General features: G+C 51.2%; 1 protein-coding gene across 1 annotated transcript; it reads right to left on the bottom strand.

Moving 5' to 3' along the window:
• Nucleotides 1–2,788: 2,788 nt before the first annotated feature.
• LOC110528375 lies at nt 2,789–54,915 on the bottom strand. Its single transcript, XM_021610396.2, has 6 exons — nt 54,414–54,915; nt 17,000–17,259; nt 16,684–16,795; nt 6,753–6,848; nt 5,837–6,351; nt 2,789–5,647 (listed from the first exon to the last, which is right to left on the bottom strand). Exons 1-6 carry the CDS (start codon nt 54,456–54,458, stop codon nt 4,204–4,206), a joined length of 2,472 nt encoding a protein of 823 aa, XP_021466071.2. The 5' UTR covers nt 54,459–54,915; the 3' UTR covers nt 2,789–4,203.
• Nucleotides 54,916–60,948: the final 6,033 nt, after the last annotated feature.

Raw genomic sequence — 60,948 nt, 5'->3', positions numbered from 1 at the left:
CCGGGTTTGGCGGGAAATACCGGGGAGGAAAGTGATTTATTCTTGGGATGGAACATTTGTAAAATTCCGGGAAAATATTCAACCCTATTACACAGTACACATACTGTAGTATGCTCTCCACCAATCAGAGCTAATGCAGTCCAGTCACCATTGTAACCTTCAGAATACTATGACACAGGTTTGTGCCACATGATGTCGCTGCTGCAGCACCAATCTCCCAGCACAGCGGAGTGGAGCCTGGTGAGGTATAGCCTTACTGCCTGGCAAAGCTACATGGTGATAATGAATAGCTTTTCTCTGTCATTTGGATTCCATTTTGTGCTTCTGCACAGTTGGATTCCATTTTGCCTTTATTTTAAAAAGAACTGACAAAAAAATTGAGAGAAATATGGATTGTGATTGAGAATAGAGAAAAGACACATAGCCAACTGGCCAGTTCTACATCAGATCCCAGTGTGTGCATTGTTTATCTGGTAGAGTGAACCAACTTTGAGTGTTGCAGATGAAAATGTACCATATAGGAAAAAAATCACAGTTGTCTGACTGTGTGTGTCTGCACATCTGGCCACCCTCTCAGGCTGTCAGGGTGATAAAGGAATGAGTGAATGGGCAGAAAAAGGAGTGTTTCCTTAGCATGGCTGACTGGCTCATCATTCACACTGGTTAAATAAGACTGAGCTCATTAGATGATTGGCCAGATGTATCGCGTGTTGGTGTTCTGGTGTTGGGTGGGTTCTGCTGACGACATGGGTTTGGAGTCAGGCTATGGGCAGGCTGGAAGAATTTAAACCAGGAAGAAGTCTCATTCAGATCAATGTCAGATACTCAAGTGACACCCTATGCTACCTTGGCTGAAGACAGTACTGTGCCATGGCCTATAGCATGCACTATGATGGTGTTGACCAGAGTGTTTATGTGGGGTCGGCGTGCACTTTATGAAGTATGTGAAATAGGGTGTCATTTTAAGGTTTGCTCAAGGAATCTATTTCCCATGGTTGTCAGCTATTTACAGTACATGGTATAATCTTTCCAGATATCAGATCATCTCTGTAATGACTGATGGCTGACCACCAAGTTATCATAATCAAAACCTGTTTATTAGCTAGCCTGTTGTCAACATGACATGAACTACGGAGGCCTACGAGGGTGAACATTGACCACATATTGATGTGGTGTAAAGGGTCCATTAAGAGGAGTGAGTCCATCTACTTGTCTCCTTTTAGTTATCCACACACTGATGTAAAAGTTGACCGGTCGAGTCAAATTCCTGGCAGGCCATATTGCATTCAGCCATCTTGTTTCTTCAGATCAGTTAGGTCCATGTTGGACAGCTCAACGAGGGCAATGGTGTCTCTGTTCTAGGAAACAGAGTGGAAAACCACATGTACATGTGACTCAACATTGTGAATGGATGTGGAAACGACTCCATAATAATACAGATTTACAAAATGACTGGAGGCCAAACTGCTGTGAGAACTAAACACATTAGCCTAGTCTGAAAAGTAAACAACAAGCCCCTCCCCCTTCTGTCTTAGCAAATCTGAAGAAACAGAATAGGTAAGGAGGCTCTATGGAAGGATAGATTAAGCTAAATGTACCTTATCTGATAACATCGTAGAATCTAAATACACTGGACAGGTTTTAGTAGCTAATTAAAATATCTTTATTACAACCACATGTCCTCATGTTCCAAAAAGAGTCTTCTGAAAAGTGAAAATGAGCAGAACCAGAGATTTGCAGGGAAACAGTCCGACTGGAAACAGGACAGTGGGGGTAGAGAAAAAACTCTGAGGTGTGCAGAGCTTTAAAACACAAGTGTCTCTCCTGTGTGCTTTCACTTCTCCTAGGAAAGGAGGGCTATTTTCAGCCTTGATAATCCTCACATATAGAGGGAGGAGGGGGATGAAGGGAATAAATCCTATCTTCTCATCCATTATTCAGGGAGTTTGAGTCATGCCGAGTGTGACGTGGAACACCTTGAGGAGAGAGCGAGCAATCCAACATTTTCTCTCTTTTTATTTATTTATTTATCTGTCTATATATATATATATATACAGTTGAAGTCGTAAGTTTACATACACCTTAGCCAAATACATTTTAAACTCAGTTTTTCACAATTCCTGACATTTAATCCTAGTAAAAACTCCCTGTCTTAGGTCAGTTAGGATCACCACTTTATTTAAGAATGTGAAATGTCAGAATAATAGTAGAGAGAATGATTTATCTTTTATTTCTTTCATCACATTCCCAGTGGGTCAGAAGTTTACATACACTCAATTAGTATTTGGGAGCATTGCCTTTAAATTGTTTAACTTGGGTCAAACGTTTCAGGTAGCCTTCCACAAGATTCTCACAATAAGTGGGGTGAATTTTGGCCCATTCCTCCTGACAGAGCTGGTGTAACTGAGTCAAGTTTGTAGGCCTCCTTGCTCGCACATGCTTTTTCAGTTCTGCCCACACATTTTCTATGGGATTGAGGTCAGGGCTTTGTGATGGCCACTTTTCCATGATGTCAAGTAAAGATGCACTGAGTTTGAACGTAGGCCTTGAAATACATCCACAGGTACACCTCCAATTGACTCAAATGATGTCAATTAGCCTATCAGAAGCATCTAAGGCCATAACATAATTTTCTGGAATTTACCGAAGCTGTTTAAAAGCACTTAGTGTATGTAAACTTCTGACCCACTGGAATTCTGATACAGTGAATTATAAGTGAAATAATCTGTAAACAATTGTTGGAAAAATGACTTGCATCGTGCACAAAGTAGATGTCCTAAGCGAAAAATAAGTTTTAATGACTCCTATGTGTATGTAAATTTCCAACTTCAACTGTATATATATATATATAATCTCTCTCTCTCTCTGTTGTTCCTTTCTTTCTTATTTCTTCTGCCTCTCTCTGCTCCACACCAGACAGGTGTGAGTCCTACTTGCTGTGTGTGTAAGAATCACATGCACGCTGAGTGAGTGTGTGAGAAACACACACAGTGCATTAAGGTGTGTGATCCTGCAGCCTCAGTAATGATGAGTGCTGATAACGCTACACAAAAAGCAAATCCCACCTCTGATCACACCTTTCATTTCAGTTATCAATGATAGTATGAGTAGTACCTACCACAGTGACTTTAGTTAACATTTGCTGCATAGCCCTGACATAAGCCTGCATAACCCTGACATAAGCGTACATAACCCTGACATAATCCTGTATAACCCTGTCATAAGCCTATTTGACATCTGACCCCTATCTATTGATCAATTAAGTGAGAAACAAAATGTGACAGACATTAGAGCATGACACCACACCACCAGTGTTGTACCCTAGCGTTGTTCCGTACGTTCCATAATGAATATGTACTAAACAACAACAGCCCCGACCTCCAGAGACCTCCAGCAACAAACCACTAACCCCTGGCCAGCTCAGCCTACACCATCTACTCTGCAGTACCTATCTCTGGAACAACCACTTCAGAATACAGAATGAATACCTCAATAGACATGCAATGTAAACATCATTCCAATGATAGGATGGGTTGCGTTAGTTGTTGTGCAATCAAGAGTACCAGGTAGTTTGAGCACGATCACATCCGGTAGCAAAATCTTCTACTGCAGCACCATTCCCCTTTCAGACTGTCAATGGGATCTCTGTTACAAAAACACATTGATTGTGTAGGGTGGTTATCAATCCACAGAGTTCTCCACTAGCTTTGTTGTGGCATCTCTCCAGTAAGCTGCTGTTTTCTGGTGGATTCTCTTACAATGCAGCATTGCTTTTAGAAATCTCAATCACAACTTTAGTTGAGGCATAAAAGTCAAAATGTAAGAGTTTCATCAATGTCACCAGGCAGCATTTTTGCACTCAAAAGACACCCAAAGATAAAATCAACAAAAATGACATGATATTATATTGTGTTTCAAACTGATTCACAAACCCCATGAGCATGAGGTAGCCATACATGGTGCAGACACACACACAGACCGATCCTCTCTCACACAGACACACAGATTGTAATAGATACACACTTGCAGTGCGTTGCAGTAGTCAGTAAGAAGGTCTGACACATACACACACTTTGTCAGAGGTGCTGTACATTGGTGACACACACTTATATACTCACACGCATACACTTACCCTCAAACAAATGTATTGTCCATGGTGCTTTATGGTGGAAAAACACACAGACATACACGCAGAGACACACTCTATACAGTAGTCACAGTCAGTAGTGAGCTGGGACAGAGGGACATCTCCTCCCCGGTGCCCAGCCTCGTCCCATGAGTGAGCAGCTCCTCCACCGTTGTCCAATCATCTAACAGCTTCCTGTTCCTCAGACGACTCAACTTCTTTTGGCTGAGCTCCAGCACCGTGCTGCACCGGTTGTCTCCCAAAGACCCTCCCCCTCCAGACATAGCCTCTCCTTCTCGGATAACTCCTCCCCTCTGTCCACCCATAGCTCCTCCTCTTGTGTTGACCCCTGTATCTCTCATAGATCCCGATCCTCCATTGGCTCCTGGCCTCGTGTAAGCCTGCTGCCCTCTGGCCTGCTGTTGTTGTTGCTGCTGTTGTTTCTGTTCGCGGGCCAGTAGGAGGTGCTCCCGTCTCTCAGTGCGGCTCCAGTACCTCCCCCTCATCACCTCCTGGCTCTCCTCATCTGTACTCATCCCGCTGCGCTCGTCCGCTAGCCGCGATGCCCGGTCACGGAGAATCTGGTTCCTCACAGCCCTTGGGTTAGGGTTAGGAAGGTTGGTGTTAGGGGTAGTATCAAGGTTGTGGTTAGGGTTGGAGCCCATCCTGGACACTCCAACGACCCCAGATCCGAACGCAGTGTGGCTCTCCAGGGTGCTGTAGAGGCCCCCACCACCCCCGGACCCCTGGCGGGACAGACGGTTGGCTGGTTTAGGCCATGTCTCATGGATGTCCATGGATGTCTGGGGAGGGTGGCTGAGGGTGTGGAAGTGGTGCATCTCTCTTCCTCTCTCTCTTTCCCGCTCTTTTTCTTTCTCTTGTTCTCGTTCTCTTTCTTGCTCTCTTTCTTTCTCTCTTTCTCGTTCTCTTTCTTGCTCTCTTTCTCGCTCCCTCTCTCTTTCTCTCTCTCGCTCCCTCTCCCACACTGGTAGGTCTGTCATGAAGCTCCTCTCCTGCTGCCTCCTGTCATTAACCAGCTGGTCATGACCTCCACTATTGTCCCAGTAATGTCCCCTGGGTAAGGGCATGGCCCCTCTGTGTTCCCCCGGAGAGGTTGCATGGTGCAGAGGTGAGGGGGCAAGTCCTGCTGGGTGTCTGAGCACTAGTTCTGGTTCTCCCTCTTCAGGCAGGCCCAGCTCCAGGCCTCTAAGTGAAGCTACTCCACAGTGCTGCAGGGTGGCGTAAGAGGGGGAGGACGGGTGACTGGCCCGTCTGACACGCTCCTGGGGTGGAGCCCGGTGGTGCAGGGTCCTGCTTCTCCTCAGCTGACCCTCTGAGCTGGAGCCCTGGTGCTGCAGCAGAAGCCTGTGGTGACCGGAGGGGGTACTGCAGGTGGAGAGGACAGGGGCGTGGACAGAGAGGGGGCCAGGGGTGTGCTGGGGGTTGAAGAGGGAGCCACTGCTGGAGCTGTGTTTGCCCAGACAGGGACGATCCGCTTTCCGGAACTGGACAGACGACACCCTGAAGAAACAGAAAACTATTAGACACAGAAGCGATAAATACAATGGTACCGTGGTGAACAACCTGCATTATCATCGTTGAACCCTGGACTGAGAACACTTTGAAGATGGGGTTTGGATGGTTATGGATCATGTTATCATGATAAGCTATGATAATCACAGTGATGTTAGTCTGGTGATAAGCTCCTACCTGAAGAGTCCTCGGGGTGGAGGGCCCATGGATGGAGCAGTCAGGCCAGGCGTGAGGCAGGAGTGCTGGGGCTGCATGGTCAGTGCCTCAGGGATGGCCTCCAGCAGCTCTCTGTGGTTCTTCTGCCAGCTGTCGCGGCGCTCCCGTGCACACACCTCCCCTTGGTGGTGCAGACGAGCATTGTACAGGCGCATGCGTTTCTCTAACAGCCTCTGGAAACGGCGGAACTCTCCGGTGCTCACGCTATAGAAGCCAGAGTCACTCAGCTCAGACGAGATGAAGGATTCAGAGGACGGAGACCCACCACCTCCACCCCCTCCTCCACTGACCAGCAGGCCCCCACCGGAGCCTCCTCCCCTGGGGTGACACTCCTCCAGACCCCCTTCCTCAGTCTCCAGGCCAGAGAGGTCTCCCTGGTGCAGGCTACCGTCGGTCCAGCCCAGGCCGCTGTCCAGCTCATGGTGGAGAGGTAGGTAGCCCAGAGGTTTCTCCAACATATAGTCCTCATCCTCAGTCTGAAGGAGAGAGAGAGAACACAGTCACACACACATACAGTATGTAGATATACAGTACACAGACACGTATATAGATATACAGTACATAGACACACACAGTATGTAGATATACAGTACACAGACACACATACAGTATGTAGATATACAGGACACAGACACACATACAGTACGTAGATATACAGGACACAGACACACATACAGTACGTAGATATACAGTACATAGACACACAGTATGTAGATATACAGGACACAGACACACATACAGTACGTAGATATACAGGACACAGACACACATACAGTACGTAGATATACAGTACATAGACACACACAGTATGTAGATATACAGTACACAGACACACATACAGTACGTAGATATACAGTACACAGACACACATACACACCTGGCTGTGGAAACTGCTGGGCTCCTCAAGGTTGGTGTTGCAGCAGCCGGTCAAACAGCTCTGATCCCTTGGAACACGATGGTCCAGCTCTCGGTCCTTAGGGAGAGAGAGAGAAAGAGCGGTTAATCAATGTTTAACTAACTGTAAATAATGTGTGTGTACGTGAATAAACAAGCATTTCATTTTTTATGCTTATTCTAGAACTTTGGTTATGTAATTCAAATGTTCATCCAGCCTCTCTCCCCCAAAAATATCCCTAAAATATCCCTATGTTATGAAGAGTCCTGATTATTAAGTATGGCCTTTAATGGAACTGCATCACATGCTGTAGGTTTGCAATCCAGATTGACTGAACTGAGGCTTGTGTCTTGCAGCAGTGGTTAAATCAGTCTGTAGACAGTAAATGTTTGTAGATGGGAGAGAGGAGTGTGTTTTTCCCTCTGTCTCTCTAAGCTGAGCATCCTTCCATTCTCCAAGGGGATTTCATTAGGCACAGCTCACATTCCACCCACTGAACACGTGAGTTCTGTTTATGACTGTGTGACTGTGTGATGTAGATGTACATGTGGTGGTGATTTAGATGTACACGTGGTGGTGATTTAGATGTACATGTGGTTGTGATTTAGATGTACATGTGGTGGTGATTTAGATGTACATGTGGTGGTGATTTAGATGTACATGTGGTGGTGATGTAGATGTACATGTGGTGGTGATTTAGATGTACACGTGGTGGTGATTTAGATGTACATGTGGTGGTGATTTAGATGTACATGTGGTGGTGATGTAGATGTACATGTGGTGGTGATTTAGATGTACATGTGGTGGTGATTTAGATGTACATGTGGTGGTGATTTAGATGTACATGTGGTGGTGATTTAGATGTACATGTGGTGGTGATTTAGATGAACACGTAGTGGTGATTTAGATGTACATGTGGTGGTGATTTAGATGTACACGTGGTGGTGATTTAGATGTACATGTGGTGGTGATTTAGATGTACATGTGGTGGTGATTTAGATGTACATGTGGTGGTGATTTAGATGTACATGTGGTGGTGATTTAGATGTACATGTGGTGGTGATTTAGATGTACACGTGGTGGTGATTTAGATGTACATGTGGTGGTGATTTAGATGTACATGTGGTGGTGATGTAGATGTACATGTGGTGGTGATTTAGATGTACATGTGGTGGTGATGTAGATGTACATGTGGTGGTGATTTAGATGTATATGTGGTGGTGATTTAGATGTACACGTGGTGGTGATTTAGATGTACACGTGGTGGTGATGTAGATGTACATGTGGTGGTGATTTAGATGTACATGTGGTGGTGATTTAGATGTACATGTGGTGGTGATTTAGATGTACATGTGGTGGTGATGTAGATGTACACGTGGTGGTGATTTAGATGTACATGTGGTGGTTATGTAGATGTACACGTGGTGGTGATTTAGATGTACACGTGGTGGTGATTTAGATGTACATGTGGTGGTGATTTAGATGAACACGTGGTGGTGATGTAGATGTACATGTGGTGGTGATTTAGATGTACACGTGGTGGTGATTTAGATGTACACGTGGTGGTGATTTAGACGTACATGTGGTGGTGATTTAGATGTACATGTGGTGGTGATTTAGATGTACATGTGGTTGTGATTTAGATGTACATGTGGTGGTGATTTAGATGTACATGTGGTGGTGATTTAGATGTACATGTGGTGGTGATTTAGATGTACATGTGGTGGTGATTTAGATGTACATGTGGTGGTGATTTAGATGTACATGTGGTGGTGATTTAGATGTACATGTGGTTGTGATTTAGATGTACACGTGGTGGTGATTTAGATGTACATGTGGTGGTGATGTAGATGTACATGTGGTGGTGATTTAGATGTACATGTGGTGGTGATTTAGATGTACATGTGGTTGTGATTTAGATGTACACGTGGTGGTGATTTAGATGTACACGTGGTGGTGATGTAGATGTACACGTGGTGGTGATTTAGATGTACATGTGGTTGTGATTTAGATGTACATGTGGTGGTGATTTAGATGTACATGTGGTGGTGATTTAGATGTACATGTGGTGGTGATTTAGATGTACATGTGGTGGTGATTTAGATGTACATGTGGTTGTGATTTAGATGTACATGTGGTGGTGATTTAGATGTACATGTGGTGGTGATTTAGATGTACATGTGGTGGTGATTTAGATGTACATGTGGTGGTGATTTAGATGTACACGTGGTGGTGATTTAGATGTACATGTGGTGGTGATTTAGATGTACATGTGGTGGTGATTTAGATGTACACGTGGTGGTGATTTAGATGTACATGTGGTGGTGATTTAGATGTACACGTGGTGGTGATTTAGATGTACACGTGGTGGTGATTTAGATGTACATGTGGTGGTGATGTAGATGTACACGTGGTGGTGATTTAGATGTACACGTGGTGGTGATGTAGATGTACACGTGGTGGTGATTTAGATGTACACGTGGTGGTGATTTAGATGTACACGTGGTGGTGATGTAGATGTACACGTGGTGGTGATGTAGATGTACACGTGGTGGTGATTTAGATGTACATGTGGTGGTGATTTAGATGTACATGTGGTGGTGATTTAGATGTACACGTGGTGGTGATTTAGATGTACACGTGGTGGTGATTTAGATGTACACGTGGTGGTGATTTAGATGTACATGTGGTGGTGATTTAGATGTACATGTGGTGGTGATGTAGATGTACATGTGGTGGTGATTTAGATGTACATGTGGTGGTGATGTAGATGTACATGTGGTGGTGATTTAGATGTACACGTGGTGGTGATTTAGATGTACATGTGGTGGTGATTTAGATGTACATGTGGTGGTGATGTAGATGTATATGTGGTTGTGATTTAGATGTACATGTGGTGGTGATGTAGATGTACATGTGGTGGTGATGTAGATGTACATGTGGTGGTGATGTAGATGTACATGTGGTGGTGATTTAGATGTACATGTGGTGGTGATGTAGATGTACATGTGGTGGTGATTTAGATGTACACGTGGTGGTGATTTAGATGTACATGTGGTGGTGATTTAGATGTACACGTGGTGGTGATTTAGATGTACATGTGGTGGTGATGTAGATGTACATGTGGTGGTGATTTAGATGTACATGTGGTTGTGATTTAGATGTACACGTGGTGGTGATTTAGATGTACACGTGGTGGTGATTTAGATGTACACGTGGTGGTGATGTAGATGTACATGTGGTGGTGATTTAGATGTACATGTGGTGGTGATTTAGATGTACATGTGGTGGTGATTTAGATGTACACGTGGTGGTGATTTAGATGTACATGTGGTGGTGATTTAGATGTACACGTGGTGGTGATTTAGATGTACATGTGGTGGTGATTTAGATATACATGTGGTGGTGATGTAGATGTACATGTGGTGGTGATTTAGATGTACATGTGGTGGTGATGTAGATGTACATGTGGTGGTGATTTAGATGTACACGTGGTGGTGATTTAGATGAACATGTGGTGGTGATGTAGATGTACATGTGGTTGTGATTTAGATGTACATGTGGTGGTGATGTAGATGTACATGTGGTTGTGATTTAGATGTACATGTGGTGGTGATGTAGATGTACATGTGGTGGTGATGTAGATGTACATGTGGTGGTGATTTAGATGTACATGTGGTGGTGATGTAGATGTACATGTGGTTGTGATTTAGATGTACATGTGGTGGTGATGTAGATGTACATGTGGTGGTGATGTAGATGTACATGTGGTGGTGATTTAGATGTACATGTGGTGGTGATGTAGATGTACATGTGGTGGTGATTTAGATGTACACGTGGTGGTGATTTAGATGTACATGTGGTGGTGATTTAGATGTACACGTGGTGGTGATTTAGATGTACATGTGATGTAGATGTACATGTGGTGGTGATGTAGATGTACACGTGGTGGTGATTTAGATGTACACGTGGTGGTGATTTAGATGTACATGTGGTGGTGATTTAGATATACATGTGGTGGTGATTTAGATGTACACGTGGTGGTGATTTAGATATACATGTGGTGGTGATTTAGATGTACACGTGGTGGTGATTTAGATATACATGTGGTGGTGATTTAGATGTACATGTGGTGGTGATTTAGATGTACATGTGGTGGTGATTTAGATATACATGTGGTTGTGATTTAGATGTACATGTGGTGGTGATTTAGATGTACATGTGGTGGTGATGTAGATGTACACGTGGTGGTGATGTAGATGTACATGTGGTGGTGATTTAGATGTACACGTGGTGGTGATTTAGATGTACATGTGGTGGTGATGTAGATGTACATGTGGTGGTGATTTAGATGTACATGTGGTGGTGATGTAGATGTACACGTGGTGGTGATGTAGATGTACATGTGGTGGTGATTTAGATGTACATGTGGTGGTGATTTAGATGTACACGTGGTGGTGATTTAGATGTACATGTGGTGGTGATTTAGATGTACATGTGGTTGTGATTTAGATGTACATGTGGTGGTGATTTAGATGTACATGTGGTGGTGATGTAGATGTACATGTGGTTGTGATTTAGATGTACATGTGGTGGTGATTTAGATGTACATGTGGTGGTGATGTAGATGTACATGTGGTGGTGATTTAGATGTACACGTGGTGGTGATTTAGATGTACATGTGGTGGTGATTTAGATGTGGTTGTGATTTAGATGTACATGTGGTGGTGATGTAGATGTACATGTGGTGGTGATGTAGATGTACACGTGGTGGTGATTTAGATGTACATGTGGTGGTGATTTAGATGTACATGTGGTGGTGATGTAGATGTACATGTGGTGGTGATTTAGATGTACATGTGGTGGTGATGTAGATGTACATGTGGTTGTGATTTAGATGTACATGTGGTGGTGATTTAGATGTACATGTGGTGGTGATGTAGATGTACATGTGGTGGTGATTTAGATGTACACGTGGTGGTGATTTAGATGTACACGTGGTGGTGATTTAGATGTACATGTGGTGGTGATTTAGATGTACACGTGGTGGTGATGTAGATGTACATGTGGTGGTGATTTAGATGTACATGTGGTGGTGATTTAGATGTACATGTGGTGGTGATGTAGATGTACATGTGGTGGTGATTTAGATGTACAGGTGGTGGTGATTTAGATGTACACGTGGTGGTGATTTAGATGTACATGTGGTTGTGATTTAGATGTACACGTGGTGGTGATTTAGATGTACACGTGGTGGTGATTTAGATGTACATGTGGTGGTGATGTAGATGTACACGTGGTGGTGATTTAGATGTACACGTGGTGGTGATGTAGATGTACACGTGGTGGTGATTTAGATGTACACGTGGTGGTGATTTAGATGTACACGTGGTGGTGATGTAGATGTACACGTGGTGGTGATGTAGATGTACACGTGGTGGTGATTTAGATGTACATGTGGTGGTGATTTAGATGTACATGTGGTGGTGATTTAGATGTACACGTGGTGGTGATTTAGATGTACACGTGGTGGTGATTTAGATGTACACGTGGTGGTGATTTAGATGTACATGTGGTGGTGATTTAGATGTACATGTGGTGGTGATGTAGATGTACATGTGGTGGTGATTTAGATGTACATGTGGTGGTGATGTAGATGTACATGTGGTGGTGATTTAGATGTACACGTGGTGGTGATTTAGATGTACATGTGGTGGTGATTTAGATGTACATGTGGTGGTGATGTAGATGTATATGTGGTTGTGATTTAGATGTACATGTGGTGGTGATGTAGATGTACATGTGGTGGTGATGTAGATGTACATGTGGTGGTGATTTAGATGTACATGTGGTGGTGATGTAGATGTACATGTGGTGGTGATTTAGATGTACACGTGGTGGTGATTTAGATGTACATGTGGTGGTGATTTAGATGTACACGTGGTGGTGATTTAGATGTACATGTGGTGGTGATGTAGATGTACATGTGGTGGTGATTTAGATGTACATGTGGTTGTGATTTAGATGTACACGTGGTGGTGATTTAGATGTACACGTGGTGGTGATTTAGATGTACACGTGGTGGTGATGTAGATGTACATGTGGTGGTGATTTAGATGTACATGTGGTGGTGATTTAGATGTACATGTGGTGGTGATTTAGATGTACACGTGGTGGTGATTTAGATGTACATGTGGTGGTGATTTAGATGTACACGTGGTGGTGATTTAGATGTACATGTGGTGGTGATTTAGATATACATGTGGTGGTGATGTAGATGTACATGTGGTGGTGATTTAGATGTACATGTGGTGGTGATGTAGATGTACATGTGGTGGTGATGTAGATGTACATGTGGTGGTGATTTAGATGTACATGTGGTGGTGATGTAGATGTACATGTGGTTGTGATTTAGATGTACATGTGGTGGTGATGTAGATGTACATGTGGTGGTGATGTAGATGTACATGTGGTGGTGATTTAGATGTACATGTGGTGGTGATGTAGATGTACATGTGGTGGTGATTTAGATGTACACGTGGTGGTGATTTAGATGTACATGTGGTGGTGATTTAGATGTACACGTGGTGGTGATTTAGATGTACATGTGGTGGTGATGTAGATGTACATGTGGTGGTGATGTAGATGTACACGTGGTGGTGATTTAGATGTACACGTGGTGGTGATTTAGATGTACATGTGGTGGTGATTTAGATATACATGTGGTGGTGATTTAGATGTACACGTGGTGGTGATTTAGATATACATGTGGTGGTGATTTAGATGTACACGTGGTGGTGATTTAGATATACATGTGGTGGTGATTTAGATGTACATGTGGTGGTGATTTAGATGTACATGTGGTGGTGATTTAGATATACATGTGGTTGTGATTTAGATGTACATGTGGTGGTGATTTAGATGTACATGTGGTGGTGATGTAGATGTACACGTGGTGGTGATGTAGATGTACATGTGGTGGTGATTTAGATGTACACGTGGTGGTGATTTAGATGTACATGTGGTGGTGATGTAGATGTACATGTGGTGGTGATTTAGATGTACATGTGGTGGTGATTTAGATGTACATGTGGTGGTGATGTAGATGTACATGTGGTGGTGATTTAGATGTACATGTGGTGGTGATTTAGATGTACACGTGGTGGTGATTTAGATGTACATGTGGTGGTGATTTAGATGTACATGTGGTTGTGATTTAGATGTACATGTGGTGGTGATTTAGATGTACATGTGGTGGTGATGTAGATGTACATGTGGTTGTGATTTAGATGTACATGTGGTGGTGATTTAGATGTACATGTGGTGGTGATGTAGATGTACATGTGGTGGTGATTTAGATGTACACGTGGTGGTGATTTAGATGTACATGTGGTGGTGATTTAGATGTGGTTGTGATTTAGATGTACATGTGGTGGTGATGTAGATGTACATGTGGTGGTGATTTAGATGTACATGTGGTGGTGATGTAGATGTACATGTGGTGGTGATTTAGATGTACACGTGGTGGTGATTTAGATGTACATGTGGTGGTGATTTAGATGTACACGTGGTGGTGATTTAGATGTACATGTGGTGGTGATGTAGATGTACATGTGGTGGTGATGTAGATGTACACGTGGTGGTGATTTAGATGTACACGTGGTGGTGATTTAGATGTACATGTGGTGGTGATTTAGATATACATGTGGTGGTGATTTAGATGTACACGTGGTGGTGATTTAGATATACATGTGGTGGTGATTTAGATGTACACGTGGTGGTGATTTAGATATACATGTGGTGGTGATTTAGATGTACATGTGGTGGTGATTTAGATGTACATGTGGTGGTGATTTAGATATACATGTGGTTGTGATTTAGATGTACATGTGGTGGTGATTTAGATGTACATGTGGTGGTGATGTAGATGTACACGTGGTGGTGATGTAGATGTACATGTGGTGGTGATTTAGATGTACACGTGGTGGTGATTTAGATGTACATGTGGTGGTGATGTAGATGTACATGTGGTGGTGATTTAGATGTACATGTGGTGGTGATTTAGATGTACATGTGGTGGTGATGTAGATGTACATGTGGTGGTGATTTAGATGTACATGTGGTGGTGATTTAGATGTACACGTGGTGGTGATTTAGATGTACATGTGGTGGTGATTTAGATGTACATGTGGTTGTGATTTAGATGTACATGTGGTGGTGATTTAGATGTACATGTGGTGGTGATGTAGATGTACATGTGGTTGTGATTTAGATGTACATGTGGTGGTGATTTAGATGTACATGTGGTGGTGATGTAGATGTACATGTGGTGGTGATTTAGATGTACACGTGGTGGTGATTTAGATGTACATGTGGTGGTGATTTAGATGTGGTTGTGATTTAGATGTACATGTGGTGGTGATGTAGATGTACATGTGGTGGTGATGTAGATGTACACGTGGTGGTGATTTAGATGTACACGTGGTGGTGATTTAGATGTACATGTGGTGGTGATTTAGATGTACATGTGGTGGTGATGTAGATGTACATGTGGTGGTGATTTAGATGTACATGTGGTGGTGATGTAGATGTACATGTGGTGGTGATTTAGATGTACATGTGGTGGTGATTTAGATGTACATGTGGTGGTGATGTAGATGTACATGTGGTGGTGATTTAGATGTACACGTGGTGGTGATTTAGATGTACACGTGGTGGTGATTTAGATGTACATGTGGTGGTGATTTAGATGTACACGTGGTGGTGATGTAGATGTACATGTGGTGGTGATTTAGATGTACATGTGGTGGTGATTTAGATGTACATGTGGTGGTGATGTAGATGTACATGTGGTGGTGATTTAGATGTACACGTGGTGGTGATTTAGATGTACACGTAGTGGTGATTTAGATTTGGTTACTTTTATTCATGCAGCATAGCATCCTGGCTGTTTGGGCCTGAGCAATCAGGATTGTCTGTGTGTACTGTATTTGTATGTGTACGTCTGTGTGTGAGTGTGTGTGAGTGCATGTGTGTGTATAGTTCCACTCAGGTCTCAGATGCTTGGTGGTAGCATGTATAATTCCAGACTGGGTTGGCTGCTCCATTTTTTTTAAAGGCATTTTGCCATTAAAGCCTTAATCCCCGAACTTCAAGGTGCTTTTCCTCCAAGAGAGACTCCAATATGGACACAGGTCTTTTGGACGTTAGCCCTGATTCAGACCAAACAGTTGCAATCTGGATTCTATTCAGTCAAAAAGGTTATCCGGATGTCTACGGTTTATTCCACATACACACACACACAAACAAACAAACAAACAAACCTGGAGAAGTAAGCCCTGAACCTCCTCTAGTGCAGTCCCCTGTTCAGAGCCTTGTGTACACTCTGACCTTCAGAGCCATACAGCCCACCACTACACCCACACAAGCTTCCCAGTGTTGTTTATTTAACATGACAGTTTTCTTCAATAGAAGATGTATTTCCATCCTCTCAATGGACAGAACAACACAGACACACAGTATGCTGTAGTTCTAGCTACTTCCGTCACATGTACTGTACCATACAATACAGTGGGTCAATTCTATTGGCTTTATTATCACCAGTGACAGAATAAGTCATATCAGTCACAATAATTAGTGGGGTGCAGGATTTAACACTGGTGTAAGGCCTTTAATTGATGTGTCTTGTAACTGATACAGGTACTGAGTGATGAATGGTGGTACACTCACAGAGTGCCCACATTTGTAGACCTTACTATAGGGTAGGGCTTTGGCTGGCAACATCAAGGGATTATCTTTCATTCAAAACTAAATGGCATCCTCCTACTACTACTACTACTACTAGTGTGTGTGTGTGTGTGTGTGTGTGTGTGTGTGTGTGTGTGTGTGTGTGTGTGTATGTGTTTTGTCTCACCTGGTAGCCCAGTGGATCCATGTCCTCTATGTCTCGTGGAGCGTTGGGCAGGTACTCATATCTCCCGTTGTCACGGTGATCACGAGGCAGACTCATGTGGCTGCAGTAGTGTCTGAGAGAAAGAGAGAGGGAGAGAAGTCGAGTCAATAAATCTAACATTTAGTGGGGTAAGATATTACTGAATTTTATAGACATCTGAAGTGTGTGTGTGTGTGAGAGAGAGAGTGTGTTAGCGTGTGTTAGCGTGTGTGTGTGTGTTAGCGTGTGTGTGTGTGTGTGTGTGTGTGTGTGTGTGTGTCTCTATCTTTGACTCTACCCGTCCGGGTTGACCCTGGACATTGTCTCGGCTGCTGTGACCCCCAGACTGTGCAGGGCCAGGTGGGGGGCCAAGGGGAGGGGCTCCCAGTGTCTTTCCGTCTGTGTGCTGCAGTCCTGTAAGCCATAACCCCTCCCACGCCGGCCCTTGATCTGCAGCGTGATTGGGTGCTCATAGGCAGCCAGGATTCTAAGAGCATCCCGTTTGCTCAGGTGAGAAAGATCCCGTTTAGTCAGGTAACTCAGATCCCGCCCACTGACCTGTGAGGAGACACAGAGACAGACAGATGACATCCTATTCCCCATATAGTGCACCAGGGATGCATTGTGGGGGTTCAGAGGTGACTCATCTACTCTGGAGAACACTCAAAACAAGGGAGGGGATGCAGAGATGAAAACTAAAGGGTTACAACCCAAGACGAGAAACAAAACATTTGGGATTCGATACCTGGCGTTGTACCTGATGCCAAGCATAGCACCAGAGCCATACCACTAGAGCTGTGAGCTAACAACACATGACCCAACCCAACCAGAGTGACAGTTGTACACAGCATTTCAGAACTACTCCCTATCACTAACATGACTCACCACCTACTACAGTACACACACAACTACAGAGACAGCACAGGAGGCTGGTGAGGGGAGGACGGATCCTAATAATGGTAGGAATGAAGTTAATGGAATGGTATCAACCACGTTGTAACCATGTGTGGGATGTGTTTGACACCATTCCACTTGCTCCATTCCAGCCATTACTATGAGCCTGTCCTTCCCAATTAAGGTGCCACCAGCCACCTGGAAGAGACAGAGCGAGAGAGAAAGTATTTACTATGTAGATTACAGAGAGAGTACTGTGTGCGTGCCATATTTCTCTGTGAGGGTAACTGAAAAATGTGTTGTATTCAAACACAGTCTCTCTCTCAGTCAAGAGAGGAGAGGAGACTGGGCATCACCCCACGACAGAAAGAGAGAGAGGAGAGGAGACTGGGCATCACCCCACGACAGAAAGAGAAAAAGAGAGGAGAGGAGACTGGGCATCACCCCACGACAGAAAGAGAGAGAGGAGAGGAGACTGGGCATCACCCCACGACAGAAAGAGAGAGAGGAGAGGAGACTGGGCATCACCCCACGACAGAAAGAGAGAGAGGAGAGGAGACTGGACATCACCCCACGACAGAAAGAGAGAGAGGAGAGGAGACTGGGTATCACCCCACGACAGAAAGAGAAAAAGAGAGGAGAGGAGACTGGCCATCACCCCATGACAGAAAGAGAGAGAGGAGAGGAGACTGGGCATCACCCCATGACAGAAAGAGAGAGAGGAGAGGAGACTGGACATCACTCCACAACAGAAAGAGAGAGAGGAGAGGAGAGGAGACTGGGTATCACTCCACGACAGAAAGAGAGAGAGGAGAGGAGACTGGACATCACTCCACGACAGAAAGAGGGAGAGGATTGGAGACTGGGTATCACTCCACGACAGAAAGAGAGAGAGGAGAGGAGACTGGGCATCACCCCACGACAGAAAGAGAAAAAGAGAGGAGAGGAGACTGGGCATCACCCCACGACAGAAAGAGAGAGAGGAGAGGAGACTGGGCATCACCCCACGACAGAAAGAGAGAGAGGAGAGGAGACTGGACATCACCCCACGACAGAAAGAGAGAGAGGAGAGGAGACTGGGCATCACCCCACGACAGAAAGAGAAAAAGAGAGGAGAGGAGACTGGGCATCACCCCACGACAGAAAGAGAGAGAGGAGAGGAGACTGGGCATCACCCCACGACAGAAAGAGAGAGAGGAGAGGAGACTGGGCATCACCCCACGACAGAAAGAGAGAGAGGAGAGGAGACTGGACATCACCCCACGACAGAAAGAGAGAGAGGAGAGGAGACTGGGTATCACCCCACGACAGAAAGAGAAAAAGAGAGGAGAGGAGACTGGCCATCACCCCATGACAGAAAGAGAGAGAGGAGAGGAGACTGGGCATCACCCCATGACAGAAAGAGAGAGAGGAGAGGAGACTGGACATCACTCCACAACAGAAAGAGAGAGAGGAGAGGAGACTGGATATCACCCCACAACAGAAAGAAAGAGAGGAGAGGAGAATGGGCATCACCCCATGACAGAAAGAGAGAGAGGAGAGGAGACTGGACATCATTCCACAACAAAGAGAGAGGAGAGGAGACTGGGCATCACCCCATGGCAGATAGAGAGATTGTGAAAGGAGGGGAGACGGAAGGAGGAGAGCAGAGGAGAAGGGAGCAGAGGAGAGGCGAAGGGAGCAGAGGTGAGGAGAGGAGAAGAGAGAAGGGAGCAGAGGTGAGGAGAAGAGAAGAGAGGAGGGAGCCGAGGTGAGGAGAGGAGAAGAGAGGAGGGAGCAGAGGTGAGAAGAGGAGAAGAGAGAAGGGAGCAGAGGTGAGGAGAAGAGAAGAGAGGAGGGAGCAGAGGTGAGGAGGTGAGAAGAGAGAAGGGAGCAGAGGTGAGGAGAAGAGAGAAGAGATTAGAGGTGAGGAGAAGGGAGCAGAGGTGAGGAGGTGAGAAGAGAGAAGGGAGCAGAGGTGAGGAGGTGAGGAGGAGAGAAGGGAGCAGAGGTGAGGAGAGGAGAAGAGAGAAGGGAGCAGAGGTGAGGAGAGGAGAAGAGAGAAGGGAGCAGAGGTGAGGAGAGGAGAAGAGAGAAGGGAGCAGAGAAGAGAGAAGGGAGCAGAGGAGAAGAGAGCAGAGGTGAGGAGAGAAGAAGGGAGCAGAGGTGAGGAGAGGAGAAGAGAGAAAGGAGCAGAGGAGAAGAGAGAAGGGAGCAGAGGAGAGGAGAAGAGAGAAGGGAGCAGAGGAGAGGAGAGGAGAAGAGAGAAGGGAGCAGAGGTGAGGAGAGGAGACGAGAGAAGGGAGCAGAGGTGAGGAGAAGAGAGAAGGGAGCAGAGGTGAGGAGAGGAGAAGAGAGAAGGGAGCAGAGGTGAGGAGAGGAGAAAAGAGCAGGGAGCAGAGGTGAGAAGAGAGAAGGGAGCAGAGGTGAGGAGAAGAGAAGAGAGGAGGGAGCAGAGGTGAGGAGGTGAGAAGGGAGCAGAGGTGAGGAGAGGAGAAGAGAGAAGGGATTAGAGGTGAGGAGAAGGGAGCAGAGGTGAGGAGGTGAGAAGAGAGAAGGGAACAGAGGAGAGGAGAAGAGAGAAGTGAGCAGAGGAGAGGAGAAGAGAGAAGGGAGCAGAGGGGATGAGATGAGAAGAGAGGAGGGAGCAGAGGTGAGAAGGGAGCAGAGGAGAGGAGAAGAGAGAAGAGAGGTGAGGAGAGGAGAAGGGAGCAGAGGTGAGGAGAGGAGAACAGAAGGGAGCAAAGGGGAGGAGAGGAGAGAAGGGAGCAGAGGGGAGGAGAGGAGAAGAGAGGAGGGAACAGAGGTGAGGAGAGGAGAAGAAAGGAGGGAGCAGAGGTGAGGAGAGGAGAAGAGAGAAGGGAGCAGAGGAGAGGAGAAGAGAGAATTGAGCAGAGGTGAGGAGAGGAGAAGAGAGGAGGGAACAGAGGTGATTAGAGGAGAAGAGAGAAGGGAGGTGAGGTGAGGAGAGGAGATGAGAGTATGGAGCAGAGGTGAGGAGAGGAGAAGAGAGAAGGGAGCAGAGGTGAGGAGAGGAGAAGAGAGAAGGGAGCAGAGGGGAGGAGAGTCGAAGAGAGAAGGGAGCAGAGGGGAGGAGAGTCGAAGAGAGAAGGGTGCAGAGGTGAGGAGAGGAGAAGAGAGGAGGGAACAGAGGTGAGGAGAGGAGTAGAGAGGAGGGAGCAGAGGGGAGGAGAGGAGAAGAAAGGAGGGAGCAGAGGAGAGGAGAAGAGAGAAGGGAGCAGAGGTGAGGAGAGGAGAAGAGAGAAGGGAGCAGAGGTGAGGAGAGGAGAAAAGAGCAGGGAGCAGAGGTGAGAAGAGAGAAGGGAGCAGAGGTGAGGAGAAGAGAAGAGAGGAGGGAGCAGAGGTGAGGAGGTGAGAAGGGAGCAGAGGTGAGGAGAGGAGAAGAGAGAAGGGATTAGAGGTGAGGAGAAGGGAGCAGAGGTGAGGAGGTGAGAAGAGAGAAGGGAACAGAGGAGAGGAGAAGAGAGAAGTGAGCAGAGGAGAGGAGAAGAGAGAAGGGAGCAGAGGGGATGAGATGAGAAGAGAGGAGGGAGCAGAGGTGAGAAGGGAGCAGAGGAGAGGAGAAGAGAGAAGAGAGGTGAGGAGAGGAGAAGGGAGCAGAGGTGAGGAGAGGAGAACAGAAGGGAGCAAAGGGGAGGAGAGGAGAGAAGGGAGCAGAGGGGAGGAGAGGAGAAGAGAGGAGGGAACAGAGGTGAGGAGAGGAGAAGAAAGGAGGGAGCAGAGGTGAGGAGAGGAGAAGAGAGAAGGGAGCAGAGGAGAGGAGAAGAGAGAATTGAGCAGAGGTGAGGAGAGGAGAAGAGAGGAGGGAACAGAGGTGATTAGAGGAGAAGAGAGAAGGGAGGTGAGGTGAGGAGAGGAGATGAGAGTATGGAGCAGAGGTGAGGAGAGGAGAAGAGAGAAGGGAGCAGAGGTGAGGAGAGGAGAAGAGAGAAGGGAGCAGAGGGGAGGAGAGTCGAAGAGAGAAGGGAGCAGAGGGGAGGAGAGTCGAAGAGAGAAGGGTGCAGAGGTGAGGAGAGGAGAAGAGAGGAGGGAACAGAGGTGAGGAGAGGAGTAGAGAGGAGGGAGCAGAGGGGAGGAGAGGAGAAGAGAGAAGTGAGCAGAGGTGAGGAGAGGAGAAGAGAGGAGGGAGCAGAGGTGAGGAGAAGAGAGGAGGGAGCAGAGGGGAGAAGAGAGAAGCGAGCAGAGGTGAGGAGAGGAGAAGAAAGGATGGAGCAGAGGTGAGGAGAAGAAAGGATGGAGCGGAGCAGAGGTGAGGAGAGGAGAAGAAAGGAGGGAGCAGAGGGGAGGAGAGGAGAAGAGAGAAGGGAGCAGAGGTGAGGAGAAGAGAAGAGAGGAGGGAGCAGAGGTGAGGATGTGAGAAGAGAGAAGGGAGCAGAGGTGAGGAGAGGAGAAGAGAGAAGGGAGCAGAGGGGAGGAGAAGAGAGGAGAGAGAAGGGAGAAGAGGAGACGAGAAGAGAGAAGAGAGCAGATGTGAGGAGAGGAGAAGAAAGGAGGGAGCAGAGGTGAGGAGAGGAGAAGAGAGAAGGGAACAGAGGTGAGGAGAGGAGAAGAGAGAAGGGAGCAGAGGTGAGGAGAGGAGAAGGGAGCAGAGGTGAGGAGAGGAGAAGAGAGGAGGGAGCAGAGGAGAAGAGAGAAGGGAGCAGAGGTGAGGAGAAGAGAAGAGAGGAGGGAGCAGAGGTGAGAAGGTGAGAAGAGAGAAGGGAGCAGAGGAGAGGAGAGGAGAAGAGAGAAGGGAGTAGAGGTGAGGAGGTGAGAAGAGAGAAGGGAGCAGAGGTGAGGAGGTGAGAAGAGAGAAGGGAGCAGAGGAGAGGAGGTGAGACGAGAGAAGGGAGCAGAGGCGAAGAGAGAAGGGAGCAGAGGTGAGGAGAGGAGAAGAGAGAAGGGAGCAGAGGAGAGGAGAAGAGAGAAGGGAGCGGAGGAGAGGAGAAGAGAGAAGGGAGCAGACGTGAGGTGAGGAGAAGAGAGAAGGGAGCAGAGGTGAGGAGAGGAGAAGAGAGAAGGGAGCAGAGGTGAGGAGAGGAGAAGAGAGGAGGGAGCAGAGGTGAGGAGAGGAGAAGAGAGAAGGGAGCAGAGGTGAGGATAGGAGACGAGAGAAGGGAGCAGAGGAGAAGAGAGAAGAGAGCAGAGGTGAGGAGAGGAGAAGAAAGGAGGGAGCAGAGGTGAGGAGAAGAGAAGAGAGGAGGGAGCAGAGGTGAGGAGAGGAGAAGAGAGAAGGGAGCAGAGGTGAGGAGAGGAGAAGAGAGAAGGGAGCGGAGGTGAGGAGAGGAGAAGAGAGAAGGGAGCAGACGTGAGGTGAGGAGAAGAGAGAAGGGAGCAGAGGTGAGGAGAGGAGAAGAGAGAAGGGAGCAGAGGTGAGGAGAGGAGAAGAGAGGAGGGAGCAGAGGTGAGGAGAGGAGAAGAGAGAAGGGAGCAGAGGTGAGGATAGGAGACGAGAGAAGGGAGCAGAGGAGAAGAGAGAAGAGAGCAGAGGTGAGGAGAGGAGAAGAAAGGAGGGAGCAGAGGTGAGGAGAAGAGAAGAGAGGAGGGAGCAGAGGTGAGGAGAGGAGAAGAGAGAAGGGAGCAGAGGTGAGGAGAGGAGAAGAGAGAAGGGAGCAGAGGTGAGGAGAGGAGAAGAGAGAAGGGAGCAGAGGTGAGGAGAGGAGAAGAGAGAAGGGAGCAGAGGTGAGGAGAGGAGAAGAGAGGAGGGAGCAGAGGTGAGGAGAGGAGAAGAAAGGAGGGAGCAGAGGTGAGGAGAAGAGAAGAGAGGAGGGAGCAGAGGTGAGGAGAGGAGAAGAGAGAAGGGAGCAGAGGTGAGGAGAGGAGAAGAGAGAAGGTAGCAGAGGTGAGGATAGGAGACGAGAGAAGGGAGCAGAGGGGAGGAGAGGAGAAGAGAGCAGAGGTGAGGAGAGGAGAAGAAAGGAGGGAGCAGAGGAGAGGAGAAGAGAGAAGGGAGCAGAGGGGAGGAGATGAGAAGAGAGAAGGGAGCAGAGGTGAGGATAGGAGACGAGAGAAGGGAGCAGAGGTGAGGAGAGGAGAAGATAGAAGGGAGCTGAGGAGAGGAGAAGAGAGAAGGGAGCAGAGGTGAGGAGAGGAGAAGAAAGGAGGGAGCAGAGGTGAGGAGAGGAGAATAGAGGAGGGAGCAGAGGGGAGGAGATGAGAAGAGAGAAGGGAGCAGAGGTGAGGAGAGGAGACGAGAGAAGGGAGCAGAGGTGAGGAGAGGAGAAGAGAGAAGGGAGCAGAGGTGAGGAGAGGAGAAGAGAGAAGGGAGCAGAGGTGAGGAGAGGAAAAGAAAGGAGGGAGCAGAGGTGAGGAGAGAAGAAGAGAGGAGGGAGCAGAGGGGAGGAGATGAGAAGAGAGAAGGGAGCAGAGGTGAGGAGATGAGAAGAGAGAAGGGAGCAGAGGTGAGGATAGGAGACGAGAGAAGGGAGCAGAGGAGAGGATAGGAGAAGAGAGAAGGGAGCAGAGGTGAGAAGGGAGCAGAGGTGAGGAGAGGAGAAGAAAGGAGGGAGCAGAGGTGATGAGAGAAGGGAGCAGAGGTGAGGAGAGGAGAAGAGAGAAGGGAGCAGAGGGGAGGAGAGGAGAAGAGAAGAGGGAGCAGAGGAGAAGAGAGAAGGGAGCAGAGGTGAGGAGAGGAGAAGGGAGCAGAGGAGAGGAGAAGAATGGATTGAGCAGAGGTGAGGAGAGGAGAGAGGGGAGGAGAGGAGAAGAGAGAAGGGAGCAGAGGTGAGGAGAGGAGAAGAGAGAAGGGGGCAGAGGTGACGAGAGGAGAAGAAAGGAGGGAGCAGAGGGGAGGAGAGGAGGGAGCAGAGGGGAGAAGAGAGAAGGGAGCAGAGGTGATGGGAGCAGAGGAGAGGAGAAGAGAGAAGGGAGCGGAGGTGAGGAGAGGAGAAGAGAGAAGGGAGCAGACGTGAGGTGAGGAGAAGAGAGAAGGGAGCAGAGGTGAGGAGAGGAGAAGAGAGAAGGGAGCAGAGGTGAGGAGAGGAGAAGAGAGGAGGGAGCAGAGGTGAGGAGAGGAGAAGAGAGAAGGGAGCAGAGGTGAGGATAGGAGACGAGAGAAGGGAGCAGAGGAGAAGAGAGAAGAGAGCAGAGGTGAGGAGAGGAGAAGAAAGGAGGCGGCAGAGGTGAGGAGAAGAGAAGAGAGGAGGGAGCAGAGGTGAGGAGAGGAGAAGAGAGAAGGGAGCAGAGGTGAGGAGAGGAGAAGAGAGAAGGGAGCAGAGGGGAGGAGAGGAGAAGAGAGCAGAGGTAAGGAGAGGAGAAGAAAGGAGGGAGCAGGGGAGAGGAGAAGAGAGAAGGGAGCAGAGGTGAGGAGAGGAGAAGAGAGGAGGGAGCAGAGGTGAGGAGAGGAGAAGAGAGAAGGGAGCAGAGGTGAGGATAGGAGACGAGAGAAGGGAGCAGAGGGGAGGAGAGGAGAAGAGAGCAGAGGTGAGGAGAGGAGAAGAAAGGAGGGAGCAGAGGAGAGGAGAAGAGAGAAGGGAGCAGAGGAGAGGAGATGAGAAGAGAGAAGGGAGAAGAGGTGAGGATAGGAGACGAGAGAAGGGATCAGAGGTGAGGAGAGGAGAAGATAGAAGGGAGCAGAGGTGAGGAGAGGAGAAGAGAGAAGGGAGCAGAGGTGAGGAGAGGAGAAGAAAGGAGGGAGCAGAGGTGAGGAGAGGAGAAGAGAGGAGGGAGCAGAGGGGAGGAGATGAGAAGAGAGAAGGGAGCAGAGGAGAGGAGACGAGAGAAGGGAGCAGAGGTGAGGAGAGGAGAAGAGAGAAGGGAGCAGAGGTGAGGAGAGGAGAAGAGAGAAGGGAGCAGAGGTGAGGAGAGGAAAAGAAAGGAGGGAGCAGAGGTGAGGAGAGAAGAAGAGAGGAGGGAGCAGAGGGGAGGAGATGAGAAGAGAGAAGGGAGCAGAGGTGAGGAGATGAGAAGAGAGAAGGGAGCAGAGGTGAGGATAGGAGACGAGAGAAGGGAGCAGAGGAGAGGATAGGAGAAGAGAGAAGGGAGCAGAAGAGAGAAGGGAGCAGAGGTGAGGAGAGGAGAAGAAAGGAGGGAGCAGAGGTGATGAGAGAAGGGAGCAGAGGTGAGGAGAGGAGAAGAGAGAAGGGAGCAGAGGGGAGGAGAGGAGAAGAGAAGAGGGAGCAGAGGGGAGGAGAGGAGGGAGCAGAGGGGAGAAGAGAGAAGGGAGCAGAGGTGATGGGAGCAGAGGTGTGGAGAGGAGAAGAGAGGAGGGAGCAGAGGTGAGGAGAGGAGAAGAGAGAAGGGAGCAGAGGTGAGGATAGGAGACGAGAGAAGGGAGCAGAGGGGAGGAGAGGAGAAGAGAGCAGAGGTGAGGAGGGATTAGAAGAGAGCAGAGGTGAGGAGAGGAGAAGAAAGGAGGGAGCAGAGGAGAGGAGAAGAGAGAAGGGAGCAGAGGTGAGGAGATGAGAAGAATGGATTGAGCAGAGGTGAGGAGAGGAGGGAGCAGAGGGGAGGAGAGGAGAAGAGAGAAGGGAGCAGAGGTGAGGAGAGGAGAAGAGAGAAGGTGGCAGAGGTGACGAGAGGAGAAGAAAGGAGGGAGCAGAGGGGAGGAGAGGAGGGAGCAGAGGGGAGAAGAGAGAAGGGAGCAGAGGTGATGGGAGCAGAGGTGTGGAGAGGAGAAGAGAGGAGGGAGCAGAGGTGAGGAGAGGAGAAGAGAGAAGGGAGCAGAGGTGAGGATAGGAGACGAGAGAAGGGAGCGGAGGGGAGGAGAGGAGAAGAGAGCAGAGGTGAGGAGAGGAGAAGAGAGCAGAGGTGAGGAGAGGAGAAGAAAGGAGGGAGCAGAGGAGAGGAGAAGAGAGAAGGGAGCAGAGGGGAGGAGATGAGAAGAGAGAAGGGAGCAAAGGTGAGGATAGGAGACGAGAGAAGGGAGCAGAGGTGAGGAGAGGAGAAGATAGAAGGGAGCAGAGGTGAGGAGAGGAGAAGAGAGAAGGGAGCAGAGGTGAGGAGAGGAGAAGAAAGGAGGGAGCAGAGGTGAGGAGAGGAGAAGAGAGGAGGGAGCAGAGGGGAGGAGATGAGAAGAGAGAAGGGAGCAGAGGTGAGGAGAGGAGACGAGAGAAGGGAGCAGAGGTGAGGAGAGGAGAAGAGAGAAGGGAGCAGAGGTGAGGAGAGGAGAAGAGAGAAGGGAGCAGAGGTGAGGAGAGGAAAAGAAAGGAGGGAGCAGAGGTGAGGAGAGAAGAAGAGAGGAGGGAGCAGAGGGGAGGAGATGAGAAGAGAGAAGGGAGCAGAGGTGAGGAGATGAGAAGAGAGAAGGGAGCAGAGGTGAGGATAGGAGACGAGAGAAGGGAGCAGAGGAGAGGATAGGAGAAGAGAGAAGGGAGCAGAGGTGAGAAGAGAGAAGGGAGCAGAGGTGAGGAGAGGAGAAGAAAGGAGGGAGCAGAGGTGATGAGAGAAGGGAGCAGAGGTGAGGAGAGGAGAAGAGAGAAGGGAGCAGAGGGGAGGAGAGGAGAAGAATGGATTGAGCAGAGGTGAGGAGAGGAGGGAGCAGAGGGGAGGAGAGGAGAAGAGAGAAGGGAGCAGAGGTGAGGAGAGGAGAAGAGAGAAGGGGGCAGAGGTGACGAGAGGAGAAGAAAGGAGGGAGCAGAGGGGAGGAGAGGAGGGAGCAGAGGGAGAAGAGAGAAGGGAGCAGAGGTGATGGGAGCAGAGGTGTGGAGAGGAGAAGAGAGAAGGGAGCAGAGGGGAGGAGAGGAGAAGAGAAGAGGGAGCAGAGGAGAGGAGAAGAGAGAAGGGAGCAGAGGTGAGGAGAGGAGAAGGGAGCAGAGGTGAGGAGAGGAGAAAAAATAATTGAGCAGAGGCGAGGAGAGGAGGGAGCAGAGGGGAGGAGAGGAGAAGGGAGCAGAGGTGAGGAGAGGAGAAGAGAGAAGGGGGCAGAGGTGACGATAGGAGAAGAAAGGATGGAGCAGAGGTGAGGAGAGGAGGGAGCAGAGGGGAGAAGAGAGAAGGGAGCAGAGGGGAGAAGAGAGAAGGGAGCAGAGGGGAGGAGAGGAGAAGAGAGAAGGGAGCAGAGGTGAGGAGAGGAGAAGAGAGGAGGGAGCAGAGGGGAGGAGAAGAGAGAATGGAGCAGAGGTGAAGAGAGGAGAAGAAAGGAGGGAGCAGAGGAGAGGAGAAGAGAGGAGGGAGCAGAGGAGAGGAGGAGAGAGAAGGGAGCAGAGGAGAGGAGAGGAGAAGAGAGAAGGGAGCAGAGGGGAGGAGAGTCGAAGAGAGAAGGGAGCAGAGGGGAGGAGAGTCGAAGAGAGAAGGGTGCAGAGGTGAGGAGAGGAGAAGAGAGGAGGGAACAGAGGTGAGGAGAGGAGTAGAGAGGAGGGAGCAGAGGGGAGGAGAGGAGAAGAGAGAAGTGAGCAGAGGTGAGGAGAGGAGAAGAGAGGAGGGAGCAGAGGTGAGGAGAAGAGAGGAGGGAGCAGAGGGGAGAAGAGAGAAGCGAGCAGAGGTGAGGAGAGGAGAAGAAAGGATGGAGCAGAGGTGAGGAGAAGAAAGGATGGAGCGGAGCAGAGGTGAGGAGAGGAGAAGAAAGGAGGGAGCAGAGGGGAGGAGAGGAGAAGAGAGAAGGGAGCAGAGGTGAGGAGAAGAGAAGAGAGGAGGGAGCAGAGGTGAGGATGTGAGAAGAGAGAAGGGAGCAGAGGTGAGGAGAGGAGAAGAGAGAAGGGAGCAGAGGGGAGGAGAAGAGAGGAGAGAGAAGGGAGAAGAGGAGACGAGAAGAGAGAAGAGAGCAGATGTGAGGAGAGGAGAAGAAAGGAGGGAGCAGAGGTGAGGAGAGGAGAAGAGAGAAGGGAACAGAGGTGAGGAGAGGAGAAGAGAGAAGGGAGCAGAGGTGAGGAGAGGAGAAGGGAGCAGAGGTGAGGAGAGGAGAAGAGAGGAGGGAGCAGAGGAGAAGAGAGAAGGGAGCAGAGGTGAGGAGAAGAGAAGAGAGGAGGGAGCAGAGGTGAGAAGGTGAGAAGAGAGAAGGGAGCAGAGGAGAGGAGAGGAGAAGAGAGAAGGGAGTAGAGGTGAGGAGGTGAGAAGAGAGAAGGGAGCAGAGGTGAGGAGGTGAGAAGAGAGAAGGGAGCAGAGGAGAGGAGGTGAGACGAGAGAAGGGAGCAGAGGCGAAGAGAGAAGGGAGCAGAGGTGAGGAGAGGAGAAGAGAGAAGGGAGCAGAGGAGAGGAGAAGAGAGAAGGGAGCGGAGGAGAGGAGAAGAGAGAAGGGAGCAGACGTGAGGTGAGGAGAAGAGAGAAGGGAGCAGAGGTGAGGAGAGGAGAAGAGAGAAGGGAGCAGAGGTGAGGAGAGGAGAAGAGAGGAGGGAGCAGAGGTGAGGAGAGGAGAAGAGAGAAGGGAGCAGAGGTGAGGATAGGAGACGAGAGAAGGGAGCAGAGGAGAAGAGAGAAGAGAGCAGAGGTGAGGAGAGGAGAAGAAAGGAGGGAGCAGAGGTGAGGAGAAGAGAAGAGAGGAGGGAGCAGAGGTGAGGAGAGGAGAAGAGAGAAGGGAGCAGAGGTGAGGAGAGGAGAAGAGAGAAGGGAGCGGAGGTGAGGAGAGGAGAAGAGAGAAGGGAGCAGACGTGAGGTGAGGAGAAGAGAGAAGGGAGCAGAGGTGAGGAGAGGAGAAGAGAGAAGGGAGCAGAGGTGAGGAGAGGAGAAGAGAGGAGGGAGCAGAGGTGAGGAGAGGAGAAGAGAGAAGGGAGCAGAGGTGAGGATAGGAGACGAGAGAAGGGAGCAGAGGAGAAGAGAGAAGAGAGCAGAGGTGAGGAGAGGAGAAGAAAGGAGGGAGCAGAGGTGAGGAGAAGAGAAGAGAGGAGGGAGCAGAGGTGAGGAGAGGAGAAGAGAGAAGGGAGCAGAGGTGAGGAGAGGAGAAGAGAGAAGGGAGCAGAGGTGAGGAGAGGAGAAGAGAGAAGGGAGCAGAGGTGAGGAGAGGAGAAGAGAGAAGGGAGCAGAGGTGAGGAGAGGAGAAGAGAGGAGGGAGCAGAGGTGAGGAGAGGAGAAGAAAGGAGGGAGCAGAGGTGAGGAGAAGAGAAGAGAGGAGGGAGCAGAGGTGAGGAGAGGAGAAGAGAGAAGGGAGCAGAGGTGAGGAGAGGAGAAGAGAGAAGGTAGCAGAGGTGAGGATAGGAGACGAGAGAAGGGAGCAGAGGGGAGGAGAGGAGAAGAGAGCAGAGGTGAGGAGAGGAGAAGAAAGGAGGGAGCAGAGGAGAGGAGAAGAGAGAAGGGAGCAGAGGGGAGGAGATGAGAAGAGAGAAGGGAGCAGAGGTGAGGATAGGAGACGAGAGAAGGGAGCAGAGGTGAGGAGAGGAGAAGATAGAAGGGCTGAGGAGAGGAGAAGAGAGAAGGGAGCAGAGGTGAGGAGAGGAGAAGAAAGGAGGGAGCAGAGGTGAGGAGAGGAGAATAGAGGAGGGAGCAGAGGGGAGGAGATGAGAAGAGAGAAGGGAGCAGAGGTGAGGAGAGGAGACGAGAGAAGGGAGCAGAGGTGAGGAGAGGAGAAGAGAGAAGGGAGCAGAGGTGAGGAGAGGAGAAGAGAGAAGGGAGCAGAGGTGAGGAGAGGAAAAGAAAGGAGGGAGCAGAGGTGAGGAGAGAAGAAGAGAGGAGGGAGCAGAGGGGAGGAGATGAGAAGAGAGAAGGGAGCAGAGGTGAGGAGATGAGAAGAGAGAAGGGAGCAGAGGTGAGGATAGGAGACGAGAGAAGGGAGCAGAGGAGAGGATAGGAGAAGAGAGAAGGGAGCAGAGGTGAGAAGGGAGCAGAGGTGAGGAGAGGAGAAGAAAGGAGGGAGCAGAGGTGATGAGAGAAGGGAGCAGAGGTGAGGAGAGGAGAAGAGAGAAGGGAGCAGAGGGGAGGAGAGGAGAAGAGAAGAGGGAGCAGAGGAGAAGAGAGAAGGGAGCAGAGGTGAGGAGAGGAGAAGGGAGCAGAGGAGAGGAGAAGAATGGATTGAGCAGAGGTGAGGAGAGGAGAGAGGGGAGGAGAGGAGAAGAGAGAAGGGAGCAGAGGTGAGGAGAGGAGAAGAGAGAAGGGGGCAGAGGTGACGAGAGGAGAAGAAAGGAGGGAGCAGAGGGGAGGAGAGGAGGGAGCAGAGGGGAGAAGAGAGAAGGGAGCAGAGGTGATGGGAGCAGAGGAGAGGAGAAGAGAGAAGGGAGCGGAGGTGAGGAGAGGAGAAGAGAGAAGGGAGCAGACGTGAGGTGAGGAGAAGAGAGAAGGGAGCAGAGGTGAGGAGAGGAGAAGAGAGAAGGGAGCAGAGGTGAGGAGAGGAGAAGAGAGGAGGGAGCAGAGGTGAGGAGAGGAGAAGAGAGAAGGGAGCAGAGGTGAGGATAGGAGACGAGAGAAGGGAGCAGAGGAGAAGAGAGAAGAGAGCAGAGGTGAGGAGAGGAGAAGAAAGGAGGCGGCAGAGGTGAGGAGAAGAGAAGAGAGGAGGGAGCAGAGGTGAGGAGAGGAGAAGAGAGAAGGGAGCAGAGGTGAGGAGAGGAGAAGAGAGAAGGGAGCAGAGGGGAGGAGAGGAGAAGAGAGCAGAGGTAAGGAGAGGAGAAGAAAGGAGGGAGCAGGGGAGAGGAGAAGAGAGAAGGGAGCAGAGGTGAGGAGAGGAGAAGAGAGGAGGGAGCAGAGGTGAGGAGAGGAGAAGAGAGAAGGGAGCAGAGGTGAGGATAGGAGACGAGAGAAGGGAGCAGAGGGGAGGAGAGGAGAAGAGAGCAGAGGTGAGGAGAGGAGAAGAAAGGAGGGAGCAGAGGAGAGGAGAAGAGAGAAGGGAGCAGAGGGGAGGAGATGAGAAGAGAGAAGGGAGAAGAGGTGAGGATAGGAGACGAGAGAAGGGATCAGAGGTGAGGAGAGGAGAAGATAGAAGGGAGCAGAGGTGAGGAGAGGAGAAGAGAGAAGGGAGCAGAGGTGAGGAGAGGAGAAGAAAGGAGGGAGCAGAGGTGAGGAGAGGAGAAGAGAGGAGGGAGCAGAGGGGAGGAGATGAGAAGAGAGAAGGGAGCAGAGGAGAGGAGACGAGAGAAGGGAGCAGAGGTGAGGAGAGGAGAAGAGAGAAGGGAGCAGAGGTGAGGAGAGGAGAAGAGAGAAGGGAGCAGAGGTGAGGAGAGGAAAAGAAAGGAGGGAGCAGAGGTGAGGAGAGAAGAAGAGAGGAGGGAGCAGAGGGGAGGAGATGAGAAGAGAGAAGGGAGCAGAGGTGAGGAGATGAGAAGAGAGAAGGGAGCAGAGGTGAGGATAGGAGACGAGAGAAGGGAGCAGAGGAGAGGATAGGAGAAGAGAGAAGGGAGCAGAAGAGAGAAGGGAGCAGAGGTGAGGAGAGGAGAAGAAAGGAGGGAGCAGAGGTGATGAGAGAAGGGAGCAGAGGTGAGGAGAGGAGAAGAGAGAAGGGAGCAGAGGGGAGGAGAGGAGAAGAGAAGAGGGAGCAGAGGGGAGGAGAGGAGGGAGCAGAGGGGAGAAGAGAGAAGGGAGCAGAGGTGATGGGAGCAGAGGTGTGGAGAGGAGAAGAGAGGAGGGAGCAGAGGTGAGGAGATGAGAAGAATGGATTGAGCAGAGGTGAGGAGAGGAGGGAGCAGAGGGGAGGAGAGGAGAAGAGAGAAGGGAGCAGAGGTGAGGAGAGGAGAAGAGAGAAGGTGGCAGAGGTGACGAGAGGAGAAGAAAGGAGGGAGCAGAGGGGAGGAGAGGAGGGAGCAGAGGGGAGAAGAGAGAAGGGAGCAGAGGTGATGGGAGCAGAGGTGTGGAGAGGAGAAGAGAGGAGGGAGCAGAGGTGAGGAGAGGAGAAGAGAGAAGGGAGCAGAGGTGAGGATAGGAGACGAGAGAAGGGAGCAGAGGTGATGGGAGCAGAGGTGTGGAGAGGAGAAGAGAGAAGGGAGCAGAGGGGAGGAGAGGAGAAGAGAGAAGGGAGCAGAGGTGAGGAGAGGAGAAGAGAGGAGGGAGCAGAGGGGAGGAGAAGAGAGAATGGAGCAGAGGTGAAGAGAGGAGAAGAAAGGAGGGAGCAGAGGAGAGGAGAAGAGAGGAGGGAGCAGAGGAGAGGAGGAGAGAGAAGGGAGCATAGGAGAGGAGAGGAGAAGAGAGAAGGGAGCAGAGGGGAGGAGAGTCGAAGAGAGAAGGGAGCAGAGGGGAGGAGAGTCGAAGAGAGAAGGGTGCAGAGGTGAGGAGAGGAGAAGAGAGGAGGGAACAGAGGTGAGGAGAGGAGTAGAGAGGAGGGAGCAGAGGGGAGGAGAGGAGAAGAGAGAAGTGAGCAGAGGTGAGGAGAGGAGAAGAGAGGAGGGAGCAGAGGTGAGGAGAAGAGAGGAGGGAGCAGAGGGGAGAAGAGAGAAGCGAGCAGAGGTGAGGAGAGGAGAAGAAAGGATGGAGCAGAGGTGAGGAGAAGAAAGGATGGAGCGGAGCAGAGGTGAGGAGAGGAGAAGAAAGGAGGGAGCAGAGGGGAGGAGAGGAGAAGAGAGAAGGGAGCAGAGGTGAGGAGAAGAGAAGAGAGGAGGGAGCAGAGGTGAGGATGTGAGAAGAGAGAAGGGAGCAGAGGTGAGGAGAGGAGAAGAGAGAAGGGAGCAGAGGGGAGGAGAAGAGAGGAGAGAGAAGGGAGAAGAGGAGACGAGAAGAGAGAAGAGAGCAGATGTGAGGAGAGGAGAAGAAAGGAGGGAGCAGAGGTGAGGAGAGGAGAAGAGAGAAGGGAACAGAGGTGAGGAGAGGAGAAGAGAGAAGGGAGCAGAGGTGAGGAGAGGAGAAGGGAGCAGAGGTGAGGAGAGGAGAAGAGAGGAGGGAGCAGAGGAGAAGGGAGAAGGGAGCAGAGGTGAGGAGAAGAGAAGAGAGGAGGGAGCAGAGGTGAGAAGGTGAGAAGAGAGAAGGGAGCAGAGGAGAGGAGAGGAGAAGAGAGAAGGGAGTAGAGGTGAGGAGGTGAGAAGAGAGAAGGGAGCAGAGGTGAGGAGGTGAGAAGAGAGAAGGGAGCAGAGGAGAGGAGGTGAGACGAGAGAAGGGAGCAGAGGCGAAGAGAGAAGGGAGCAGAGGTGAGGAGAGGAGAAGAGAGAAGGGAGCAGAGGAGAGGAGAAGAGAGAAGGGAGCGGAGGAGAGGAGAAGAGAGAAGGGAGCAGACGTGAGGTGAGGAGAAGAGAGAAGGGAGCAGAGGTGAGGAGAGGAGAAGAGAGAAGGGAGCAGAGGTGAGGAGAGGAGAAGAGAGGAGGGAGCAGAGGTGAGGAGAGGAGAAGAGAGAAGGGAGCAGAGGTGAGGATAGGAGACGAGAGAAGGAGCAGAGGAGAAGAGAGAAGAGAGCAGAGGTGAGGAGAGGAGAAGAAAGGAGGGAGCAGAGGTGAGGAGAAGAGAAGAGAGGAGGGAGCAGAGGTGAGGAGAGGAGAAGAGAGAAGGGAGCAGAGGTGAGGAGAGGAGAAGAGAGAAGGGAGCGGAGGTGAGGAGAGGAGAAGAGAGAAGGGAGCAGACGTGAGGTGAGGAGAAGAGAGAAGGGAGCAGAGGTGAGGAGAGGAGAAGAGAGAAGGGAGCAGAGGTGAGGAGAGGAGAAGAGAGGAGGGAGCAGAGGTGAGGAGAGGAGAAGAGAGAAGGGAGCAGAGGTGAGGATAGGAGACGAGAGAAGGGAGCAGAGGAGAAGAGAGAAGAGAGCAGAGGTGAGGAGAGGAGAAGAAAGGAGGGAGCAGAGGTGAGGAGAAGAGAAGAGAGGAGGGAGCAGAGGTGAGGAGAGGAGAAGAGAGAAGGGAGCAGAGGTGAGGAGAGGAGAAGAGAGAAGGGAGCAGAGGTGAGGAGAGGAGAAGAGAGAAGGGAGCAGAGGTGAGGAGAGGAGAAGAGAGAAGGGAGCAGAGGTGAGGAGAGGAGAAGAGAGGAGGGAGCAGAGGTGAGGAGAGGAGAAGAAAGGAGGGAGCAGAGGTGAGGAGAAGAGAAGAGAGGAGGGAGCAGAGGTGAGGAGAGGAGAAGAGAGAAGGGAGCAGAGGTGAGGAGAGGAGAAGAGAGAAGGTAGCAGAGGTGAGGATAGGAGACGAGAGAAGGGAGCAGAGGGGAGGAGAGGAGAAGAGAGCAGAGGTGAGGAGAGGAGAAGAAAGGAGGGAGCAGAGGAGAGGAGAAGAGAGAAGGGAGCAGAGGGGAGGAGATGAGAAGAGAGAAGGGAGCAGAGGTGAGGATAGGAGAAGAGAGAAGGGAGCAGACGTGAGGTGAGGAGAAGAGAGAAGGGAGCAGAGGTGAGGAGAGGAGAAGAGAGAAGGGAGCAGAGGTGAGGAGAGGAGAAGAGAGGAGGGAGCAGAGGTGAGGAGAGGAGAAGAGAGAAGGGAGCAGAGGTGAGGATAGGAGACGAGAGAAGGGAGCAGAGGAGAAGAGAGAAGAGAGCAGAGGTGAGGAGAGGAGAAGAAAGGAGGCGGCAGAGGTGAGGAGAAGAGAAGAGAGGAGGGAGCAGAGGTGAGGAGAGGAGAAGAGAGAAGGGAGCAGAGGTGAGGAGAGGAGAAGAGAGAAGGGAGCAGAGGGGAGGAGAGGAGAAGAGAGCAGAGGTAAGGAGAGGAGAAGAAAGGAGGGAGCAGGGGAGAGGAGAAGAGAGAAGGGAGCAGAGGTGAGGAGAGGAGAAGAGAGGAGGGAGCAGAGGTGAGGAGAGGAGAAGAGAGAAGGGAGCAGAGGTGAGGATAGGAGACGAGAGAAGGGAGCAGAGGGGAGGAGAGGAGAAGAGAGCAGAGGTGAGGAGAGGAGAAGAAAGGAGGGAGCAGAGGAGAGGAGAAGAGAGAAGGGAGCAGAGGGGAGGAGATGAGAAGAGAGAAGGGAGAAGAGGTGAGGATAGGAGACGAGAGAAGGGATCAGAGGTGAGGAGAGGAGAAGATAGAAGGGAGCAGAGGTGAGGAGAGGAGAAGAGAGAAGGGAGCAGAGGTGAGGAGAGGAGAAGAAAGGAGGGAGCAGAGGTGAGGAGAGGAGAAGAGAGGAGGGAGCAGAGGGGAGGAGATGAGAAGAGAGAAGGGAGCAGAGGAGAGGAGACGAGAGAAGGGAGCAGAGGTGAGGAGAGGAGAAGAGAGAAGGGAGCAGAGGTGAGGAGAGGAGAAGAGAGAAGGGAGCAGAGGTGAGGAGAGGAAAAGAAAGGAGGGAGCAGAGGTGAGGAGAGAAGAAGAGAGGAGGGAGCAGAGGGGAGGAGATGAGAAGAGAGAAGGGAGCAGAGGTGAGGAGATGAGAAGAGAGAAGGGAGCAGAGGTGAGGATAGGAGACGAGAGAAGGGAGCAGAGGAGAGGATAGGAGAAGAGAGAAGGGAGCAGAAGAGAGAAGGGAGCAGAGGTGAGGAGAGGAGAAGAAAGGAGGGAGCAGAGGTGATGAGAGAAGGGAGCAGAGGTGAGGAGAGGAGAAGAGAGAAGGGAGCAGAGGGGAGGAGAGGAGAAGAGAAGAGGGAGCAGAGGGGAGGAGAGGAGGGAGCAGAGGGGAGAAGAGAGAAGGGAGCAGAGGTGATGGGAGCAGAGGTGTGGAGAGGAGAAGAGAGGAGGGAGCAGAGGTGAGGAGATGAGAAGAATGGATTGAGCAGAGGTGAGGAGAGGAGGGAGCAGAGGGGAGGAGAGGAGAAGAGAGAAGGGAGCAGAGGTGAGGAGAGGAGAAGAGAGAAGGTGGCAGAGGTGACGAGAGGAGAAGAAAGGAGGGAGCAGAGGGGAGGAGAGGAGGGAGCAGAGGGGAGAAGAGAGAAGGGAGCAGAGGTGATGGGAGCAGAGGTGTGGAGAGGAGAAGAGAGGAGGGAGCAGAGGTGAGGAGAGGAGAAGAGAGAAGGGAGCAGAGGTGAGGATAGGAGACGAGAGAAGGAGCAGAGGTGATGGGAGCAGAGGTGTGGAGAGGAGAAGAGAGAAGGGAGCAGAGGGGAGGAGAGGAGAAGAGAGAAGGGAGCAGAGGTGAGGAGAGGAGAAGAGAGGAGGGAGCAGAGGGGAGGAGAAGAGAGAATGGAGCAGAGGTGAAGAGAGGAGAAGAAAGGAGGGAGCAGAGGAGAGGAGAAGAGAGGAGGGAGCAGAGGAGAGGAGGAGAGAGAAGGGAGCATAGGAGAGGAGAGGAGAAGAGAGAAGGGAGCAGAGGGAGGAGAGTCGAAGAGAGAAGGGAGCAGAGGGAGGAGAGTCGAAGAGAGAAGGGTGCAGAGGTGAGGAGAGGAGAAGAGAGGAGGGAACAGAGGTGAGGAGAGGAGTAGAGAGGAGGGAGCAGAGGGGAGGAGAGGAGAAGAGAGAAGTGAGCAGAGGTGAGGAGAGGAGAAGAGAGGAGGGAGCAGAGGTGAGGAGAAGAGAGGAGGGAGCAGAGGGGAGAAGAGAGAAGCGAGCAGAGGTGAGGAGAGGAGAAGAAAGGATGGAGCAGAGGTGAGGAGAAGAAAGGATGGAGCGGAGCAGAGGTGAGGAGAGGAGAAGAAAGGAGGGAGCAGAGGGGAGGAGAGGAGAAGAGAGAAGGGAGCAGAGGTGAGGAGAAGAGAAGAGAGGAGGGAGCAGAGGTGAGGATGTGAGAAGAGAGAAGGGAGCAGAGGTGAGGAGAGGAGAAGAGAGAAGGGAGCAGAGGGAGGAGAAGAGAGGAGAGAGAAGGGAGAAGAGGAGACGAGAAGAGAGAAGAGAGCAGATGTGAGGAGAGGAGAAGAAAGGAGGGAGCAGAGGTGAGGAGAGGAGAAGAGAGAAGGGAACAGAGGTGAGGAGAGGAGAAGAGAGAAGGGAGCAGAGGTGAGGAGAGGAGAAGGGAGCAGAGGTGAGGAGAGGAGAAGAGAGGAGGGAGCAGAGGAGAAGAGAGAAGGGAGCAGAGGTGAGGAGAAGAGAAGAGAGGAGGGAGCAGAGGTGAGAAGGTGAGAAGAGAGAAGGGAGCAGAGGAGAGGAGAGGAGAAGAGAGAAGGGAGTAGAGGTGAGGAGGTGAGAAGAGAGAAGGGAGCAGAGGTGAGGAGGTGAGAAGAGAGAAGGGAGCAGAGGAGAGGAGGTGAGACGAGAGAAGGGAGCAGAGGCGAAGAGAGAAGGGAGCAGAGGTGAGGAGAGGAGAAGAGAGAAGGGAGCAGAGGAGAGGAGAAGAGAGAAGGGAGCGGAGGAGAGGAGAAGAGAGAAGGGAGCAGACGTGAGGTGAGGAGAAGAGAGAAGGGAGCAGAGGTGAGGAGAGGAGAAGAGAGAAGGGAGCAGAGGTGAGGAGAGGAGAAGAGAGGAGGGAGCAGAGGTGAGGAGAGGAGAAGAGAGAAGGGAGCAGAGGTGAGGATAGGAGACGAGAGAAGGGAGCAGAGGAGAAGAGAGAAGAGAGCAGAGGTGAGGAGAGGAGAAGAAAGGAGGGAGCAGAGGTGAGGAGAAGAGAAGAGAGGAGGGAGCAGAGGTGAGAAGAGGAGAAGAGAGAAGGGAGCAGAGGTGAGGAGAGGAGAAGAGAGAAGGGAGCGGAGGTGAGGAGAGGAGAAGAGAGAAGGGAGCAGACGTGAGGTGAGGAGAAGAGAGAAGGGAGCAGAGGTGAGGAGAGGAGAAGAGAGAAGGGAGCAGAGGTGAGGAGAGGAGAAGAGAGGAGGGAGCAGAGGTGAGGAGAGGAGAAGAGAGAAGGGAGCAGAGGTGAGGATAGGAGACGAGAGAAGGGAGCAGAGGAGAAGAGAGAAGAGAGCAGAGGTGAGGAGAGGAGAAGAAAGGAGGGAGCAGAGGTGAGGAGAAGAGAAGAGAGGAGGGAGCAGAGGTGAGGAGAGGAGAAGAGAGAAGGGAGCAGAGGTGAGGAGAGGAGAAGAGAGAAGGGAGCAGAGGTGAGGAGAGGAGAAGAGAGAAGGGAGCAGAGGTGAGGAGAGGAGAAGAGAGAAGGGAGCAGAGGTGAGGAGAGGAGAAGAGAGGAGGGAGCAGAGGTGAGGAGAGGAGAAGAAAGGAGGGAGCAGAGGTGAGGAGAAGAGAAGAGAGGAGGGAGCAGAGGTGAGGAGAGGAGAAGAGAGAAGGGAGCAGAGGTGAGGAGAGGAGAAGAGAGAAGGTAGCAGAGGTGAGGATAGGAGACGAGAGAAGGGAGCAGAGGGGAGGAGAGGAGAAGAGAGCAGAGGTGAGGAGAGGAGAAGAAAGGAGGGAGCAGAGGAGAGGAGAAGAGAGAAGGGAGCAGAGGGGAGGAGATGAGAAGAGAGAAGGGAGCAGAGGTGAGGATAGGAGACGAGAGAAGGGAGCAGAGGTGAGGAGAGTGAGAAGATAGAAGGGCTGAGGAGAGAGGAAGAGAGAAGGGGAGCAGCAGAGGTGAGGAGAGAGAAGAAAGGAGGGAGCAAGAGGTGAGGAGAGGAGAATAGAGGAGGGAGCAGAGGGGAGGAGATGAGAAGAGAGAGGGAGCAGAGGTGAGGAGAGGAGACGAGAGAAGGGAGCAGAGGTGAGGAGCGGGAGAAGAGAGAAGGGAGCAGAGGTGAAGGAGAGTGAGAAGAGAGAAGGGAGCAGAGGTGAGGAGAGGAAAAGAAAGGAGGGAGCAGTATGTGAGGAGAGAAGAGGAAGAGGAGGGAGCAGAGGGAGGAGATGAGACGAGAGAAGGGAGCAGAGGTGAGGAGATGAGCAAGAGAGAAGGAGAAGCAGAGTGAGGATAGGAGACGATGATAAGGGAGCAGAGGAGAGGGATAGGAGAAGAGAGAAGGGAGCAGAGGTGAGAAGGGAGCAGAGGTGAGGAGAGGAGAAGAAAGGAGGGAGCAGAGGTGATGAGAGAAGGGAGCAGAGGTGAGGAGAGGAGAAGAGAGAAGGGAGCAGAGGGGAGGAGAGGAGAAGAGAAGAGGGAGCAGAGGAGAAGAGAGAAGGGAGCAGAGGTGAGGAGAGGAGAAGGGAGCAGAGGAGAGGAGAAGAATGGATTGAGCAGAGGTGAGGAGAGGAGAGAGGGGAGGAGAGGAGAAGAGAGAAGGGAGCAGAGGTGAGGAGAGGAGAAGAGAGAAGGGGGCAGAGGTGACGAGAGGAGAAGAAAGGAGGGAGCAGAGGGGAGGAGAGGAGGGAGCAGAGGGGAGAAGAGAGAAGGGAGCAGAGGTGATGGGAGCAGAGGAGAGGAGAAGAGAGAAGGGAGCGGAGGTGAGGAGAGGAGAAGAGAGAAGGGAGCAGACGTGAGGTGAGGAGAAGAGAGAAGGGAGCAGAGGTGAGGAGAGGAGAAGAGAGAAGGGAGCAGAGGTGAGGAGAGGAGAAGAGAGGAGGGAGCAGAGGTGAGGAGAGGAGAAGAGAGAAGGGAGCAGAGGTGAGGATAGGAGACGAGAGAAGGAGCAGAGGAGAAGAGAGAAGAGAGCAGAGGTGAGGAGAGGAGAAGAAAGGAGGCGGCAGAGGTGAGGAGAAGAGAAGAGAGGAGGGAGCAGAGGTGAGGAGAGGAGAAGAGAGAAGGGAGCAGAGGTGAGGAGAGGAGAAGAGAGAAGGGAGCAGAGGGGAGGAGAGGAGAAGAGAGCAGAGGTAAGGAGAGGAGAAGAAAGGAGGGAGCAGGGGAGAGGAGAAGAGAGAAGGGAGCAGAGGTGAGGAGAGGAGAAGAGAGGAGGGAGCAGAGGTGAGGAGAGGAGAAGAGAGAAGGGAGCAGAGGTGAGGATAGGAGACGAGAGAAGGGAGCAGAGGGGAGGAGAGGAGAAGAGAGCAGAGGTGAGGAGAGGAGAAGAAAGGAGGGAGCAGAGGAGAGGAGAGAGAGAAGGGAGCAGAGGGGAGGAGATGAGAAGAGAGAAGGGAGAAGAGGTGAGGATAGGAGACGAGAGAAGGGATCAGAGGTGAGGAGAGGAGAAGATAGAAGGGAGCAGAGGTGAGGAGAGGAGAAGAGAGAAGGGAGCAGAGGTGAGGAGAGGAGAAGAAAGGAGGGAGCAGAGGTGAGGAGAGGAGAAGAGAGGAGGGAGCAGAGGGGAGGAGATGAGAAGAGAGAAGGGAGCAGAGGAGAGGAGACGAGAGAAGGGAGCAGAGGTGAGGAGAGGAGAAGAGAGAAGGGAGCAGAGGTGAGGAGAGGAGAAGAGAGAAGGGAGCAGAGGTGAGGAGAGGAAAAGAAAGGAGGGAGCAGAGGTGAGGAGAGAAGAAGAGAGGAGGGAGCAGAGGGGAGGAGATGAGAAGAGAGAAGGGAGCAGAGGTGAGGAGATGAGAAGAGAGAAGGAGCAGAGGTGAGGATAGGAGACGAGAGAAGGGAGCAGAGGAGAGGATAGGAGAAGAGAGAAGGGAGCAGAAGAGAGAAGGGAGCAGAGGTGAGGAGAGGAGAAGAAAGGAGGGAGCAGAGGTGATGAGAGAAGGGAGCAGAGGTGAGGAGAGGAGAAGAGAGAAGGGAGCAGAGGGGAGGAGAGGAGAAGAGAAGAGGGAGCAGAGGGGAGGAGAGGAGGGAGCAGAGGGGAGAAGAGAGAAGGGAGCAGAGGTGATGGGAGCAGAGGTGTGGAGAGGAGAAGAGAGGAGGGAGCAGAGGTGAGGAGATGAGAAGAATGGATTGAGCAGAGGTGAGGAGAGGAGGGAGCAGAGGGGAGGAGAGGAGAAGAGAGAAGGGAGCAGAGGTGAGGAGAGGAGAAGAGAGAAGGTGGCAGAGGTGACGAGAGGAGAAGAAAGGAGGGAGCAGAGGGGAGGAGAGGAGGGAGCAGAGGGGAGAAGAGAGAAGGGAGCAGAGGTGATGGGAGCAGAGGTGTGGAGAGGAGAAGAGAGGAGGAGCAGATGGTGAGGAGAGGAGAAGAGAGAAGGGCAGCAGAGGTTGAGGATAGGAGACGAGAGACGGGATCAGAGGTGATTGGAGCAGAGGTGTGGAGAGGAGAAGAGAGAAGGGAGCAGGAGGAGGAGAGGAGAGGAGAAGAGAGAGGAGCAGAGGTGAGGAGAGGAGAAGAGCGGGACGGAGCAGAGGGGAGGAGAAGAGAGAATGAAGCAGAGGTGAAGAGAGGAGAAGAAAGGAGGGAGCAGAGGAGAGGAGAAGAGAGGAGGAGCAGAGGACGAGGAGGAGAGAGAAGGGAGCATAGGAGAGGAGAGGAGAAGAGGAACGGGAGCAGAGGGCGAGGAGAGTCGAAGAGAGAAGGAGCAGAGGGAGGAGAGTCGAAGAGAGAAGGGTGCAGAGGTGCGGAGAGGAGAAGAGAGGAGGGAACAGAGGTGAGGAGAGGAGTAGAGAGGGGGAGCAGAGGGAGGAGAGGAGAAGGAGAGAAGATGAGCAGAGGTGAGGAGAGGAGAAGAGAGGAGGGAGCAGAGGTGAGGAGAAGAGAGGAGGGAGCAGAGGGGAGAAGAGAGAAGCGAGCAGAGGTGAGGAGAGGAGAAGAAAGGATGGAGCAGAGGTGAGGAGAAGAAAGGATGGGAGCGGAGCAGAGGTGAGGAGAGGAGAAGAAGGAGGGAGCAGAGGGGAGGAGAGGAGAAGAGAGAAGGAGCAGAGGTGAGGAGAAGAGAAGAGAGAGGGAGCAGAGGTGAGGACTGTGAGAAGAGAGAAGGGAGCAGAGGTGAGGAGAGGAGAAGAGAGAAGGGAGCAGAGGGAGGAGAAGAGAGGAGAGAGAAGGGAGAAGAGGAGACGCGAAGAGAGAAGAGAGCAGATGTGAGGAGAGGAGAAGAAAGGAGGGAGCAGAGGTGAGGAGAGGAGAAGAGAGAAGGGAACAGAGGTGAGGAGAGGAGAAGAGAGAAGGGAGCAGAGGTGAGGAGAGGAGAAGGGAGCAGAGGTGAGGAGAGGAGAAGAGAGGAGGGAGCAGAGGAGAAGGGAGAAGGGAGCAGAGGTGAGGAGAAGAGAAAGAGAGGAGGGAGCAGAGGTGAGAAGGTGAGAAGAGAGAAGGGCGCAGAGGAGAGGAGAGGAGAAGAGAGAAGGGAGTAGAGGTGAGGAGGTGAGAAGAGAGAAGGAGCAGAGGTGAGGAGGTGAGAAGAGAGAAGGGAGCAGAGGAGAGGAGGTGAGACGAGAGAAGGGAGCAGAGGCGAAGAGAGAAGGGAGCAGAGGTGAGGAGAGGAGAAGAGAGAAGGGAGCAGAGGAGAGGAGAAGAGAGAAGGGAGCGGAGGAGAGGAGAAGAGAGAAGGGAGCAGACGTGAGGGAGGAGAAGAGAGAAGGGAGCAGAGGTGAGGAGAGGAGAAGAGAGAAGGGAGCAGAGGTGAGGAGAGGAGAAGAGAGGAGGAGCAGAAGGTGAGGAGAGAGAGAAGAGAGAAGGGAGCAGAGGTGAGGATAGGAGACGAGAGAAGGGAGCAGAGGAGAAGAGAGAAGAGAGCAGAGGTGCGGAGAGGAGAAGAAAGGAGGAGCAGAGGGAGGAGAAGAGAGAGAGGAGGGAGCAGAGGTGAGGAGAGGAGAGAGAGAAGGGAGCAGAGGTGAGGAGAGGAGAAGAGAGAAGGGAGCGGAGGTGAGGAGAGGAGAAGAGAGAAGGGAGCAGACGTGAGTTGAGGAGAAGAGAGAAGGGAGCAGAGGTGAGGAGAGGAGAAGAGAGAAGGGAGCAGAGGTGAGGAGAGGAGAAGAGAGGAGGAGCCAGAGGTGAGGAGAGGAGAAGAGAGAAGGGAGCAGAGGTGAGGATAGGAGACGAGAGAAGGAGAGCAGAGGAGAAGAGAGAAGAGAGCAGAGGTGCGGAGAGGAGAAGAAAGGAGGGAGCAGAGGTGAGGAGAAGAGAAGAGAGGAGGAGCAGAGGGTGAGGAGAGGAGAAGAGAGAAGGGAGCAGAGGTGAGGAGAGGAGAAGAGAGAAGGGAGCAGAGGTGAGGAGAGGAGAAGAGAGAAGGGAGCAGAGGTGAGGAGAGGAGAAGAGAGAAGGGAGCAGAGGTGAGGAGAGGAGAAGAGAGGAGGGAGCAGAGGTGAGGAGAGGAGAAGAAAGGAGGGAGCAGAGGTGAGGAGAAGAGAAGAGAGGAGGGAGCAGAGGTGAGGAGAGGAGAAGAGAGAAGGGAGCAGAGGTGAGGAGAGGAGAAGAGAGAAGTAGCAGAGGTGAGGATAGGAGACGAGAGAAGGGAGCAGAGGGGGAGGAGAGGAGAAGAGAGCAGAGGTGAGGAGAGGAGAAGAAAGGAGGGAGCAGAGGAGAGGAGAAGAGAGAAGGGAGCAGAGGGGAGAGATGAGAAGAGAGAAGGGAGCAGAGGTGAGGATAGGAGAAGAGAGAAGGGAGCAGACGTGAGGTGAGGAGAAGAGAGAAGGGAGCAGAGGTGAGGAGAGGAGAAGAGAGAAGGGAGCAGAGGTGAGGAGAGGAGAAGAGAGGAGGGAGCAGAGGTGAGGAGAGGAGAAGAGAGAAGGGAGCAGAGGTGAGGATAGAGACGAGGAGAAGGGAGAAGAGGAGAAGAGAGAATGAGAGCAGAGGTGAGGAGAGGCGAAGAAAGGAGGCGGCAGAGGGTGAGGAGAAGAGAAGAGAGGAGGGGCAGAGGTGAGGAGAGGAGAAGAGAGAAGGGAGCAGAGGGAGGAGAGGAGAAGAGAGAAGGGAGCAGAGGGGAGGAGAGGAGAAGAGAGCAGAGGTAGGAGAGGAGAAGAAAGGAGGGAGCAGGGGAGAGGAGAAGAGAGAAGGGAGCAGAGGTGAGGAGAGGAGAAGAGAGGATGGAGCAGAGGTGAGGAGAGGAGAAGAGAGAAGGGAGCAGAGGTGAGGATAGGAGACGAGAGAAGGGAGCAGAGGGGAGGAGAGGAGACGAGAGCAGAGGTGAGGAGAGGAGAAGAAAGGAGGGAGCAGAGGAGAGGAGAAGAGAGAAGGGAGCAGAGGGGAGGAGATGAGAAGAGAGAAGGGAGAAGAGGTGAGGATAGGAGACGAGAGAAGGGATCAGAGGTGAGGAGAGGAGAAGATAGAAGGGAGCAGAGGTGAGGAGAGGAGACGAGAGAAGGGAGCAGAGGTGAGGAGAGGAGAAGAAAGGAGGGAGCAGAGGTGAGGAGAGGAGAAGAGAGGAGGGAGCAGAGGGGAGGAGATGAGAAGAGAGAAGGGAGCAGAGGAGAGGAGACGAGAGAAGGAGCAGAGGTGAGGAGAGGAGAAGATGAGAAGGGAGCAGAGGTGAGGAGAGGAGAAGAGAGAAGGGAGCAGAGGTGAGGAGAGGAAAGAAAGGAGGGAGCAGAGGTGAGGAGAGAAGAAAGAGAGGAGGGAGCAGAGGGGAGGAGATGAGAAGAGAGAAGGGAGCAGAGGTGAGGAGATGAGAAGAGAGAAGGGAGCAGAGGTGAGGATAGGAGACGAGAGAAGGAGGCAGAGGAGAGGATAGGAGAAGAGAGAAGGGAGCAGAAGAGAGAAGGGAGCAGAGGTGAGGAGAGGAGAAGAAAGGAGGGAGCAGAGGTGATGATGAGAAGGGAGCAGAGGTGAGGAGAGGAGAAGAGAGAAGGGAGCAGAGGGAGGAGAGGAGAAGAGAAGAGGGAGCAGAGGGGAGGAGAGGAGGGAGCAGAGGGGGAGAAGAGAGAAGGGAGCAGAGGTGATGGGAGCAGAGTGTGGAGAGGAGAAGAGAGGAGGGAGCAGAGGTGAGGAGATGAGAAGAATGGATTGAGCAGAGGTGAGGAGAGGAGGGAGCAGAGGGGAGGAGAGGAGAAGAGAGAAGGGAGCAGAGGTGAGGAGAGGAGAAGAGAGAAGGTGGCAGAGGTGACGAGAGGAGAAGAAAGGAGGGAGCAGAGGGAGGAGAGGAGGGAGCAGAGGGGAGAAGAGAGAAGGGAGCAGAGGTGATGGGAGCAGAGGTGTGGAGAGGAGAAGAGAGGAGGGAGCAGAGGTGAGGAGAGGAGAAGAGAGAAGGGAGCAGAGGTGAGGATAGGAGACGAGAGAAGGGAGCAGAGGTGATGGAGCAGAGGTGTGGAGAGGAGAAGCGAGAAGGGAGCAGAGGGGAGGAGAGGAGAAGAGAGAAGGGGAGCAGAGTGAGGAGAGGAGAAGAGAGGAGGAGCAGAGGGAGGAGAAGAGAGAATGGAGCAGAGGTGAAGAGAGGAGAAGAAAGGAGGGAGCAGAGGAGAGGAGAAGAGAGGAGGGAGCAGAGGAGAGGAGGAGAGAGAAGGGAGCACTAGGAGAGGAGAGGAGAAGAGAGAAGGGGCAGAGGGGAGGAGAGTCGAAGAGAGAAGGGAGCAGAGGGGAGGAGAGTCGAAGAGAGAAGGTGCAGAGGTGAGGAGAGGAGAAGAGAGGAGGGAACAGAGGTGAGGAGAGGAGTAGAGAGGAGGAGGCAGAGGGGAGGAGAGGAGAAGAGAGAAGTGAGCAGAGGTGAGGAGAGGAGAAGAGAGGAGGGAGCAGAAGGTGAGGAGAAGAGAGGAGGGAGCAGAGGGGAGAAGAGAGAAGCGAGCAGAGGTGAGGAGAGGAGAAGAAAGGATGGAGCAGAGGTGAGGAGAAGAAAGGATGGAGCGGAGCAGAGGTGAGGAGAGGAGAAGAAAGGAGGGAGCAGAGGGGAGGAGAGGAGAAGAGAGAAGGGAGCAGAGGTGAGGAGAAGAGAAGAGAGGAGGGAGCAGAGGTGAGGATGTGAGAAGAGAGAAGGGAGCAGAGGTGAGGAGAGGAGAAGAGAGAAGGGAGCAGAGGGGAGGAGAAGAGAGGAGAGAGAAGGGAGAAGAGGAGACGAGAAGAGAGAAGAGAGCAGATGTGAGGAGAGGAGAAGAAAGGAGGGAGCAGAGGTGAGGAGAGGAGAAGAGAGAAGGGAACAGAGGTGAGGAGAGGAGAAGAGAGAAGGGAGCAGAGGTGAGGAGAGGAGAAGGGAGCAGAGGTGAGGAGAGGAGAGAGAGGAGGGAGCAGAGGAGAAGAGAGAAGGGAGCAGAGGTGAGGAGAAGAGAAGAGAGGAGGGAGCAGAGGTGAGAAGGTGAGAAGAGAGAAGGGAGCAGAGGAGAGGAGGAGGAGAAGAGAGAAGGGAGTAGAGGTGAGGAGGTGAGAAGAGAGAAGGGAGCTAGAGGTGAGGAGGTGAGAAGAGAGAAGGGAGCAGAGGAGAGGAGTGAGACGAGAGAAGGGAGCAGAGGCGAAGAGAGAAGGGAGCAGAGGTGAGGAGAGGAGAAGAGAGAAGGGAGCAGAGGATAGGAGAAGAGAGAAGGGAGCGGAGGAGAGGAGAAGAGAGAGGGAGCAGACGTGAGGTGAGGAGAAGAGAGAAGGGAGCAGAGGTGAGGAGAGGAGAAGAGAGAAGGGAGCAGAGGTGAGGAGAGGAGAAGAGAGGAGGGAGCAGAGGTGAGGAGAGGAGAAGAGAGAATGGGAGCAGAGGTGAGGATAGGAGACGAGAGAAGGGAGCAGAGGAGAAGAGAGAAGAGAGCAGAGGTGAGGAGAGGAGAAGAAAGGAGGGAGCAGAGGTGAGGAGAAGAGAAGAGAGGAGGGAGCAGAGGTGAGAAGAGGAGAAGAGAGAAGGGAGCAGAGGTGATGGGAGCAGAGGTGTGGAGAGGAGAAGAGAGGAGGGAGCAGAGGTGAGGAGAGGAGAAGAGAGAAGGGAGCAGAGGTGAGGATAGGAGACGAGAGAAGGGAGCAGAGGTGATGGGAGCAGAGGTGTGGAGAGGAGAAGAGAGAAGGGAGCAGAGGGGAGGAGAGGAGAAGAGAGAAGGGAGCAGAGGTGAGGAGAGGAGAAGAGAGGAGGGAGCAGAGGGGAGGAGAAGAGAGAATGGAGCAGAGGTGAAGAGAGGAGAAGAAAGGAGGGAGCAGAGGAGAGGAGAAGAGAGGAGGGAGCAGAGGAGAGGAGGAGAGAGAAGGGAGCATAGGAGAGGAGAGGAGAAGAGAGAAGGGAGCAGAGGGGAGGAGAGTCGAAGAGAGAAGGGAGCAGAGGGGAGGAGAGTCGAAGAGAGAAGGGTGCAGAGGTGAGGAGAGGAGAAGAGAGGAGGGAACAGAGGTGAGGAGAGGAGTAGAGAGGAGGGAGCAGAGGGGAGGAGAGGAGAAGAGAGAAGTGAGCAGAGGTGAGGAGAGGAGAAGAGAGGAGGGAGCAGAGGTGAGGAGAAGAGAGGAGGGAGCAGAGGGGAGAAGAGAGAAGCGAGCAGAGGTGAGGAGAGGAGAAGAAAGGATGGAGCAGAGGTGAGGAGAAGAAAGGATGGAGCGGAGCAGAGGTGAGGAGAGGAGAAGAAAGGAGGGAGCAGAGGGGAGGAGAGGAGAAGAGAGAAGGGAGCAGAGGTGAGGAGAAGAGAAGAGAGGAGGGAGCAGAGGTGAGGATGTGAGAAGAGAGAAGGGAGCAGAGGTGAGGAGAGGAGAAGAGAGAAGGGAGCAGAGGGGAGGAGAAGAGAGGAGAGAGAAGGGAGAAGAGGAGACGAGAAGAGAGAAGAGAGCAGATGTGAGGAGAGGAGAAGAAAGGAGGGAGCAGAGGTGAGGAGAGGAGAAGAGAGAAGGGAACAGAGGTGAGGAGAGGAGAAGAGAGAAGGGAGCAGAGGTGAGGAGAGGAGAAGGGAGCAGAGGTGAGGAGAGGAGAAGAGAGGAGGGAGCAGAGGAGAAGAGAGAAGGGAGCAGAGGTGAGGAGAAGAGAAGAGAGGAGGGAGCAGAGGTGAGAAGGTGAGAAGAGAGAAGGGAGCAGAGGAGAGGAGAGGAGAAGAGAGAAGGGAGTAGAGGTGAGGAGGTGAGAAGAGAGAAGGGAGCAGAGGTGAGGAGGTGAGAAGAGAGAAGGGAGCAGAGGAGAGGAGGTGAGACGAGAGAAGGGAGCAGAGGCGAAGAGAGAAGGGAGCAGAGGTGAGGAGAGGAGAAGAGAGAAGGGAGCAGAGGAGAGGAGAAGAGAGAAGGGAGCGGAGGAGAGGAGAAGAGAGAAGGGAGCAGACGTGAGGTGAGGAGAAGAGAGAAGGGAGCAGAGGTGAGGAGAGGAGAAGAGAGAAGGGAGCAGAGGTGAGGAGAGGAGAAGAGAGGAGGGAGCAGAGGTGAGGAGAGGAGAAGAGAGAAGGGAGCAGAGGTGAGGATAGGAGACGAGAGAAGGGAGCAGAGGAGAAGAGAGAAGAGAGCAGAGGTGAGGAGAGGAGAAGAAAGGAGGGAGCAGAGGTGAGGAGAAGAGAAGAGAGGAGGGAGCAGAGGTGAGAAGAGGAGAAGAGAGAAGGGAGCAGAGGTGAGGAGAGGAGAAGAGAGAAGGGAGCGGAGGTGAGGAGAGGAGAAGAGAGAAGGGAGCAGACGTGAGGTGAGGAGAAGAGAGAAGGGAGCAGAGGTGAGGAGAGGAGAAGAGAGAAGGGAGCAGAGGTGAGGAGAGGAGAAGAGAGGAGGGAGCAGAGGTGAGGAGAGGAGAAGAGAGAAGGGAGCAGAGGTGAGGATAGGAGACGAGAGAAGGGAGCAGAGGAGAAGAGAGAAGAGAGCAGAGGTGAGGAGAGGAGAAGAAAGGAGGGAGCAGAGGTGAGGAGAAGAGAAGAGAGGAGGGAGCAGAGGTGAGGAGAGGAGAAGAGAGAAGGGAGCAGAGGTGAGGAGAGGAGAAGAGAGAAGGGAGCAGAGGTGAGGAGAGGAGAAGAGAGAAGGGAGCAGAGGTGAGGAGAGGAGAAGAGAGAAGGGAGCAGAGGTGAGGAGAGGAGAAGAGAGGAGGGAGCAGAGGTGAGGAGAGGAGAAGAAAGGAGGGAGCAGAGGTGAGGAGAAGAGAAGAGAGGAGGGAGCAGAGGTGAGGAGAGGAGAAGAGAGAAGGGAGCAGAGGTGAGGAGAGGAGAAGAGAGAAGGTAGCAGAGGTGAGGATAGGAGACGAGAGAAGGGAGCAGAGGGGAGGAGAGGAGAAGAGAGCAGAGGTGAGGAGAGGAGAAGAAAGGAGGGAGCAGAGGAGAGGAGAAGAGAGAAGGGAGCAGAGGGGAGGAGATGAGAAGAGAGAAGGGAGCAGAGGTGAGGATAGGAGACGAGAGAAGGGAGCAGAGGTGAGGAGAGGAGAAGATAGAAGGGCTGAGGAGAGGAGAAGAGAGAAGGGAGCAGAGGTGAGGAGAGGAGAAGAAAGGAGGGAGCAGAGGTGAGGAGAGGAGAATAGAGGAGGGAGCAGAGGGGAGGAGATGAGAAGAGAGAAGGGAGCAGAGGTGAGGAGAGGAGACGAGAGAAGGGAGCAGAGGTGAGGAGAGGAGAAGAGAGAAGGGAGCAGAGGTGAGGAGAGGAGAAGAGAGAAGGGAGCAGAGGTGAGGAGAGGAAAAGAAAGGAGGGAGCAGAGGTGAGGAGAGAAGAAGAGAGGAGGGAGCAGAGGGGAGGAGATGAGAAGAGAGAAGGGAGCAGAGGTGAGGAGATGAGAAGAGAGAAGGGAGCAGAGGTGAGGATAGGAGACGAGAGAAGGGAGCAGAGGAGAGGATAGGAGAAGAGAGAAGGGAGCAGAGGTGAGAAGGGAGCAGAGGTGAGGAGAGGAGAAGAAAGGAGGGAGCAGAGGTGATGAGAGAAGGGAGCAGAGGTGAGGAGAGGAGAAGAGAGAAGGGAGCAGAGGGGAGGAGAGGAGAAGAGAAGAGGGAGCAGAGGAGAAGAGAGAAGGGAGCAGAGGTGAGGAGAGGAGAAGGGAGCAGAGGAGAGGAGAAGAATGGATTGAGCAGAGGTGAGGAGAGGAGAGAGGGGAGGAGAGGAGAAGAGAGAAGGGAGCAGAGGTGAGGAGAGGAGAAGAGAGAAGGGGGCAGAGGTGACAAGAGGAGAAGAAAGGAGGGAGCAGAGGGGAGGAGAGGAGGGAGCAGAGGGGAGAAGAGAGAAGGGAGCAGAGGTGATGGGAGCAGAGGAGAGGAGAAGAGAGAAGGGAGCGGAGGTGAGGAGAGGAGAAGAGAGAAGGGAGCAGACGTGAGGTGAGGAGAAGAGAGAAGGGAGCAGAGGTGAGGAGAGGAGAAGAGAGAAGGGAGCAGAGGTGAGGAGAGGAGAAGAGAGGAGGGAGCAGAGGTGAGGAGAGGAGAAGAGAGAAGGGAGCAGAGGTGAGGATAGGAGACGAGAGAAGGGAGCAGAGGAGAAGAGAGAAGAGAGCAGAGGTGAGGAGAGGAGAAGAAAGGAGGCGGCAGAGGTGAGGAGAAGAGAAGAGAGGAGGGAGCAGAGGTGAGGAGAGGAGAAGAGAGAAGGGAGCAGAGGTGAGGAGAGGAGAAGAGAGAAGGGAGCAGAGGGGAGGAGAGGAGAAGAGAGCAGAGGTAAGGAGAGGAGAAGAAAGGAGGGAGCAGGGGAGAGGAGAAGAGAGAAGGGAGCAGAGGTGAGGAGAGGAGAAGAGAGGAGGGAGCAGAGGTGAGGAGAGGAGAAGAGAGAAGGGAGCAGAGGTGAGGATAGGAGACGAGAGAAGGGAGCAGAGGGGAGGAGAGGAGAAGAGAGCAGAGGTGAGGAGAGGAGAAGAAAGGAGGGAGCAGAGGAGAGGAGAAGAGAGAAGGGAGCAGAGGGGAGGAGATGAGAAGAGAGAAGGGAGAAGAGGTGAGGATAGGAGACGAGAGAAGGGATCAGAGGTGAGGAGAGGAGAAGATAGAAGGGAGCAGAGGTGAGGAGAGGAGAAGAGAGAAGGGAGCAGAGGTGAGGAGAGGAGAAGAAAGGAGGGAGCAGAGGTGAGGAGAGGAGAAGAGAGGAGGGAGCAGAGGGGAGGAGATGAGAAGAGAGAAGGGAGCAGAGGAGAGGAGACGAGAGAAGGGAGCAGAGGTGAGGAGAGGAGAAGAGAGAAGGGAGCAGAGGTGAGGAGAGGAGAAGAGAGAAGGGAGCAGAGGTGAGGAGAGGAAAAGAAAGGAGGGAGCAGAGGTGAGGAGAGAAGAAGAGAGGAGGGAGCAGAGGGGAGGAGATGAGAAGAGAGAAGGGAGCAGAGGTGAGGAGATGAGAAGAGAGAAGGGAGCAGAGGTGAGGATAGGAGACGAGAGAAGGGAGCAGAGGAGAGGATAGGAGAAGAGAGAAGGGAGCAGAAGAGAGAAGGGAGCAGAGGTGAGGAGAGGAGAAGAAAGGAGGGAGCAGAGGTGATGAGAGAAGGGAGCAGAGGTGAGGAGAGGAGAAGAGAGAAGGGAGCAGAGGGGAGGAGAGGAGAAGAGAAGAGGGAGCAGAGGGGAGGAGAGGAGGGAGCAGAGGGGAGAAGAGAGAAGGGAGCAGAGGTGATGGGAGCAGAGGTGTGGAGAGGAGAAGAGAGGAGGGAGCAGAGGTGAGGAGATGAGAAGAATGGATTGAGCAGAGGTGAGGAGAGGAGGGAGCAGAGGGGAGGAGAGGAGAAGAGAGAAGGGAGCAGAGGTGAGGAGAGGAGAAGAGAGAAGGTGGCAGAGGTGACGAGAGGAGAAGAAAGGAGGGAGCAGAGGGGAGGAGAGGAGGGAGCAGAGGGGAGAAGAGAGAAGGGAGCAGAGGTGATGGGAGCAGAGGTGTGGAGAGGAGAAGAGAGGAGGGAGCAGAGGTGAGGAGAGGAGAAGAGAGAAGGGAGCAGAGGTGAGGATAGGAGACGAGAGAAGGGAGCAGAGGGGAGGAGAGGAGAAGAGAGCAGAGGTGAGGAGAGGAGAAGAGAGCAGAGGTGAGGAGAGGAGAAGAAAGGAGGGAGCAGAGGAGAGGAGAAGAGAGAAGGGAGCAGAGGGGAGGAGATGAGAAGAGAGAAGGGAGCAAAGGTGAGGATAGGAGACGAGAGAAGGGAGCAGAGGTGAGGAGAGGAGAAGATAGAAGGGAGCAGAGGTGAGGAGAGGAGAAGAGAGAAGGGAGCAGAGGTGAGGAGAGGAGAAGAAAGGAGGGAGCAGAGGTGAGGAGAGGAGAAGAGAGGAGGGAGCAGAGGGGAGGAGATGAGAAGAGAGAAGGGAGCAGAGGTGAGGAGAGGAGACGAGAGAAGGGAGCAGGGGTGAGGAGAGGAGAAGAGAGAAGGGAGCAGAGGTGAGGAGAGGAGAAGAGAGAAGGGAGAGGAGGTGAGGAGAGGAAAAGAAAGGAGGGAGCAGAGGTGAGGAGAGAAGAAGAGAGGAGGGAGCAGAGGGGAGGAGATGAGAAGAGAGAAGGGAGCAGAGGTGAGGAGATGAGAAGAGAGAAGGGAGCAGAGGTGAGGATAGGAGACGAGAGAAGGGAGCAGAGGAGAGGATAGGAGAAGAGAGAAGGGAGCAGAGGTGAGAAGAGAGAAGGGAGCAGAGGTGAGGAGAGGAGAAGAAAGGAGGGAGCAGAGGTGATGAGAGAAGGGAGCAGAGGTGAGGAGAGGAGAAGAGAGAAGGGAGCAGAGGGGAGGAGAGGAGAAGAATGGATTGAGCAGAGGTGAGGAGAGGAGGGAGCAGAGGGGAGGAGAGGAGAAGAGAGAAGGGAGCAGAGGTGAGGAGAGGAGAAGAGAGAAGGGGGCAGAGGTGACGAGAGGAGAAGAAAGGAGGGAGCAGAGGGGAGGAGAGGAGGGAGCAGAGGGGAGAAGAGAGAAGGGAGCAGAGGTGATGGGAGCAGAGGTGTGGAGAGGAGAAGAGAGAAGGGAGCAGAGGGGAGGAGAGGAGAAGAGAAGAGGGAGCAGAGGAGAGGAGAAGAGAGAAGGGAGCAGAGGTGAGGAGAGGAGAAGGGAGCAGAGGTGAGGAGAGGAGAAAAAATAATTGAGCAGAGGCGAGGAGAGGAGGGAGCAGAGGGGAGGAGAGGAGAAGGGAGCAGAGGTGAGGAGAGGAGAAGAGAGAAGGGGGCAGAGGTGACGATAGGAGAAGAAAGGATGGAGCAGAGGTGAGGAGAGGAGGGAGCAGAGGGGAGAAGAGAGAAGGGAGCAGAGGGGAGAAGAGAGAAGGGAGCAGAGGGGAGGAGAGGAGAAGAGAGAAGGGAGCAGAGGTGAGGAGAGGAGAAGAGAGGAGGGAGCAGAGGGGAGGAGAAGAGAGAATGGAGCAGAGGTGAAGAGAGGAGAAGAAAGGAGGGAGCAGAGGAGAGGAGAAGAGAGGAGGGAGCAGAGGAGAGGAGGAGAGAGAAGGGAGCAGAGGAGAGGAGAAGAGAGAAGGGAGCAGAGGTGAGGAGAGGAGAAGAGAGAAGGGAGCAGAGGAGAGGAGAGGAGAAGAAAGGAGGGAGCAGAGGAGAGGAGAAGAAAGGAGGGAGCAGAGGTGAGGAGAGGAGAAGAGAGAAGGGAGCAGAGGAGAGGAGAAGAGAGAAGGGAGCAGAGGTGAGGAGAGGAGAAGAAAGGAGGGAGCAGAGGAGAGGAGAGGAGAAGAGAGAAGGGAGCAGAGGGGAGGAGAGGAGAAGAGAGCAGAAGTGAGGAGAGGAGAAGAGAGGAGGGAGGAGAGGAGAAGAGAGAAGGGAGGAGAGGTGAGGAGAGGAGAAGAAAGGAGGGAGCAGAGGAGAGGAGAAGAAAGGAGGGAGCAGAGGAGAGGAGAAGAGAGACGGGAGCAGAGGAGAGGAGAAGAAAGGAGGGAGCAGAGGGGAGGAGAGGAGAAGAGAGGAGGGAGCAGAGGGGAGGAGAGGAGAAGAGAGAAGGGAGCAGAGGTGAGGAGAGGAGAAGAGAGAAGGGAGCAGAGGTGAGGAGAGGAGAAGAGAGAAGGGAGCAGAGGTGAGGAGATGAGAAGAGAGAAGGGAGCAGAGGTGAGGAGAGGAGAAGAAAGGAGGGAGCAGAGTGGAGGAGAGGAGAAGAGAGGAGGGAGCAGAGGGGAGGAGAGGAGGAGGGAGCAGAGGTGCGGAGAAGAAAGGAGGGAGTGAGCAGAGGTGAGGAGAGGAGAAGAGAGGAGAGAATGAACAGTACAGATGGATGTGGAGAGGGATGTAATGTAAGGTCAAAAGATGGATAGGAGAGAGAGAGATTGGAAAGGATAGAGGGAGAGAATTGAGAGAGGAAGGGAAGTGAAAGAGAGAGAGAGAGTCACAGCTCTGTGCTGTTGGATGGGGAAAGCTGTCACTCCTTGTAATCATCAACGCTGGTCACAAGAGGCTTCCATACACACACACACACACACACACACATACACACACACATACACACACACACACACACACACACACACATACACACGCACAAATTCACACACAAATGCACACACAACGCTGAATAACCCCAACACAGAAAGCACAATCACGAGCCTCACTATGTTGCTAGAATAGGCAGCAGAACTGATCTGTCTGTAGACACAATCTTTCTACAAGTAAATACAAGTACTATTTCAAACACATTTGGTCATTTCTCTCATAATAAGATCCGTGCCTGTCTAACTCTTATTCTGTACTACTCTCACAAGCACACTCACAGACTCCCACGTATTGACACACACCAACATACACACACACACACACACACACACAGAGAGAGAGAGCTGGCATCATGTCATGGTGTGTATTCTGTTCCGTTATTCTCCATATTCTCTATCATCTACATGACCCTTCCTCTATCCATAAATTCCATCTACACATGTGCCCACACACACACATACACACACATAGAAGCATGCAAAAAAGATTGCACACGCACGCAGGCATACACGCACCACACACCCACAGATTTAGAAGGGTGCACACTAACCCCCATTCCATCGCCGAACCACGGCCCTGAGAGCCGACAGCCCATTGCCACGGCAACGGATGAGCTCTGAGTCCGAGGGTTCCCTCCGTTTTAAAGACAGCGCAGACAACAAGAGGAAGAGGAGGACAAGGAGTTATGCAGGATCCAGCTCGGGCATAGACTCCTGTGCTTCAGCAGAGACCGAGAGAAAGATCTCAACGCTCTCTCTCTTCTCTCTCTCCCCCTTTCACGCTCTCTTTCTCCCTTGTTTTCTCTCTATCTCTCCCTACCAGAGACAGAGACAGAAGGGACTCTCTTGCTCTCAGCTCTATCTCCGCTTGCTCGCGATCTCCTTCACTCTCTCTCTAGCCCTCTCACACACACATGCTCTTTCAACTGTCATTCTACCCCCCCCTCTATCTATCACACTCTCTCTCTCCTTCCTTCCTCTCTATATCTCTCTCTTCCTTCTTATGTGCCAGTCTTGTGTTGAGGCCCCACCCCCCCTTGCACAGCTAGTGCATAGTAACTCTGCTGGACTGTGAATCTATATGTACACGCACACGCACACACACACACACACACACACACACTTGTGGTTGGTCACTTGCTCTGGGTTATCAGCTTATCACATGGCCAGGCTAGGGGGTAGATGAGAGGGGTACCCTCCCCTGCAGGGTTTTCCTCAGATGGAGGGAGATTCTTCTTCTGTCTAATACAGTCTCTCATATGCTCTCCTCCTCTCTCTCTCTCCCTTTCCATCTTTCTCCTGTTCTTATAGTCTTCTTCTCTCAGTCCTGTACCTCCCCCCCTCTCTCACACCCTTCCCCTTCTCTCTGCCTCTAAAGTACAGTGATCCTCCTTGTTATCCATTCCCTGTCACTCTCTCTCCCTCATGCTCTCACTCTTTATTCTGTAGAAACATTATGAGCTGCAGGGAGGAACCCTTTTCTCCCCAATAGAACACATGAAGCAGGTCACATATGAACACATATTGTATACAGTGCCATGACAGATGTTGTTTACGCTATGTTGCCCCCACACACATAATGAATAATCAGTTCATTGTAGCAGCGCTGTGTCCCAATAATAATGTACTGAGGCAGGCATGGAGATGCTGGACGGACGAGAGAAGGACAGATGGATGTAGGTTTGATTACATGCGACTCATCCTCTGTAACCCCTCACACACTGTGCGTTGCCCTGGATACCAAGATCAGCTCGACAACTAAATGTAAACGTTAACTGTGCGTGCTTACAGTGTCTTCAGAAAGTATTCACACCCCTGGACTTTTTCCACATTTTGTTGTGTTTAAAATGTATTACATGTAGATGTTGTGTCACTGACCTACACACAATACCCATAATGTTAAAGTGGAATTTATTTGACTAATTAATACAACATGAAAAGCTGAAATGGCTCATCTCTGTACCCTACACATACAATTATCTGTAAGGTCCCTCAGTCGAGCCGTGAATTTCAAACCCAGATTCAACCACAAAGACCAGGGAGGTTTTCCAATGCCTCACAAAGAAGGGCACCTATTGGTAGATGGGAAAACAAAAAGCAGACATTGCATATCTCTTTGAGCAATATAACATGGGATTTTACTGAGTGGCCTAATTACCGTTTTGACATAAATGGGCTTGAAAATCTATGGCAAGACTTGAAAATAGCTGTCTAGCAATGTTCAACAGCCAACTTGAGAGAGCTTGAAGAATTAAAAAAGAATCATGTGCAAATATTGTACAATCCAGGTGTGCAAAACTCTTAGAGACTTACCCAGAAAGACTCACAGCTGTAATCAGTGGAAAAAGGAGATTCTAACATGTATTGACTCAGGGGTGTGAATAATTATGTAAATTAGATATATAACAAAAAAATTCAGGCTATTGCAGAAAATGTGGAATAAGTAAAGGTGTATGAATACTTTCTGAAGGCTTTATACATGCATGCGAGTGTATAAATGTATTTAGATTTTGTGTGTACTGTGTGTTTGTTACATTTACAGTGCATTTGGAAAGTATTCAGACACCTTGACTCAGTACTTTATTGAAGCAGCTTTGGCAGCGATTACAGCCGAGTCTTCTTGGGTATGACGCTACAAGCTTGACGCACCTGTATTTGGGGAGTTTCTGCCATTCTTCTCTGCAGATCCTCTCAAGCTCTGTCAGGTTGGATTGGGAGCGTTGCTGCATAGCTATTTTCAGGTCTATCCAGAGATGTTACATCAAGTCTGGGCTCTGGCTGGGCCACTCAAGGACATTCAGAGACTTGTCCCGAAGCCACTCCTGCGTTGTCTTGGCTGTGTGCTTGAGGTCATTGTCTTGTTGGAAGGTGAACCTTCACCCCAGTCGGAGGTCTTTCCCTCGATCTTGACTAGTTTCCCAGTCCCACCACTGAAAAACATCCCCACAACATGATGCTGCCACCATCATGCTTACCGTAGGGATGGTGCCAGGTTTCCTCCAGACGGGGCACTTGGCATTCAGGCCAAAGAGTTCAATTTTGGTTTCATCAGACCAGAGAATCTTGTTTCTCATGGTCTGAGAGTCCTTTAGGTGCCTTTTGGCAAACTCCAAGCGGGCTGTCATGTGCCTTTTACTGAGGAGTGGCTTCCATCTGGCCACTCTACCATAAAGGCCTGATTGGTGGAATGCTGCAGAGATGGTTGTCCTTCTGGAAGTTTCTCCTATCTCCACAGAGGAACTCTGGAGATCTGTTCGAGTGACCATTGGGTTATTGGTTACCTTCCTGACCAAGGCCCTTCTCCCCAGCTTGCTCAGTTTGGCCGGGCGGCCAGCTCTAGGAAGAGTCTTGGTGGTTCTAAACTTCTTCCATTTAAGAATGATGGAGGCCACTGTGTTCTTGGAGACCTTCAATGCTGCAGAAATATGTTGGTACCCATCCCCAGGTCTGTGCCTTCACACAATCCTATTTCGGAGCTCTACGGACAATTACTTTGACCTCATGGCTTGGTTTTTGCTCTGACATGCACTGTCAACTGTGGGATCTTATATAGACAGGTGTCCAAATCATGTCCAATTAATTGAATTTACAACAGGTGGACTCTAATCAAGTTGTAGAAACATCTCAAGGATGATCAATGGAAACATGATGCACCTGAGCTCAATTTCGAATCTCATAGAAAAGTGTCTGAATACATATGTAAATTAGGTATTTCAGATTTTTTCTTTTTTTTATACATTTGCAAACCTTTCTAAAAACCTGTTTTCGCTTTGTCATTATGGGTTTTTGTGTGTAGATTGATGAGGGAAAAATGTATTTCATCAACTTTAGAATAAGGCTGCAACGTAAAAAAATGGAAAGGTGTGAAAACTATCTGAATGCACTGTACATTTGAGTCATTTAGCAGACACTCTTATCGAGAGCAACTTACAGTAGTGCATACTTTTTCATACATTTTCATACTTTTTCATACATTTTCATACTGGTTCCTCGTGGGAATCAAACCCACAACCCTGGCTTTGCAAGCTCCAAGTCCGAGCAACTGTCTGTGTGTGTCTGTCTGTGTATGAAGATTCCTGCTAGATGCATGTCTTAGAAATTCTGTTGTTTGTATGTTGATGTGTGGGGGTGTTAGGATGCGGAAAACAGAGAGAGAGGAGAGAGCAGAGAAAGAGAGAGAGCAGAGTATGAAGAACAGAACGACACACACACACTCGTTCTCGCACTCTAACACACACACACACACACACACACACACACACACACACACACACCCCATCCATTACACATGGGGTCTGTTTCTGAAACGGTAGTAGAGCAGTGAGCAAGATAATCCAGCCCTTCTGTACATCACAGTCACATTACATGTAGGCCCCTTCAGTGTGTATTAATTATATAGATGCTCAGAGACTATAAATACTGGTGACTGTGCTCTAAATACAGACCTACACATTCTTCAGTTGCCATCTGTGCCAGGACAAAGAGCCAATCACACCATCTCTGTCTCACTGTTTTCAAGGAAAGAATGAGTGTGTGTGTACGTCACATGGGCTATTAATATATTGCATATACACAAACAGTATTCCATCATTTCTATCTCATTGGTGAAGTTATTTGTGTCTCACCACTGAGTATTAATATGCAGTTAAATGTATTACCTCTTCCCGCTGGAAATCATTTAATTGAGTATGGGATTCCATTCCACAATAGTTCATGTTATAGCATGTACTGTAATCTTTTAAAATAATTATTCCCCTAGAAAAAAAGAGTAGTGTAAATATTGAGCTAAGCTGTCTCAAAGTGAAATAATGAAATTATAACCAAGCAAGTCCACATCGCTAGCATCTTTGTTAAGGCTAATAGAACTGGACGCTTGCTACATCGCTTTTACATGACCTCCTAAATGTGTTTTCTGCTTTGCTGCTGCTGCTGCTTAGGCTGAACTAACGCTGCCTGGCCTGGCCTTGCTTCTATCTGCACTGGGATGCCACACTGAGCAACACCTAATGAAGTTGGTGTGTACAGTCAGGGTTATGACACAGAGCCTCATTCCCCGCTTTTCAACTAGGGAGGATGAGGGAGGTAGAAGGAGAACGAAAGATGAAAGAAATTATGAGGGGGAGAATGAGTGAGGAATAGGGAGGACAGGGAGGATGTGGGAGATAGAAGATGAGGGTGAGGGAGGAAGAGAGAGAGAATGAGGGAGGGTGAACAAGGGCCTGGGTTCACACAGAGACGAGGAGGGACCAGGGTAACAAACCATACCAAACAGTGATAGTGTGACGGAGAGATGAAGGGTGAGAGGCAATCGCTCACATCTCCATACCACACATCCCTTACATATCACATATCCATATCCCTTACATATCCATATCACATATCCATATCCCTTACATATCCATATCGCATATCCATATCCCTTACATATCCATATCGCATATCCATATCCATATCACATATCCATATCCCTTACATATCCATATCACATATCCATATCCCTTACATATCCATATCACATATCCATATCCCTTACATATCCATATCGCATATCCATATCCCTTACATATCCATATCACATATCCATATCCCTTACATATCCATATCGCATATCCATATCCCTTACATATCCATATCCCTTACATATCCCATATCACATATACATATCCCTTACATATCCATATCACATATCCATATCCCTTGCATATCCATATCCCTTGCATATCCATTTCACATATCCATATCCCTTACCCAGTGGCGATTTTAGCATGTAAATATTGGTGGGGGAAAAAAATAAAAGTGGGACGCATGCCAGCAAAGCCACGACACAACACTAAATGAATTGCACTATAACAACGGCCTACATAAAGCTGTCCCAACATCTTACCGCTGCTACACCTGGCTATCAGCGGTGACTTGTCTAGTAGCGAAACAGTTCATTCAGCCTCATTTCCTGACTTTAAAAAAAACATAGCTGATGTGGCTGACTTGCTGAAATAAATGTGGTTTCTGGCATAAGAGGACAACAAGCGGATAAGAGACAATCCGTAATTTTGATTAAGACATTAATGAGCGAGCTAGGACGGACGTAGTCAATATAACTATTTGTTTAGCACTTTTGAAATGTACAGCGACAGAATTCAGAACATGGGGCGTTCTTACAGTGTTCTCCCTGTACACCAAGTCAGAACTGTAGGATAAATAAAGGGGGCATTTAAGCATACAATGAAAGTGCTTACAATATTCAATGATTACATTTCTCTAAAACCGGTTTTAGGCTACATGAGCACCACCAAGTCAGAACAGTAACAGTAGGCAAAGTTAAGAGGGGTAAATAGACTGAATTATTAGGGTGAGGCACATGGGCTACTAACACCTTACTACACAACATAGACTTGTTTCTTAGCTACAGTGTACATATCTCCCTGGTATATTACATCATTTATGCAGCAGCATACAATAGATTTTTGGACTCATCTTGTTGTGCTGTGCTCACTTGAACAGGAAGGTGGCGCCGCAGTCCTTCGTGGGCAAATTTTGTCATCAAAGTCTGGCATTCTCTGGATATATTGTGCTTTCAAAACAACTGGGAACTCTGAAAAAAACAAGGTTGAATCACGCTGACGACATTGATCTTCAGATCGTAGCTCTAGAAAGAGGCCGGATATACAATTCTGAGTTGGATGACCATTCACAACGTTGGAGCTCGTTTATTCCCGACTTCCCAGTTGTCTTGAACTCACTGAAGTCAAGTTTTCGCAGTTCCGAGTTGAGTTGTTTTGAGCACGGCACAAATCATGCGTCATTGACAGCATGGCCAATGTTGAATCTTTATCATTTAAACTTGGAAAAGCACCCCTTAATCCCAGATTTGGGACCACACAGCCACTCTACTGAATAGCAGGCTAGTGATTGCTTTGCAATGCTTGCAGTTAGCCACTGTCACTGATTCCTTCCAAACCACTCATTCCTAAATTTGCGATTTCCAACTTGTTGTGTAATGTTCATGTCCAATGGCTGATGAGCACCGATATGTTTACAATTGGCTCATTCATCCCCCTCCTCTCCCCTGTAACTATTCCCCAGGTC

The sequence above is a fragment of the Oncorhynchus mykiss genome, chromosome 7 (assembly GCF_013265735.2).
Source record: "Oncorhynchus mykiss isolate Arlee chromosome 7, USDA_OmykA_1.1, whole genome shotgun sequence".
In the NCBI taxonomy this organism is placed as follows: Eukaryota; Metazoa; Chordata; class Actinopteri; order Salmoniformes; family Salmonidae; genus Oncorhynchus; species Oncorhynchus mykiss.
The sequence above is the reverse complement of the archived record's forward strand: the minus strand, read 5'-3'. Positions and strand labels throughout refer to the sequence as shown.

Coding starts and splice junctions, on each gene's coding strand:
- LOC110528375 (XM_021610396.2), bottom strand. CDS start 54,458: ATGGGCTGTCGGCTCTCAGGGCCGTGGTTCGGCGATGGAATGGGG. Junction 6,849..16,683: donor TGGATCCACTGGGCTACCAG/GTGAGACAAAAC, acceptor TCTCTCCCTAAG/GACCGAGAGCTGGACCATCG. Junction 5,648..5,836: donor CCACCCCGAGGACTCTTCAG/GTAGGAGCTTAT, acceptor CTGTTTCTTCAG/GGTGTCGTCTGTCCAGTTCC.